General features: G+C 35.3%; 1 protein-coding gene across 1 annotated transcript; it reads right to left on the bottom strand.

The window, feature by feature from the left end:
- Window positions 1-33,444: 33,444 nt before the first annotated feature.
- RpS20 (ribosomal protein S20) lies at window positions 33,445-69,088 on the bottom strand. Its single transcript, XM_090401215.1, has 4 exons — window positions 68,933-69,088; window positions 59,431-59,533; window positions 44,416-44,615; window positions 33,445-33,543 (listed from the first exon to the last, which is right to left on the bottom strand). The coding sequence occupies exons 1-4, from the start codon at window positions 68,933-68,935 to the stop codon at window positions 33,487-33,489; spliced, it is 363 nt and encodes a 120-aa protein (XP_090257341.1). The 5' UTR covers window positions 68,936-69,088; the 3' UTR covers window positions 33,445-33,486.
- Between the last annotated feature and the right edge of the window lie 3,001 nt (window positions 69,089-72,089).

Genomic DNA, 72,089 nt, shown 5'->3' with positions numbered 1-72,089 from the left:
ATCTTGTATACAGGTAGTTTAGTATTTTGACTAATTTCTCTTTTATTCCATACAAATCTATTCAATTGACTTCCTTCCATATAGCTTTGCTAATTCTGCTGTCTATTGTCATATTTAATTTGCCATCTTCACTAAACTTCTTCTTCTACTTCTTCTACTACGCGTTATTCCCGCTTCCCATGCAGGGTCCGCGTGTTACTTTAGATGCGACTTCTTGTTAGTACTACTCCCAACCGACCCGTCGCCTGGTCTGCCGCTGGGGGGGATATATTTTTGACTGTAGTGGCGTATGTTCATGGGGCCGGTTTGCCTGTTTGCGGGATGAAAAACGCCAGATAAACTGGCGGAAAAAACCCTACTGACCGCGCCCAAGACCGGCTAACTTGGCTATGCCTGAGGAAGATCCTCAAATTCCTCACGTCTACAACGGGAATCGAGCCTGGGACACTCCTTCCCTAGGCATATGGTTGCAAAGCGCAAAGCCACTAGGCTAACCGCGCGGTACGCCATCTTCACTAAACATTATACCTAAATAGCTGAAATATTTTACTTGTTCTATAGGTTTTCCCCATTCATAATGCAGCTAATGTCTTCAATGATTCTGCATATTTTCATTGTCTCTTTTTATGGCTGATTTTCATACCATATTTAGCACAGGCATTATTCAATTTATTCAGAGAATCCTGTAGACTTGTATTGGATTTATTTAAAAATATGTCATCTGCATAAAGTAAAGAGATGAGATTAACATCTCCAATTTTGATGAGGGCTAATGCAACTTTTTGTCTCACACCTGATTTAACATCAAACCATCATTGTGCACAAAACAAAATCACTAAAAATAATTACTAAGTTTTTGTAATTAGCTTTTTTTTCTACAAATCGATTTTTGCATAAAATAGGCTTACTTTTTTATTATCGTTCATTGGAGTCCAATGCACCACTTTTTACACATGTGCTATAGGGTGGCCACCCTTGCTGTAGGCCCTTATTACACATTTATTATCTGCAAATATATCTTTGATAAGTTTACTATTACATTTAAAAAGCTTGTAATTTTATTCTATTAAATGTTTCATGCAAATTCTGTGAAACAAAAACTGGAATGCTAGATTCTGGTAATTACCAGTAGTTTTAATGCATATATTCATTACATGTGTTGATTATTCTGGCTGTTCCACTGTAATGTTATTTCTGTCATCTTTCAAGTAAATTCAGGCAATATTAATAATACCAGCAACTATAATATGAAGCCATTTCAATATCTACTCCATATTATATAAATTTTGTCATTAATAGAACATAGCATGCTGAATATTATTCTAGTGATTCCTACACTAAATAAAATCCTCTACTGCCTTTTTTTTTTATATCCAAAAGCATGTAGGCAGCTGGCCTCCATCTCTCACCACTAAGGTTGATTACATTCACATAGTAGGATGTTTCATAATCATGGCTGATGTTTTCCTGTTTCTACTGATGCATGCTCTGCAATTAAGTGAAGCTGTAGGATTAAAAACAAAAGTTTCTCCTGGAACAAAAAAAAAATCATGCACAGCTGCCCAACTCAAAAATAAAATTAGAAAAGCCCAGAAAAATTCAAGTCAACTACTATAATCAAGCCTACAAATGATCATTCTTCTATAAACCTAGTATCATGGAAGTTATCAAGAGGGCTACAAAATATAACATAAATAAAACAAATGTTACACTTTTTGAAGAATTAGCAGGTGTGTCAGTTGCAATGGATAAAGGATGTTATTTATATTTAGCATATATGTAGGATTGCTTAAAAAAACTAGCTAAAAACAACTTATCCCTGAATTCTTTTTCATCCTAGAAAACAGCCTAAACAAGCAATTATAGATGTGTAATGCATTAACCTCATAGCCTTAGTTGCTTCAACCATAATTCTAAACAACAATGCTGAATTTTTCTCATTCTATTGCATATTATTATTATAATATAATATGGGAATCTCCATGGAAGGAGATTCCCATATTTCCTGACATCCTCTCATGATGTCAGGAAACCATCATGAGAGGCCTACACTAACTTTTATACACACAAACACAAAACCCTTAAACTCATTCACTGTCGGGGCACTCAACTAATTCTGGCAATCCATTCCACTCATTCACTACTTTCCATGAAAAAAAAATACAGTCCACATGCCCTCACAAACCACACTGTTACTCAACTTCTACTGATGATCCCCTAGTTCTCTTTGTCACATATTGAAAAAAAAAAATCCTTTATCAAGCTTATAAAAATCACTAACATCTTATAAGTTTCTATCATGTCCCCTCTTTTCTGCCTACCCTCATACAGAGCATTCCACAAACCTGTCATCGGCTTGTTTACTTGTCAGGGCATCCTCTCTACCATCTGATCTCAAGTGACCAAATCTGTGCACAATAGTTAAGATGTGACTAAATCACAGCCCTATAAAGAGGGATAATACCTCCCTATCTTTGCTTGTTAGCATGTTTTTCAACATCCACAACTTTTGCAACATGCCCTCCGAAGTTCAACTCTTTGTTGACCATTATCTCCAAGTCCCTAACCTCATCAATTTCCTGAAAAAACAAGAACCATCAATGTGATACACAGCATTTAACCTTTTCAACCCAAATTGCATAACCTTACATTTTGCAACAGTAATCGACAATCATTATCCTTCACCCACAAAATAATTTATTTAATAAATTAAAGACTTAATTTTGTATGTTAGTCAACTAAATAATAGTTTAATATCCGACATGTTTCACTGACTAATATCTGTCATTTTCGGATATTAAACTATTATTTACTTGACTAACATACAGAATTAAGTCTTTAATTTATTAATACTAGTGGTCAAGAAAAAGGTCATAATTTATTTAAATCATAGGATATCCACATTACCTTTATAAACTATTGCCTCCCCAGTTTTGCATTATTAGTAAAGAACTGAATATCCTCCCTTAAATATTTCCCTATATCATTGATATACAAATTAAAGAACCCTGAAGTACTACCACTAGTCATCCCTCCTTCTCCTAGATTTCACTCCACCATATACTACTTTCTGGTGTTTGTTGTCTGTCAGCCACCCCCCTATCCATGCCACAGCTTCATATCCAGTCCCACTTGCTCCAACTTTTGTAATAGTTTTCCATCATGCTGTAGTCATTTACCTTATCAAATTCTGCTGTCACTATTATAAAACATTAGTAGACATGTGTTTAGAGAGCTCTGAAAGCTAAATTGTTCAGTTTAGAAAAAATAGTGATATTAGTTAAAATTTTTATTTAAATACAGTTAATAACATAAGTCATTCTGTACGGTAAGTTACATAGGGTGGCACCAAGGTGAAGCAAAACAATGGTATCCAAAGCATCACTGTTTGAGGAATTCTACCAGAGGGACTCTGCTCGGTGCCTGTGAGATATACTCATCATTGAAGGTGAATGGACTTTGGTTTAAAAGCAAGAGCTGTGGGAGGCTGCGCCAAAAATGTGGGTCAGGTCGAGAGATCAAACACTAGACGTAAGAGAGAATAGACACGAAAAAAATGGGCAACAGCGTAATAAAAAACAGAATTGAAAGTGTCACAATTGAAAGAATAGTGATAGATGTAAAGAATGAAGTTGGCCTTGAAGAAACAGAGAGAGAAAGATAATGGTTAAGCACAGTGATACACGGGATGAAGCGTGAGCTGGAGCAAATGCAGGAACACTAGCAAGTAGTTCAGCTGAGAACAGAAAGAAGAGCAAGAGCAAGGAATGCTTGACTAAAAAGGAAAAACAAAGAAAAAAACCTGAATAAACCAATATTATACTGACATCGGAGTTCACAGTATCTCTCAGATACAATTTACTATCAAATATCACTTTTAAGGAGTTTTGTACAGCAGTTCTATCATAAGAGTGTACTTGGAGAGCGACAAAATCATGCTTCCAAAGTGCAAAAATTAATGAATGTTAGCAAGGTTAGAATGTGAAAGAGTAAAGTGAAAGAGGGAATTGTTTTTTTTTTTTTTTTTGGAACGAATGATTTGAAAGGAGAAAAGTGAGAGAGTTAAGATAGTCTCTTCTGCAGTACGACAGGGTTGAGCTGAGAAGAACCAAAATAGTGAATGAGTTAATACACAGGATATGCAGCAGGAATAATAATGGAGTTTGTGGATGTGCAGAGTGAGTTTGATGGATGAAAGGACATATAAAAAAATAGGATGGTTTGAATCTGAATGGATTTGGTGTTCAGTCTGGAAAAATTATAGTTAAATGAAGTAGATGTGCAAATTCAGGGAAACTAGAGCTTTAACAGGAAGAAGCTGTTGAGTGAATCCATAGATACCAACAAGGCAGTTGAGCATAAGAATGTAAAAAAAAAAAAAAACTGCAAATATAATACGATTGTTTATTTTCAGTTACAATCTAGAAATTATTGAACAAAGAAAAAAAAACCCCCGACTAAAACAATACTATACTGACATAGGAGGTCGCGGTATCTCTCGGATACAATTTACTATCAAACATCACAAACCTTTACGTAACGTGTTAAACTAAACTGATGGCATAAACGGTGTGAAACATCACTCATAATATATGTATGCACAGCTAGTCATGACCTCCAAGCTATAACTGGATATGTGTAAGAATATTTATATTAAACAGTTTTGTATCTGTCAGATCAGCTGTGACCTCTACAGGGCTAAGTTAGTACCACTGGTAATAACAAACCAGAATGGGATTGTTAGCAGAAAGTGCAAGAACAGCAATGGGACTCAGGGGTTATTGCATTCTATGCACACTAATGTCAGGAGCATTCAATAGAAGGGAGAGGAATTTTTGGCATGGGTTATTTCATTTTGGTGAAAGTTATTAGCATTAGTGAGATATGACTGACAGAAGATGATAGTTAGTAGGATAGAATGTAAAGGATAGAAGAGAGTGTAGGGAGGAGTATTATTGATGATAGCTGATGAACTGCAACCAAAGGGAGTAACAGTTCAATTGAAAGCCAGTGAAACTATCAAATTTGAGACCATCTGGTGTGAGATAGTGTCCAGCAGAACAAAATGTAAAGGATGATTGAGATAGTGCACATCAACAAATACGCTCAATGAGTGGAAGGTGGGCAACATTATGGGAGACTTCAACTATAGGAACATAGATTTGGAAGGAAATGGAATTTATGTGCTTTGCATCAGAGAATTTGTCTGTGACCACATTGCCAACAACTAGTGAGAGTGATCATATGGTCTTGACTTGTAGGTGGCAAAATGTGTGGAATTACAGGGCTGGTAAGTATGGCAAACTTAGGAGATTGCCTGGATCAGTGTCATGGCATATAAAACTGCAAGGAATGAGTATTGATAGTGCATGGGAAGTGGTCAAGGAGTATGTGAGAGAAATAATAGCAGACTAGCATACCTAGACTCAAGAGAATAAATAAAGTGGCAGGAGCTACAAAAAAAAAAAAAAAAAAAAAAAGGAAAAAAAAAAGCTTGTGGAGAGAATTCAAGGAGAAGGGTGACCAGCAGGCACATGAGCTGTATAAAGCACATTCCAGAAGGGTAACTAACCAGTGTATGTTGCAAGTAAAAGGAAGAATGATTATGAAAGAATTATTATTATAAGAGCACCTCCATGGAGTCCAGAGCCTCATCGCAGGAGACCCAATCCATCCACACAATATATCATACCTCTCCTTGAACCCATTAACATGCAAAGCACTCACAGCTGACTCTGGCAACCCATTCCACTCATTCACAACTCACCAAGAAAAAATCTAGTCCTCGCACCTTTATTCAACTTCCAGGGATGATCCCTTGTTCTGGTCCCTTTACCAAGTGCTGAAATATTTCCCCTACATATATAAAACCCTTTAAGCAACTTAAATGTGTCTATCATATCCCCTTTTTTTCTCTTATCAACCAACTTCTGTAATCCACACAACTTCAATCTATCCTCATAAGGAACATTCCACAGGTCATTCACCTCTGAATCCTCTCCCCTGCTTCCTCATCCCCAAGAAACCCAGGGGACCAGACTTGAGCATAGTAATCCAGATGTGAGCATATCAAGGCTTATAAAGAGGAATGACAACTTCCTTATCTCTACTTGTTAATGTGTTCTTCAATAGCCAAGCAATCTTATGGGCTATCTTAGCAACATATCCTCTAAACTTTAACTCTCTGTCTACAATCACCTCTAAATCTCTAGCTTCATCTATTTCCTGGAGTACTGTGCCATCAATGTGATACATGGCTTGTAATCTATTTATCGCAAAATGCATAACTTTACATTTCTCGACATTAAACTGACACCCATTAACATTTGCCCATACTGACAGCCTATTTAAATCAAGTTCTCCACATCGACTTGATTAACTATTACTTTACCTAATTTTGCATCATCAAGCAAACAACTGAATACTTCCTATATCATTTATGTACAAATTAAATAGCAATGGTCCAAGCACTGAACTTTGCAGCATGTCACCTGTTTTTGCCTCAATTCTGCCCCTCCATATACCACTTTTTGATATCTGTCCAGCAGCCACCCTCCTATCCACTTAACCAGTCATATCCATTTCCATTTTTCTAATTTGCATAACAGAGATCCATGTGGTATTCTGTCAAATGCCTTTGCAAGATCCAGCAAAATCATCATGTACCCATTTCCTTTAACTCCGCTGTTACTGTGTTATAAAAAGTTAGTAAATTACTAACGCATGACTAACCCTTCACAAAGCCATGTTGATCCTCATACAGTATCATATTTTTATTTACCCATTCTTGAATTCTCTCTTTTTTTTTTTTTAACCAATTTTTCTATTACTTTTACCACCAAGCCTGAAATACTGATTGGTCTATAATTTGTTACTGTAGTCTTAGAACCTCCCTTATGCAAAAGAATTATTTTGCTCTCTTTCCACTCCCTTGGAACTCTACAAGAGATGAGACAAATTAAACTGCCTAGTCAAAGGCATTGCCAGTTCCCTTGCACATTCTTGCAAAACCCTAGCAGATATCCCATCTAATCTCACAGCTGTATTTACATTAAGATTCTGCAATATACTAAGAACCTCCAATTCATCAACCTTCGTTCCCAAATAGGTTAAAACAGTAACCTCACCAGGATGATATATCCTTGCAAAGTGGTCACTCAGTAACGCAACTATTTTATTCACTTCTGCCTCCTCGTGACCATCATCTCTTATTAAGTTAATCTTCCATAGTAATTCTTCCTCTTACTTGCCAAATAACAAAATAACTCTTTGGGATTTCCTTTAGCCTGCTCAGCTAGATTCTTCTCATAACCTGATTTTGCCTTCCTTACTATGCTGGTCACCTTTCTTGCCTAAGACTTGTACTTCCAAGAGTTTGCTGGTTACCTTTCTATTTATATACCCTCCACAGCATTTTCTTCTTCTGCAGCTTGTGCCTAATGGTATTACTCATTAATATTACTAACCTCTATCCAATTAACCCTCCTTACCCTAGGTATACAATTTAATACTACTACTTCCTCTAGATGACCCTTAACTATATCCCATGAACTACTAACATCCTTACCCTGCAGTGTTTTATGCCATAGTACAGATTTAAGCTTCTTCCTAAGCATGTCATAATCACCTGCCTTGTAGTTCCACAAATACCCCTTCTTGACAGAATATTCCTCATGTTTTACAATCTCCCAAGTCAAGACTACATGGTCACTTTCACAATTAGAGGCAATGTTGTCACCCTAGTTATGGATAGCTCTTCTGATCCTATGACCAGGTCCAATACTCTTCTACCCCTAGTCCCCACCATCACATGCTGCCTTAAGTAATTATTTCTCAGCAGGTGTATAAATTCTATTTCCTTCCCTTCCTGCCATGTGATCTTTCTTCTTTCCAGTCTATATCTCCATAGTTGAAGTCCCCAATAATAATCACGACCTGTACTCATTGTACTAATTTGGTGATGCATGTCTTACAGATCATCTGTGGAACTCCCTGGCCTATAGCAACAACCAACTGTAGATTTTGTCTTACTAGCCTTAATCTAACACCAGATTGCTTCAAATGAACAGCCACCCTCCCACTTGTATCCTATTCTTTTTGGTTACAATTCATCTGCAGTACTCTTCCCATCCTTCTTTATCTTCCCTGAAAATATTAAACCCTTCACATTCAATCCCTGTAACTACATCATATGCTGTTAGCCAAGTCTCACTAATGCCTATAACTTTTGGCAAGATTGCACTAATGCCAAAAACTCCTCCCTCTTGTTCTTGATACACACACACACACCTTTACTTTCTGAATTGACTATCCTATTCAAGATTTCTGCTTGAGAACTAGATTCCTTGCTTGGACATTCTCACACACACTCACTTCATGAGTGCCTTCACACAAACTTACTTGCTTCCACCCTATTACTGAATAATAATGAATGCCAATAGTAAGGAGATAACTGAATCAGACAAAATAGCAGAATTACTAAGTGTACACTTTGCCAAAGTTTATGATACAGGTAGAGATACTGAAGTAACAAGAAAGAAAAAGGCTTATATGGAAAATGAACTTCCTGAGGTGAATAGCATATTACAGAAACCTTGATGTGAATATAGATATGGATTAGATGGCATATGCTAGGAAAATGGCAACACCTTTGACCATGTCATTTAATCAAAGTCTCACTCTGGGTTAGTCCCAAGGGGGCAGAAAGAGGGGGGGGATAGTTCCACACACGAATGGAGAGAGAGAAATGGGATACTATATGGTAGGAGGAGGAACAACATGATTTTATGAAAGGTAGGTCTTGCCTCAGTAACTTGCTCACATTTTATAGTATTGTGACAATACTTTTGACAGGATAATGCAAGGAATTCTAATTAATAAACTGCAGCACATGGGTATGGATAAAAACTTGAAGTGAATAAGAGGATGGTTGATGATGAAAAGATACCAGACCATACTTTATTCAGGAGTAGAGTCTAGTAGAAGACCTGTGACTAGTAGCATGCCACAGGGCACTGTTCTTGGACTGCTATTATTAATTTGTACATTAGTAAAATAGTAAAGAATTTCAGGAGCTATTCAGTCGTTTGCTGAGGATGCAAAATTGGGTAGAACAATAGTTAATAAGGGTGTTAAAATTCTGCAGGATGATTTGGATAGACTGGCAGTTATGGGCAAAGAAGAATGGATGTCAGTTTAATGTGACAAAGTGTAAGGTTATCAGTTTTGAGGTGAAAGGATTACCAACTGTGTACAACATTGATGGAACTGTACTCCAGTAAATTGATGAAGCCAGGAATTTGGGAGTGTTAGTGGATATGGTGTTAAAGTTTAGAGAGCATGTTGCAAAAGTGGCTGAAGCAACTCATCGGATTACTTGATTAGCTGAGACAAGCAGGTTATTATACCTCTTTATAGAGCCTTGGTAAGACACCATCCTGACAATAGTCAGGATGATGTCTTACCAAGAAATTGGTTGACAGGTGGAAAAGGGGTGATATGATTGAGACATATGAATTAGTGAAGGGTTTTACAAGATTAATACACAGGAAATTTTTGAGGTCTGGTGGTGGGAGGACTAGGGGACATCCCTGAAAATCAAGCAAGAGTGTAGTTATCAGGACTAGATTTTTTTTTGCTTAGACAGTGGAACAGGTTGCCAGAGTGTTGTGGGTGCCATGACTGTGAATGAGTTCAAAGCAAAGTATGATAGATATTGCATGAATATTGAATAGTGCTCATTGTGATGTTTCAGGCCTCTCTCAATGAGCCTAACACTCCATGATGATAATAATTAGTAAGGTAGGACTATGCTGCCCATTATAGAGGAGCATTGTATTCCCATCCACACCGTGCAGTTAGCCTAGTGGCTTTGCGCTTCGCAACCATATGCTTGGGGAAGGAGTGTCCCAGGTTTGATTCCCATTGTAGACGTGAGGAATTTGAGGATCTTCCTCAGGCATAGCCAAGTTAGCAGGTCTTGGGCACGGTCAGTAGGGTTTTTTCCGCCAGTTTATCTGGTGTTTTTCATTTCGCAAACAGGCAAAGCGGCCCGTGAACATACGCCTCTACAGTCAAAAATATGTCCCCCCCCCCAGCGGCAGACCAGGCGACAGGTCGGTTGGGAGTAGTACTAACAAGAAGTCGCATCTAAAGTAACACGCAGACCCTGCATGGGAAGCGGGAATGACGCGTAGAAGAAGAAAGAGATTGTATTCCCATCCACCCACTACTCAATTTTACCTTTAACCAACTTTTCCAACACTAAACCACTCCTGAGATATCAAGTGATCTGAAATTTGCTACTTCTGTCTTGGAGTTACCTTCCTAGTTCTCTTCTATATGACTCATAACCATCCTGTCAGTTAGACACCAGGAGGACAGTCATTCTGGTATATAAATGACATCAGATGTTAATCTGGGACATATCCAAATTTCACATCGAACACTGAAGTCTCTTTTTGATATTCTTTATCCTAAGATTCTTGGTTCTCCCACTTTAAACATAGCACCCATAAGTAACAACATTCATGGATCCAACAAACTTTCCAGTGCAATCTTCAAATACATGAATTACAACAATAATCCATGTATTTGAAGGGACAAAAATATCAATAAGTTCCTTCTTTCCCCTTAATCACTTGTACATGTGGAATTAATATAAAAAATCTTAGAATAATAAGTGCAAAGCTGATTAAATTGTACTAAACACTGACAGAAGCAAACTGCGAGCCAAGATAAAATAAAAATACGTACATACACATACCAGCCACTGAATTAGAAACTTTATTTAATACCATGTTGGACCTCCTTTAGCAACTGCCAATACCAATCCTCTTCAATTTCCTGCATATATAGTTCAGTGAGATATGGTCAACCACTGCACACAGGAAGTTGTCTGTTTGTCTATACAAGCTTTCTCAGATGACCTCATTCCTGACACTATCTTAGAACCACAGGTATGTCTCTTAGACAGGCAATGTAGGTTATTTTTCCACTGATTAAACACCTGGGATATCTCACTTTTTGAGAAACCAGTCAGCTGTGTTGTTTTCAAAATCATGGCTCAAGCCAGATGGGCACCCACAGTAAGCCTTTTATTGAACTCCAAAAGAGCTTTTGTTTTGCCAATTGTGATCATACTGTTGATAATTACTGACTGGCAGCATTCGTAAATAGTTGTCTAGAATACGTGACCAAGTATTTTGCATATATGCTGCATAAAGGTTTCAATTCAGGGGCTTGTGTGTGTGTGTGTATGCAAAGAGAAAACAATTGTTAAATGTTGCTACTGACAATAGGTCAGTTGTATCAAATATACATACTTATGTTGAAATAGTCATCGGAGTAAAAATCTAGTCAGAGAAGCAAATCACATACACCTCAATAGCATACTGATCCTCTTTTAGTCTAATCACAACTAATTCCATCAGCTAGAAATAATTCCATCAGTTTGTGATAATCATCTAGACGTGAAAAATATATAAACCTTTGGATTCACTAGTCCAGAATGCATTCTACATTCTTCATCCTAAAATGTATTTTACTGGGTTTGAGAACAGGACTCCATGTAGGTCAGTTAAATTTTTCCAGTGTTTATCTACAAACAAACCATAATGCAGCAGCAACTATAATATGATGCATGGTCATGTTGAAGGAGATATGAATCTGTTCTGTAAAAGTCATAATGAAGGAAGTACTGCATATCTTGTGTTCATAGTTCTAGGCATGACAGCATCCAGATCCATACTAGGAAAAACTGCTCAGTGAATTAACTACTTTGGTATAAAGCATTCCTTGGGCATGTTATTTGCATTCACCCATCTCAGAAAAGAGTTGCACAATTCATCTCTCTACCACCAATATGTTACAGATAGGATCTTTTAATAAAAACCTTTACATCAGTGCAGATGATTGACATGGCTTATGTGTAGCTCCAGAACTCTGAGTAGCATCTTACTACTAATTGAACTTCTTGTTAATCATTTCCACATTAAGCTGCTGAGCCCAAAGTTTCCCTTGTATTAGCTTCCTGATCCTCATTTCCATCCCCTAGCTGAGAATGGATGAAAAACATGTCTGCAGTCAAGCATATGCAATCTTTTCCAATGTCTCGAATGGAGAGGTCTATACATTTCAAAGATTATAATTTCAAAAAGTGGGTGTAAGACAGATCAACACCAATGATACCTCTTTGTATCATTACCTTATATAATACAGGACACATGTCATAAACAGCCACATACATGCAGGTAGGTTTTATTCTAAAACAAGGGATTCCTAATAATTAGTTCAACACTGTGTAACAGAAGGCACTATCTTTACAGACCAAGGATTAATCAGCAAAAAAAAAAAAAAAAAAGGGATGCTTTGTGTATATGCTTGCTGTTGGTCTCTTGACCAACAGCAAGCAGATACGAAAAGCATCCCATTCAAATTTTTTGCTACATATTAAAAGAAAGTTGCAATTAAAGTCCATGTCAAACAGAGACACTAATTTTCCATAGTGCCACTTACATTTATAGCATAACCTATTATTCACATGACTTAATACAGCAAGGCTAATGAAAGAAATCAGAGCACACTGGTGTACTTCAGATTCATATAGAATATGTCAGTGAAATACACAAGGTGCTGTACACATCAGACCTTTCCATTCAATGGGTGTTATTTTTCTGAAGTTGTTTCTGATGACTTGAATACCCATGGCTAACATCTTTATATTCATAAAATAGCACTCTTCATCTTTTTTGTGGTGCATTTAGCAGACTTAGTGGCAATGAACAGATTTCTGATATATGAACATTATACTATTACCTCATGCTTTTTGTGTTAATTCACATTTTAGTTGGCATGCAGATTTTCAAAATGAACTTGTTGATGAAAGCAATAATGTTATGTTTCCACATACAGACTTAGTCTCCTTTATTGTTGCAAGTTTCTATTAGATGTGATATGTTTATCGGTCCCACTGATATATGTACTGGTGATTTCTGCCTGCCATAAAAAAAAATAAGTTCCACATCACCTGCAATTGCAAAAAGTTTCCATCCATATCTGGCAAATTTAAGAAACATGCTTTCGAATCCACAGCCTTTTGGCTGGAGAGCAAATACACTAACCACTCGGCCAACCAGGCTGGCTGTATATTCTGAAATAATTTTTCTTAATCAGAATATGATTAAAAATTTGTCTGCACCTTCATAAACTCATTCTTTCAAAGTGGGTGATCTTATTTCTATACATTTCTAGATTAAAATGTTACCAGTTTATATTTCAGAACAGGAATTTTTATAAGTCCCTACAATGTGTAAAAAATATCCAAACAAACTTTTGTATATATGTGCATGTTCACATACTAACTTGAGAATTTCATTAAAATTCAACCAATCACTGTCTGAAGTTATAAGAATACCGGCAGCCCTTCAATCTTTGATGATAGATGAATACTAACCAAAAACATTGCAAAGACTCTGGTGATATGCAGGGAACAAGCTGAGGTCATTATCCACCAATATCTGGACGTGCAGAAGCTCTCAGCAAAGTGGGCCCAAATGTTTAAATGCCGACCAAAAGAGAGAATATGTGCTGTCATCTCAATGGATTCTGAAATAGGTGAATTTTTGGTTTGTATTTTGTGACTTGATGAAAAATGTCTTCATCACTATAACCCAGAGACCTAACAACAATTAATGGAGTGGAGACACAAAAGGTTCTCCATGGCCAAACTCAAAAGTCAGCAGAGAAGATTCTTGCCATTGTCTTTTGATATATGGATGGTGTAATCCTTATCAAGTAATCAAAAAAAAAAAAAAAAAAATTAACTGTTACAGCTGTTTAATAAACTTCAGAGCAGTTTATTAAACAGCTCTGAAGGAATTGAAGGAGAATAATGATGTTAAAATGCCATGGGAAACCGAGCAAAGGTGTGTTGCTTTTGCAAAGCAATGCACCCAATCACGAAACCCAACAGACATTGAAAGCCAACTTGGGGTTTCGATGTCTGCCTTGCCCACCCTATTTGCCAGACCTGGCCCCCTATTTCCTATTCCCAAATGTAAAACACTTGAAAGGAACAAAATTTACTACAGATGATGAAGTCATATCTGCAGCTGAGAACTGGTTTGTGTAATTAGGGAAAGACTTTTGTCTCAGAGGATTGCAAATGAAGCAGCAGCATTGTAACAAGAGTATAACACTTCATGGGGAATATGTAGAATAATGTAAGTTACATGGTTACATCTCAATTCCTTCATGGTGATTATCAACTTTTCACCACACCCTCATAAATTCACTGTCCTTAACAGTGAATTTATGTGGGTGTGGTGAAAAGTTGACATTAAACAGTATATAGTAGATATTATATTATATAGATCTCATATTAAACAGTATACAGTAGATTCTGGTTAATTGGGCCCAATTAACAGTGGACCAATTCAATGAGACATGCCTAGAAAAACAAAAAGTGAGAATATAACAAGATTTTCTTTGCTTATTTGGAACACTGCAATTTAATTGTGCCAGTAGCCTCTACCAAATGGAGTGGTCGAAAAATTATGTAATCTTGCTTTAAAAAAAGGTTTAGCACTAACATCTACTATGTTGATGAAATGAGACTATTTCATCATGCCACACTGGATAGTGTTATAAACACACTACACTCTAGATCAGGGTCTCCAAACTATGACCCATGGGTCAGATATGGCCCACAATATGATTTTATCCGGCCTGCCAATTGGATTAATTTTTCAATAAGAATCCTCAAAAAAAAAAAAAAAAAAAAAAAAACATGAGGTGTTGATAGATTTCAAATGCATTAATTAAAATTGTGTTCAAAATATATTCCCGAATAGCAAAAATTAACCATAATCCAGGTTAGTCTTTCTATCTGTAAAACCGTACCGGCTCTCAGATCCATTAGTTAAAACTGGTTTGAACACTGAATTGTATACAGCTAATTTAGTGTTCCGACTAATTTCTCTCTTATTCCATACGAATTTATTCAATTGACTTCCACCATACCAGCTTTTCTGATTCTGTTGTCTATTTCTATACTGAATTTAAAATCTACTGAATTTAAAATCTTCACTAAAAATCATGCCTAAATAGCTGAAATGTTTTACTTGTTCCACAGGTTCTCCATTCACAACACAGTTGACATTTTCAATGATTCTACCTATTTTCATTGTCTTTGTCTTTTTATTGCTGACCTTCATACCATATCTATTACAACAGCTATTCAATTTAGTCAGAGAATCTTGCAGACTTGTAGCGGATTTATTTAGAAGTATAACATCATCCGCATAAAGCAAAGAGCTGACATTAACATCTCCAATTTTGATATCAGGTTTAATACCACATTCCTTCATAATGTGATCCATATAGATAATGAATAACAGAGGGGATAATGTACATCCTTGTCTCACAACAGATTTAACATTAAACCATCTTCCTGTACTTCCTTCAATTCTAACTGCTGACTTACAACTCAAATAAAGACTAAGTATTGCTTGATATAATGCCCCATTGACACCATATAACTGCAGCGTATTGAATAGCTTCTCTCTTGGCACCTTGTCATATGCCTTTTCCAAATCGACAAAACTTAAATACAGATCTTTGTTATATTCCCATGCTTTCTCGACTATTTGTCGTAAAGTGAAGATCTGATCCTGACAACCTCTATTTGGCCTGAATCCAGCTTGTTCTTCACCAAGCTTTTCTTCCACAATTCTTCTCAACCGTTTCTCAAGTATACTTGCATAGATTTTGCCAGGAACACTCAGTAGGGAAATACCTCTGTAATTCTCACATTCAGTTTTATTTCCCTTTTTATATATGGGTACTATGAGAGCTCTACTCCAATCATCGGGAATTCATCCCTCTGTCCAGGCTTTCTGAACTATGCAGTGCAGCCACTATAAGACTTTTATACCACCATACTTCAGCATTTCTGGTCGAATATCATCTACTCCAGCTGCCTTTCGACATTTCAAGCCTTAGATGGCTTTTTCTACTTCAAGTATGGATATGTATTCCTGCCTGCATGCCTGGTCAGTGTTTTTTTACCACTGTGCTGTCATCACTGCTTGTTTCATTTAGCAGTTTTTCAAAGTAATTACTCCATACTTCAAGGATATCTTTTTCTCCAGTTTTCATGTCACCAATATATTCATCTCTAATTCCTTTTACAGCACTCTTTCCTCCATTCCTAAGCTTCTTCAACAACCTCCAGAATATTTTGCCACCTTCTTGATATTTATTTTCTATATTCTTGCCAAAATCTTCCCATGACTTTTGTTTAGCTAGTTTTACACAGTGTTTAGCATTCTTGCATTTGTCTCTATATTCTCTAAGATCACAAGCTGACTTATTTGACAGGAACTTTTGATATGCTTTCTTCTTTTCCTTCACTGCCTCTTTAACTTCCTGTGTCCACCAGGGAGTTCCGATTTTTTTATCCTTGCAGACAACCTCACCACATGCCTCTCTGGCAGAATCAATCAATGTTTTCTTCAGAGTTTGCCACTGAATCTCCAAGGTTTGATTCCTGTTCTCAAACTCATTTTTTCTTCAATAATCTTTGTGTATTTTAGTCTACAGTTCACATCTGAGAGCTGCTCAACTTTTATTCGCTTTAAAACTTTCTTACATGTTATTCTTTTCAATATGAAATTCAATTTTATCCTGCTCAAGACTAAATAGTGATCACTTCCAATTTCAAATCTCTGTACACTCTGATGTCCTGCACCAGGGAGAAATCATCACTATCAACAATAACATAGTCAATGAGACTTTTCTTATTCATAGCCACTTCTCTCCATGTGAATTTGTGCCCATTTTTATGTTGGAACATGGTGTTAGTAATAACCAGTCCATGTCCTGAGCAGAAATCCAACAGATATTTGCCATTATTATTAGCTTTGCTCTTTTCTCCAAATTTTCTCAAAATATTTTTGTATGTCTCACAATCATTTCCTACTCTGCTATTTAGATCCCCAACAAGGACCAACTTTTCATTTTTCATTGTGTCAGTTGCTTTTTCTAATGCCTCAAAAAATTCCTCCACTTCTACCTTTGTAGAACCTTCTGTGGGACCATAGGCACAAATAAGTCTCATTGTCCAGTTCCCCATTCCCATATTTGCCCACATTACTCTACTTGAGACTGACTGCCATTAGAAGATTAGCCTCGTATTTTGTGTTGAATACTATGGCTACTCCTTCTTTTCCTTGATTGTCATTGCCTGAATATAACATTTTGTATTTATTGCTCAGAAAGATCTCACCAGTTTTGGTGTTTTTTGTTTCAGTCACCCCTATTATGTCGATCTAGTACTTATCTAATTCCTCAGCTAGCTCCATTTCTTTGCCATTCAGGCTTCTTACGTTGATAGTATCGATCTTTAACTCTGGTGATGTTGAGTTGGGGTTTGTTTTCAGATTTGTTCCAGTAGCTGACTTTTTTGCTGTTCACCCTGGTTCCCTGGCAAAAACAATGGGGTCCTTGTTTAACCGGGCGACGCCCCAGCCGGCATGAAATTTTGTCATGTTGTACCATCATTTTTTATTTTGGTTTAACCAATAAGAATACAATTTGGTCGGCTAAATCCCAAATTGCCAGCCCATCCTCGTTCGTTCAGTATCCAAGTAGATACCCAACAGGGTGCACCACGAGAAGGTGAAGATTCCAGATTAGGTCAGAAGCCCTGGTCGGTTCTCCGCATTCCTTTAAAGGCTATGTGGAGGTCTCCTCTCAGTTATACAGCTTTGATCCTTAAGCACCCCTTTAGTACCTTAGGTACTAGTATTAGCCACTTTGAAAATAAACATAGACGCTGCTGTGGTCAACAAACCCCACAGAGCCTTCTAAATCGGTTCCAACTTCAGTGTTCACTTCCATCTCTAGTCTACAAAATTCCACCTAAAAAAAAAAATCAATCTCATCAAGCAATACTCATCTCAGCTTTCCCAATTATTATGACTTACTTTGTCCCAACAGTGGTGTCTATGCATATGTTCACTGTAAAGTGCCATGAAGAGCATCCAAACTAGAATCATTGAAATTACCTTTGCTGAAAACCTCTCTGCTTAACTCAGCCAAATTCACATGCTGTCTATTATTGCTTATTAAATAACTTAAGGAACTGACAGCGTACAATAGAATATAAATTAAATTAAACTTTAATAAATATTTCCAATATTTCGGCAACGTCACGTTGCCATCTTCACAGGAACTTAAAATAAAGACACATGCATGCAGGCACTAAACATGGTAAATGAGGAAAAAGCGAGGAAGCTATTGTTTTTCCTAAAATCCTGATGGTGTCCCCTAGCAGGCTATGTAGGTATTCTTGGCCATTGGGCTGAAGGTCTTCTGATGTATGTCTCCCAAATTTTGGGCAGTCTCATGCAACCAAATTTGTTGAGGTTTGGCAAGTTTCTTAGGGCTGAGGTTGATTCCATGAAAAGTCTTTCAAATTTGAATTTGCTACGGTGTATTACTGTAGCTTTTTTCACCGTATTCTGTGGCATGTATCCAGAGCATGGTCTGCAAGACCAGAGTGGCTGTAGTGAAAACGGATGTAGTCCTTGTGTTCTGAAATTCTGATATTTGCTGTCCTGCCCGTTTGGCCAAAGTAGGACAGCTTACAGCTGCAAGGGACCTGGTAAACACTAAGTAGGTCTAGGGAAGTGGTGGCGAACCTATGGCATGCCCGAGAATTTTGGTGGCACATCAACGATTTACATGTGATATCCTTTTATATGCTTATAAATTATTCAGCCTTTTTTTTTTTAATTGTTACAATACATACAAGTTAAATTTTGTTTTACAGGAGAGAGCAGCTATGAAGACATGAATTTGATTGGTGCAGTATTAACAAAAGATCACATGACCCAAAGACAAATGGAACTGACAATTTTTGAGCTGAAATGCTAATTCTCTTCAACCGAATTCCATAGCATCTGTCATAATAACATTCACTATATATTTCTTAGTTTTAAGACATTCACGATGGGGTGTCGTTTATCATTCCGACAGAGACAGAACTTCTCATTACTGGTGGGCTCAACTCACGTGAAGTTTCAACCCACGATTGGTTTTATTGCCTTGTTTGTGTTTGAGCTGGAAAGGGAACTCACACAAACATTATATGGCATGTTTCGATTCGTGGTAGAATTTCATTTGAAGTAAGCCTTTGTGGTCTGTCATAATGACATCGAGAATTTCAAATGCAATCAAACAAACACTTATTTCATGTAATTGAAAAATTGGACAATAGTTTTAGTTAGATACTGTGTTTCCGGTGCAACACATGGTTTTGCTTGCCTATACAGCATAGTTTCTGTGAGAGGGCACATGTGATTTATTAGTTAGCGCTGTTTTTATTCCAGCTGTCTCTAATTGCACTATTTGTTGAGAAATATATTACACAGACTGCAAAAGCCTCTGTACCTTATTCAGGGATACAATAAAACTATTTTTTTTTTCTTGCATCTACAGTATAATGGCTGTTGGGAAGGGCATGTTGTTTTTTGTGTGGGAGGTATATATGCAAAACTATTTAATGTCTTTTTTCATAAAGTGAAATCAGGGGTGACAGTTATACGCAAGGGAAAGTTATATTCGACTGTAAGCATTCGCCGACAAGTCGACATCCTTCTGCTGCTTCCCCTGCTCCGCTGACTTCTATGGTGAGTTACAATGCATAAATATTTTTCTTACTACCTTTTTTTTTTTTTTCAAACCAACATCATTAAAATCAATTTAATAATGCAATAATCAATTTTAATACTGAATAATATTATAAATTTTTGGTGATCACAATGGGATATGTCAATGAAACTACAATATTGTAGCATTAGTCCTGTGATTGATAACTAATTTAAATCCGTACTTTTATATTTGATGACATGCCACACCGTATACATTAAGCATATTAATACTCCTTATGATTATGCCATAATTAATTATTAATACTTATTTACTAAAATAAATAGCCAACAGGCTTCACATTGGCAATACAATTATATAAATTAAGTGGATATTAAATCCAACATTATTTCAAAGCCAACAACAGAAACTATAGACGTTTCTTGTGAAATTTGACCAGAGATCTTACGGGAATTCACTTGCCAAATTTCCCACGAAAATTCTATAGTTACTGTAGTCGGTTTTGAAATAATGTTGGATTTAATATCCACTTAATTTATATAATATTAATACTTATGTTAGTTTAATGTATGAACTTTAAAAATATGGGAACGGTATTTACGAGTAAGTTTGTTGGGACTGAGCCCTCTAATACAGTAAGAATAACTAAAAATAATTTATAGAAAAAGAATTGAGAACGACTGATTCTTAGGATTCCCTTACTTTTCCCTTTTTTCTAATCGCACGTGTGTTCATTATGCATTTCGCACCACACGTGTGCCAGTAGGCAGAAATAAGCAGCGACGGGTGCATTATTGTTGCGTACGTGCACTGTTTTGTTTTTGCTACTGTAAATGGGAATTATAAAAATAATTTAATTTAGGCATATAATAAAATGTTGATTTTTTTTGAAACTATAAAAAATGCATTTGATTTAAGTTGTGAATTATTTTGTTACAGTTCTACCGAACATGGCTGGCAAAAATAAAAAACGAAAATTATCACAATCAAGCAGCAGAGAGTTCCAAAGCTGGTGGACTGAAGAGTATGGCATAATTAATAGACAATAAAGCAACATGCGTTTTATGTTCCGGGACAGTTGTGTGCAGAACGTCGTCAGTAAAATGGCATTATGAGACAAACCATAAATTGCTCCTTGAGAAAAGCAAGGACAAACAGAAAGAATTTATTGCTCGGGCAATTAAAAATAGGAATATCCAGTCAACAACCCTAATGAAATTTATCGGCAGTCGTTCAAATATAACTGCTGCTAGTTTTTTTGCCTCAAATGTAATTGCTAAAAACGGGAAACCTTTTAGTGATGGGGAGTATATAAAAGAAGCATGGTTAAAATGTGCACCAGTTCTCTTTGAAGATTTTGAAAACAAGGAAAAATTATTCAAAGAATAAAAGATATGGCTTTGGTTAGAAACACGGTGAAAGATAGAATCATAGAAATGGCTAAAAATATAACTCATCAGCAAAAAACAGATATAAAATCTTCTGGTTTAATTTCTCTTTGTCTTGATGAGAGTACTGACATAACTGGATCAGCTCGTTTAGCAATTTTTATTCGTTATTGTGTTGGGAATAACATCAAAGAAGAATTGATAAGTTTAACATTAGCAACAACAACAAAAGGAATAGATATTTGCAACGCAGTTGTAAATGCACTTGCTGAAAGAGATATAGATCCCTCCAAAATTGTATCATTAACTACTGATGGTGCTCGCAGTATGACTGGAGAGGAAAATGGGTTCGTCAATTTATTTACCAAATATATTGGACATTCAGTTCTGGGTTTTCATTGTATTATACATCAGCAGGTTTTATGCGCAAAGGTTAGTTTCAAGCCGCTGGAAGATATTATGAGCATTGTAACAAAATTGGTCAATTTTATATATAGGCACGCGCTTTAAATAAACAAAAATTTATAGAATTATTAAGTGAAGTAGGCTCGGTGTACAATGGTTTACTTATGTACAACAACATCCGATGGTTAAGTCATGGGAAAGTTCTTCAAAGATTTGTTGAGATGAAGTCAGACTTTTTTTACATAATGAGAAAATCATTGAAAAATACAATAAATTAATGAACGTCGAATGGCTTTCAAAATTAATGTTTTTTACTAATTTGTGTTTACATTTAAATGAACTAAATGTTAAACTACAAGGTGTTAACAAGACAATTATTGTCATGTTTGATTTAATCAAAGCATTTGAAGCTAAATTACCAATTTTTAATCGTGACGTCATTTCCAATACCTTCCGATATTTTCCAAATACAATAAATGTCTTTGTAGATCTTGAATCCCATGAAAAAACAGATCAAGTTAAATTGACAAAAGTTTTCTAGTTATTCAGTCGATAATCAACAAATTTTCTTCAAGATTTACACAGTTCAGGCAATTTGCAGAGACATCAAAATTTATTTTGCATCCAGACACAACATCAACAGATAAACTCAATTTGGAAGATATAAAAATGCAACCAATCGATTTTCAATCTAGTTGTATATGGAAACAAAAGTTTGTCGATTTGAGAAATGACTTGGAAATAATGGAAAAATGATCGATTATTGGGCACAATTAAAAAGAATGCAGAAGAGGAAATATCGAGAACTTGGAATGCCATTCCTGAAACCTTTTATTGTTTAAAAAAACTAGCGAATGGCTATATTATCAATTTTCTCCTCTACATATGCATGTGAGTCATTCTTTTACGAAATGAATTTTATAAAAGACAGTTTAAGAAATAGAATGACTGATGAATCTATTTCTGCGTGGGTATTACTAAAAGTGACAAAATATGAACCTGATATAAAGAATTTGGCATCTAATGTACAACAGCAAAAATCTCATTAATAAATTGATATTGATAAATTAATAAATTTTTAAATTTCGTGTGATGATACTGCGTTTCCCCTAATTAATAAATTGATAATAGGTTAATTTTGATTTGTATACGACAATGTGTATGTCAAATAACATGTTCATTATTATGAAATTCTATATTGATTTTTAAACTTGTCTCAATAAAATTCTGCAATTAATTTTATATTAATTAATGTCATCATCATCAAATTCCTGCCATGTACCCTCAAGGGGTGTACAAGATATGACAGTACTACATGAAAAAATTACATCATTACTAACTTCCTATCTACAATTTTCCTCCAAATCAGTCTGTTACTTGTCAAGACTCCAACATTATCGGATCTTATATTTCTATCGTCTAAGGCACTTTGTACCATATCAATCCACCTATATCTTGGTCTTCCTCTGGGTCGTTTTCCTGCCAACCTGGCAGAGAACAATTGTTTTGCTAATCTTTCCTCTCCCATTCTATTTAAGTGACCATACCATCTGAGATTAGCTCCGCTAACGTATTCCTGGATGCTGACAATGTCAAGTTCTTTCCTAATATCCTCATTTTTAATATGATATTGCCATTGATGCCATCTGTTCCACCTCTAATCTTTCTCAGGACTCTCATATCTGCATTCTTTAGTCTTTGGTCAAGTGTTTTACTTCTGACCCAGCTCTCAGATTAATAAGTTAAAATTGGTTTGAACACAGTCTTGTATACAGCTAATTTAGTGTTCCGACTAATTTCTTTCTTATTCCATATGAATTTATTCAATTGACTTCCCACGATACCAGCTTTGCTGATTCTGTTGTCTATTTCTATATTTAGTTTACCATCTTCAGTAAAAATTGTGCCTAAGTAGCTGAAATGTTTTACTTGTTCCACAGGTTCTCCATTCACAACACAGTTGACATTTTCAATGATTCTACCTATTTTCATTGTCTTTGTCTTTTTATTGCTGACCTTCATACCATATCTATTACAACAGCTATTCAATTTAGTCAGAGAATCTTGCAGACTTGTAGCAGATTTATTTAGAAGTATAACATCATCCGCATAAAGCAAAGAGCTGACATTAACATCTCCAATTTTGATATCAGGTTTAATACAACATTCCTTCATAATGTGATCCATATATATAATGAATAACAGAGGGGATAATGTACATCCTTCTCTCACACCAGATTTAACATTAAACCATCTTCCTGTACTTCCTTCAATTCTAACTGCTGACTCACAACTCAAATAAAGACTAAGTATTGCTTGATATAATGCCCCATTGACACCATATAACTGCAGCGTATTGAATAGCTTCTCTCTTGGCACCTTGTCATATGCCTTTTCCAAATCGACAAAACTTAAATACAGATCTTTGTTATATTCCCATGCTTTCTCGACTATTTGTCGTAAAGTGAAGATCTGATCCTGACAGCCTCTATTTGGCCTGAATCCAGCTTGTTCTTTACCAAGCTTTTCTTCCACAATTCTTCTCAAACGTTTCTCAAGTATACTTGCATAGATCTTGCCAGGAACACTCAGTAGGGAAATACCTCTGTAATTCTCACATTCAGTTTTATTTCCCTTTTTATATATGGGTACTATGAGAGCTCTACTCCAATCATCGGGAATTCGTCCCTCTGTCCAGGCTTTCTGAACTATGCAGTGCAGCCACTGTAAGACTCTTATACCACCATACTTCAGCATTTCTGGTCGAATATCATCTACTCCAGCTGCCTTTCCACATTTCAAGCCTTTGATGGTTTTTTCTACTTCAAGTATGGATATGTATTCCTGACTGCATGCCTGGTCAGTGTTTTTTATCACTGTGCTGTCATCACTGCTTGTTTCATTTAGCAGTTTTTCAAAGTAATTACTCCATACTTCAAGGATATCTTTTTCTCCAGTTTTCATGTCACCAATATATTCATCTCTAATTCCTTTTACAGCACTCTTTCCTCCATTCCTAAGCTTCTTCAACAACCTCCAGAATATTTTGCCACCTTCTTGATATTTATTTTCTATATTCTTGCCAAAGTCCTCCCATGACTTTTGTTTAGCTAGTTTTACACACTGTTTAGCTTTCTTATATTTGTCTCTGTATTCTGTAAGAGTAAAAGCTGACTTATTTGCCAGGAACTTTTGATATGCTTTCTTCTTTTCCTTCACTGCCTCTTTAACTTCCTGTGTCCACCAGGGAGTTCTGATTTTTTTATCCTTGCACACAACCTCACCACATGCCTCTCTGGCAGAATCAATCAATGTTTCCTTCAGAGTTTGCCACTGAATCTCCAATGTTTGATTCCTGTTCTCAAACTCTTTCATTTTCTTTTCAATAATATTTCTGTATTTTAGTCTACAGTTCACATCTGAGAGCTGCTCAACTTTTATTTGCTTTAAAACTTTCTTACATGTTATTCTTTTCAATATGAAATTCAATTTTATCCTGCTCAAGACTAAATAGCGATCACTTCCAATTTCAAATCCTCTGTACACTCTGGTGTCCTGCACCAGGGAGAAATCATCACTATCAACAATAACATAGTCAATGAGACTTTTCTTATTCCTAGCCACTTCTCTCCATGTGAATTTGTGCACATTTTTATGTTGGAACATGGTGTTAGTAATAACCAGTCCATGTCCTGAGCAGAAATCCAACAGATATTTGCCATTATTATTAGCTTTGCTCTTTTCTCCAAATTTTCTCAAAATATTTTTGTATGTCTCACAATCATTTCCTACTCTACTATTTAGATCCCCAACAAGGACCAACTTTTCCTTTTTCATTGTGTCAGTTGCTTTTTCTAATGCCTCAAAAAATTCCTCCACTTCTACCTTAGTAGAACCTTCTGTGGGACCATAGGCACAAATAAGTCTCATTGTCCAGTTCCCCATTCTCATATTTGCCCACATTACTCTACTTGAGACTGACTGCCATTCAAGAAGATTAGCCTCGTATTTTGTGTTGAATACTATGGCTACTCCTTCTTTTCCTTGATTGTCATTGCCTGAATATAACATTTTGTATTTATTGCTCAGAAAGATCTCACCAGTTTTGGTCTTTTTTGTTTCAGTCACCCCTATTATGTCGATCTGGTACTTATCTAATTCCTCAGCTAGCTGCATTTCTTTGCCATTCAGGCTTCTTACGTTGATAGTACCGATCTTTAACTCTGGTGATGTTGAGTTGGGGGTCTGGTTTCAGATTTGTTCCAGTAGCTGACTTTTCGCTGTTAGCCCTGGTTCCCTGGCGAAAACAACGGGGGCCTTGTTTAACCGGGCGACGCCCCAGCCGGCATGAAATTTTGTCATGTTGTACCATCATTTTTTATTTTGGTTTAACCAATAAGAATACAATTTGGTCGGCTAAATCCCAAATTGCCAGCCCATCCTTGTTCATTCAATATCAAAGTAGATACCCAACAGGGTGCACCACGAGAAGGTGAAGATTGGACATTAGGTCAGAAGCCCTGGTCGGTTCTCCGCATTCCTTTAAAGGCTATGTGGTGGTCTCCTCTCAGTTATACAGCTTTGACCCTTAAGCACCCCACATTAATTAACATTAATTAATTAATTACTGTTGTACTTGATTTGTAAATTTTTGGCACGCATCGGCACATCAGCAACTCGATTTGTAAACTTTTGGCACACGGACAAAAAAAGGTTCACCACCACTGGTCTATGGGAATTGGTTGGTCTTTTGTGGAGCAGATAAGGGATGCCAATTTTCTATATGGTCTGTAACAAGAGGTCAAGTCGGGTTGCTTTAAGATTTTGGTAATTTTTTTCCGAGGGGCCTCAGATGTAGGGAATGGTGATGGATTTAGAGTAATCCTTGTTGTGAAGGGGAGGTTGTGGTTTACTGGTTTCAATTTTTTTTTTTGGGGGGGGGGGGGTAACCATTGGCTGAGAAAGTGTTGAGGATGTGGTTTAGTTCAGTGGTTAGGGCATTGTCATTTGGACAGATTAGTTTAGCCCTGTTGTATAGTGTCTTAAAAACTCCATATTGTTGTTGGGGGGGGGGGGGGGGGGGGGGATTGTTGGTGGATGTATCTGCCTGTATGGATGGGCTTTCTATAAACTGAGAAAACCAAGGTTCCATCAGGTTGGTGGGTGACTAGTGTGTCTAGGAATGGGAGGCTATTGTTTTCTTCTTTTTCCAGGGTGAACTTGATTCTGGGGTGTTGGTTGTTTAAGCATGTTAAGAAGGAGAGGAGTGTGTCAGAGCCATTTGGCCAAATAGCGAACACATCATCAACGTAGCTAAGTCATATGGTTGGTTTTTGTGAGGCTGAGTTTAAGGCTTTCTCTTCAAAAGTCTCCATAAAGAAGTTGGCCAAGGGAGGGGAGAGTAGTGAACCCATGGCTGTCCCCTCTATTTGTTTATAGAATTTTCCTTGCTAAACGAAATAGACTGAGTTCATTGTGAACTGAAATAGGGCTGAGATATCGGGAGGAAATTTAGCTCGGATTAACTCTAAGGTTTCCTTGAGTGGGCCATTTGTGAATAAGGAGACGCCAAAACTGACCATTATGTCAGTATGTCAGAGTGTAAGGTTTTTCTATGCTGTTTTTGAAGTGGGCCGAGTTTTTTTTTATGTGTGATGGTGTGTTGCCAGTATAGTGTGCGAGCGCTTTGGCCAAATGTTCAGCTAATTTGTATGTGGGGAAATCAATACCATCCACTATGGGACATAATGGCACATTTTCTTTGTGTATTTTCGGGAGTCCATATATCCAGGGGTGGGGGATTGGAGATGAACGGTTTTAGTTTGTTAGTAATTTCTACAGTCCAAGAAGTGACCTTCTTAAGGAGCCTGTGAAGTTTTCTAATTTGTGAGTTGGTGGGATTATATTCAATAGGGAGGTAAGTAGCCCGATCTAATAATAGAGCATTAAGCTTACCTGTAGTCCGTTTGGTTGAGTACTACTGTGGCATTTCCCTTATCGGCTTTGGTGATTACTATTTGTTTTTCTTCATTTCCTGCAGGGCTTTATATTCCTTATTGGATATGTTGGTTTGTGGTGTTCTTGCTTTGGTGAGAACACAAGCTACATTTAGTCTAATATTGTTGGTGATGTGGTTTGAAAGGTGGTGGATTCCGCGTTCAATTTGGATCATTATATCCTCTGCCGGTATTTTTCTGGGAGCAATGGCGAAGTTGTGGCCAAGTGAAAGAGCGTTGAGTGCTTCTTAACACATTTAAACAACCAACACCCCAGAATCAAGTTCACCCTGGAAAAAGAAGAAAATAATAGCCTCCCGTTCCTAGACACACTAGTCACCCACCAACCTGATGGAACCTTGGTTTTCTCAGTTTATAGAAAGCCCATCCATACAGGCAGATACATCCACCAACAATCCCCCCCCCCCCAACAACAATATGGAGTTATTAAGACACTATACAACAGGGCTAAACTAATCTGTCCAAATGACAATGCCCTAACCACTGAACTAAACCACATCCTCAACACTTTCTCAGCCAATGGCTAACCCCCCAAAAGAATATTTGAAACCAATAAACCACAACCCCCCCCCCCCCTTCACAACAAGGATTACTCTATCATCACCATTCCCTACATCCGAGGCAACCTTGGAAAAAATTACCAAAATCTTAAAAAAAGCCTGACTTGACCTCTTGTTACAGACCATATAGAAAATTGGCATCCTTTATCTGCTCCACTAAAGACCAACCACTTCCCCTAGACCTACCTGGTGTTTACCAGGTCCCTTGCAGCTGTAAGCTGTTCTACTTTGGAGAAACAGGCAGAACAGCAAATATCAGAAACAAGGACTACATCCGTTTTCACCAGTACAGCCACTGTGGTTTTGCAGACCATGCTCTGGATACATGCCACAGAATATGGTGGAAGAAATCTACAGTAATACACCGTAGCAAATTCAAATTTAAAAGACTTTTCATGGAATCAGCCTCAGCCCTAAGAAATATGCCAAACCTCAACAAATTTGGCTGCATGAGACTGCCCAAAATTTGGGAGACATACATCAGAAGACCTTCAGCCCAATGGCCAAGAATACCTACGTAGCCTGCTAAGGGACACCATCAGGATTTTAGGAAAAACAATAGCTTCCTCGCTTTTTCCTCATTTACCATGTTTAGTGCCTGCATGCATGTGTCTTTATTTTAAGTTCTTGTGAAGATGACGTGACGTTGCCGAAATATTGGAAATATTTATTAAAGTTTAATTTAATTTATATTCTATTGTACGTTGTCAATTCCTTAAGTTATTTAATAAGTATAACCAATGTATAAGCCTTCCTATGAGAATTGGTGTCTATTATTATTTCAATGCCACAAACCACTCTAACTCTGACTTCATCTTTATTATGAAGATTAGGATTTTTACCACTTTTCATAAACTTCACAATATTGAAGAGATTTTAAGGTTTCACAACTGACTTTTCTCTTCCACAACTGCAGAGATCAAGCAAGTAGAAATACTGAGACTCTAGATAAGTGTCCATCATCAATAACCTTACACAATTTGTTTGCATGCTTACTAGATAACCTCAATTAATCCCAACCACCTGAGATTTGTTCCTCACTAGTGCCATTGCAAATGTTATATGCCTCTAAGTAATTCACATCATAATCCAATAATGCTTATTCTCTCCAGTGGAACAATGCTCACAGAGCCACTCTCAATCACGTTTTCTGGTATTATAAAGTTAACTGGGATGACTTATGTAACTTCTATGCTTTATTCTGTTAGTTGGCCTATTTTGTTTATATTAATTTTGTTTGAAATTCCTTTTGGCCTTCAATCACAAACATATAACAATATATCACCAAAGTAATCCTTACTGTTATAGAAATATTCCCCATTCCACTCTAAACAGTCATCCACCCATTTAAAATTGCTCCACTGCAAAAATAGCACAGCTCTTTTTTATCTAGCGTGAACTAATGAAAATTTCGGTAAATCTCAAGTGGTTACACTTGATATCTTCAAGGCCTTTTTGACCAGACAAATAAGGAGAGAGCTTACTTAAAGGCCTATAAAGTTAAGTTCCCATCATTTGATCGGACTTCTGCAAATGACTTGCCAGCTTTCTGACTAGACACTATATGTTATAGCAGATGTTTTTTTTTTTAATCATCTAACTATGCAACTAATGCTGGGCCACATGGTTCTGATCTCACCTTACTTCTACAAATCAATGACCTACTCCAGTTGACCACTAACTAACCCAATATAATTTTACTGATGACAGCACAATGCACCCCCTCCTTTTCATTTGACAAACCTTGCACTATACAAATTGCAACTCACAAAGCATCAACCTCTGCTACTACAATTCTGATCTCCAAGCCATTCTTCAATGGGGTTCAGATAACCTTGTCAATTACCTTTGACAACACTTATATCTCTTGAAAGATGAGATTTCTTGTCTTAGAATTATCCTGACATCAAATATCTCATGGCATAAGCACATTACAACCAGTGCTTCCTCAGTATCCAAAACAATTAGGATCTCTTTTACTCAAGGTATTATTTTGCCTTCGGGCAGCTATTAACTTTATACAAATCTCAATTCTGGTCAACTAAGGACATCACATTCAGAATGATGTCTCTAAAAATGGTCGATTCAATACAGAAGAGAACAATTAGGTTGATTAATGATGCATCTACTACCAATTTACACTCCACCCACTTTCACACAGGCATTTGGGTTTCCGCAGCATGCAGAAATATACTTTCATGGAAACTGTTCATATGAACTAGCGAATTCTTACACAGTACTAAATCCACTGAAATGCATGCACACAACCCCCTTTCACCGTTTGACTTCACTCACAGAAAATGTTTCCCTTTATCCTCTTTCATTCCTTCTACTGTTGTATTCTATAACAGTCTTATGAATTTCCCAAGGAATACAATACATACAGGTTTTTAAATTAAATGTAAATAAGACTCCTTTCCTATCTCTACACATCCATGAACACTAACAAAGATTGACCCTCTCATGTATAAAATCAACAGAAAAAATGTAATACGGCAAAGTGTGAAAAGATGAGGATCAAAAAAGTTCTAATTCAACTGTTTAACAAGAAATTATAATAGATTATATTTTTATAAAATATAAATATGAAAATGCAAAAATGTCAGCAGCAACAATAAATACTGGCTTGTTTTCACTGTAGGAGAATCAAATTTCATCATGAAATTCCTGATATGTATTCACAAGGGATGTACAGGATATAATGACAGTACTTATAGTCAACTCACTATAACCAGAGCTCAAAAAATGCACTCATTTGTTCATCCATAATAAGTGAGAATTTTTAGTTGCAGAATATTAAAAATAACCAGGAGTTTCAGTTTAACTGTCAGTTGTATTTACATAATGGTGATCCTGTTTCATGTCAAATATTTTTTTTTGTATGTTTACCTTACTGCATCTATTAATGAATGCTGGTTAGTATAAATACCTGTTGTGCTGATTATCACCAATGTTTTAATCATTTTATCTTTAGAGAGCACTCAGTTGTACCACAAGCCAGCCAGTTAATCACAATATTCAACCTAAAATAGACAAAGTGCACAAGGTAATTAATTCATTGATCATTCAATGAATAGAAAATCTTAAAATCTGGAAAGTTGAGAAAGAAGTATTTATTTATTTTTCCAAAATATATCATTATATTGATTCTAACCAATCTGGAATTTCAGAACAAGTCAGAATTCAGAAATGCACTGTGTAGACAGAAAGATTTTATTTTACTGGAGTTTTTATAATACTAAATGTTTCAGTGTTTGCTTATATTAGGCAGAGAAATGGTGTTTTTTCAATGAAAACAATTCAAGACATAAGTATTAGAAGTGAAAACTTGATGAAAATAGTAATATTTTAAAAAAAAACAATAATATAATATGAACAATTTTAATGGCTACAAACTGTTCATGTTTTTAATATGTATGGTATGGTGGGAAAATAAAATAAAAAAACAGAATTGAACTGCGACACCCTCCCCTTCAAGTACATGGGCTAAGAAGATATGCCATTCAAATGGTTTTGTATCACTTAAGAAAGGAAGAATTTTTTTCTTTACAGATGGATACATAATAGTTAACACATTTGCTTCAGCACTGCTAGGATTCAAGTTAGATATCATTAACAAAAAGCTTATAAACTGACCAGATCCAAGAATAAATACCTAACTATGGTATATTATTAGGTGATCATCATAGAGTACACCAAGGCTAACATCTGGTGAGCCAGCACTAATTTTTTCAAGCCCTGACTGAACAGTCCTGACCAAAACTCCATATGCACAATACTATGCTAAAAGAAATTCACTACAACAAACCATTCCTGTGGTCTTTTACTTTGCTATAGCTGCTGAACAGAATTAAGTTTACGTTAGCACTAAATCTCCAACTTTTCAAAATTACTATGTCAAGACTTCAAATAAAGACAGATCTTACATTTCAGTCTTCTATAACTTAACTGAATCAATTCACCTAATCTTTTTTCTTGCAATCAAAACCAGTTTCACAAACATTCCTCTATTCTGTTTAAATGACAACTGAATGTTAATGCCAAGTTTCTTCCTAATGATTTCATTTGTTCGTGATTGTGACAATGATGCCATCTGTTCACTCCCCTTATTTTTTCCTAAATTGACATATTTCTACCTAATCAGATTCACAAGTTAAAATTGGTTTTAACTAAATAACTGCCATTTTTTTTTTTTAGAATCTAAGTAATATGAGTAATTTTTATGACTATGAACTGATCATGTTTTTAATATGTATGTATGGTATGGTGAAAAAAAAAAGGAACAGAACTGAACTTCGAAACCCCCCCCCCTTCAAGTACATAGGCCACGAGATATGCCATTTGAATGCATGCACATTAATAGAAGAGCATGCCATTACATTTAGCTGTAGAAATGATGTTGACATAGGAAAAAAAAAAAAAATGCTTACTGTTGAGCATCATTTTCATTCATACGAAGTTGGCAGAGTAAATGGTCCAGGGAATGTTGAAGTAATAGGCATTCAACCATAACCCAACTGCAAATCTTGAACGAAGTGAGAAAATTATATGATACATCCAGCAGCAGATGTCCCAACCCTTGTTCTCCAAGATGACAGAGAACTTTCACATGTGCTACGAAACCTGTCTTGAAAGACAAGTTGCCCATTTCAAGCATGTAATCTACTGCTGTTAATGCTTTATTCAACCAAGATTACACCGATAGTTGAGGATGTACATATTATTATGTGTAAACACATTTCTTTGTTAATAAACCCATTTATATCATATACTGTTGTAGTGATGCAGTATGGTTTTTTGTGTCATACTGTACCTTCAATGAGTTTATAGGATATACTATGACGATGCATAATGAATGAACATTTAAAAAAAAAGCTAATTACACTCGGAGCCAAATTTTCACTAATTTCAATAGAAGTTTTGGAAATTTGTTTCCTTCATTTGTTATAAAGAATAATAAGCTATGAAAAAAGAACTGAAAAGCATAATCTCAAAGTGGAAAAGGTTGAATTAAGGTAAGCTGATCCTGTACTAGTCATTATCATTAAATTCCTGATATATACCCTCGGGGGGATGTACAGGATCTTATGATAGTATACTACATGAAAAGAGAGTGCTTAAGGGTCAAGGCTAGATAACTGGAAGGAGACCTCCACATCCTTTTGGGGAATGCAGCGAACTGACCAGTGCTTCTGACCTGATGTCTGATCCTCACCTTCTCGTGTGCGCTCAGAGTATCTACCTGGATAGTGAACGAATGAGGATGGGCTGATAATTTGGAATGTAGCCAACCAAATTGTATTCTTATTGGGGATGTACATAAATCCACAGCTAAGAAATACCCAATTACTTTAAACCCTTTTAAAATAATTTTTATGTATAATGAAACAAAACAAAATGAACTATTCACAGCAACTTTTTATTTAAACAACTGTTACATTACTAAACATCAGCGATGGTTACTTCTACTTCAACTCCAGGTTCAATGCTTATAGAGGTCTGGAAATATAAATTAAGGAATAAGTACAATATACATTTTAAACTGCTTTTTTTTAATAAACTACTTGCAAATAAAGTCAATGCACTGCAAGGTAATCGATTATACTGCAAAGCTATATGCCTTACCATATGGCTTCATGAATTATATTATATACACACATAAACATGACTCATGCAATACTTAACATGGATATATATACCACCAAGTCTCAGGATTTTTCTATAAACCACATTTTCAAATGACAAGGTCTGCAAAATTAACTTAAATCAAGGCACTATGATTTCCATCCTTTTAATATTCTTAAAAAATTCCAGAAGATATTAACATAAAATTTTAAAAAATACACTATACCATATAACTGAAAAGTGCACGCTTTTGTTTGAAAACTTGTCACTCCCAAGTTACAAAATGGGTGTTTAGCAATCGCATCACACAATCAACAGACAACTTATTTTATTTGAAGTGGTTTGTCATATTAAATTTAAAAAATGTGACTAAAAAATCCAAATTGGTTTACTATTTAAGTCTTGTTGACAATTCTGGCTTTTTCCAATTTTGATACAATATATGAGTAAATGAAAAATAAAATACAAGTTATGTCCCAATTAGTGGAATCAGCCAAAGCACAAAAGGCAGTTTGCTGTTTCAATGAGCCTTTTTTTTTCTTTTTCTAAACAATCCATTCATGAAAACTTTATTAACAAACTAATATGAAAATTATATGAAATCATTAGACTGACATTTTTCAATCCTGATAATGCTGGTTGCATGCTATCTTTCCACTTTCTTGCAAGTACATGACATAATTAGAGCAGGCTAATTATTTTTGATTTTTATGGTGCAAATATATCAAAGATTATACTGCAGACACAGGTTACAGCAGTACATATGTAAGTGGTTAGTAGGACAATCACAAATGTCCATGCCCATGGCAGGATTTGAACAGGCAGCCTCTTATAATGATTAGTGTACCCGCTCTCCGAGAGGAGAGTGGATACACTAACCACTCAGTCAACCATTAGAGCAAGGGAAAGCTTATTATCATATAAAAAATGTAACATGTTACACAATTTCACTTTATTCACATGCCTGTATTTCTCTCTGATTTGATCATGGAACATTATTAGGGCTACAAACATTACAGTAAAACAGAACGCTACACATACAATAAATTCGCTTCTACATCTATCAGGAATGTAGTATTTTTCTAGTATATGAAGTAAATACAGGTAGCTCTCACTTTACAAATTTTTTGAATCTGAATTTTTATTTTAAATTGTGCACAACGAAGGTGATTAGGGCTTGTACGGGGAATTACACAGTATGTAATGATGTAATGATCATTTAGAAAAGCCTTGGCGACGCAAGTGTGTTATTCGTAGTTTTCTTCAATTACACCTGATTTTTTATTTTATTTTTAAAGGCATTAATAAAGATACTCTCCCAGTAATATGGAAGGCAAATAAGAAAGCTTGGCTCACAGGTTCCCTATTCAAAGATTGGCTTATGCATCACTTTGTTCCTGAAGTGAAACTTTATTCTGAGAAAAAACAAATTCCATTTAAAGTGCTTCTGATAACTGACAATGCACCTAGCCATCCCTCATCAGTAGCTCACATTTGCCCTAATGTAAAAATAATCTTTACCTCCAAATACAACCAATGGATCAGGGAGTGATTGTGATGTTTAAAGCACATTATCTCAAAGAGACTTTTGAAATGTTAATAGAAGCAACTGATAAAGATGGAAACTTTTCTATTAAAGAGTTTTGGAAGAGATTCAATTTAAGAGATGCAATTCGAGTAACATAGCACCTGGCATAAAGCTTCTGAAAAAACTATGAAAGGAGTATGGCATAAACTTTGCCCTCAGTTTAATGATAATTTCAAAGGCATTGAAAACCCAACAAAGAGTGTGAATTCTGAAACTCAAGTGATCTTAGGTATTGCTAATCAGTTGCAAATGGAAGTTTCGGAAGGTGATGTTAATGAGCTGCTTCAATCTCACACTATGGAACTCTCACCCAATGATCTTGAATTAGAGAAACAAGAAAGAAATGAAGAAGAAAAAGACAAAGAAGATAACGAATATGAAGCTCCAACTCAGTTTTTCACTTTAAAAAGGTCTAGAAGAAGCATTTAAAATTCTCAAAAAAGCTCAAGCAATCTTTGAATCATAAGATTCAGACTTTGAACAATTTAGTAAATTTTCCTGCGAAATGAATAATGCTTCTGCTTGCTATTGAGTTATTTTAAATGAAAAGAAGCGACAGATGACACTCGAGGCTTTTGATATAATAAAAAAATAAATTTAAAAAAATGCATTGAAGCTTCCTAATATCTCCTACTACCTTGACGGCTGCCGATTCACCCGGTGATATAGAAATGAGATAATTTTTTTTTCAAAGCATCTTTTTTTAATTTAAAATTTTTCTTGTTATTTTTTAAATATGTAAATCTTTGGCCAGTAAAGCCTTTTCTTAACATTTAATATATTCCTTCTCACAAACGGAACTCTCGCTTATAGCATTATTTCCAAGACAAATAAACTCCCACTTTATGAATGGTCACTAGGAACCAATTAATTCATAAAGGCAAGAACTACCTATATAGCATTATTTGGTCACTCAATGCTTACAGAGTGGCATTTGCATTGTCTTTGGAAAGTATACTTTGCAAACCATCGACACAGGTAAGTTGCAAAAAAGTGAAGTACTCGGCAAAAAAAAAAAAAAAAGAAGCAGTCAGGACATAAATATTTTTGTTTATTTCCACATAGTTTATCTTTTCTCTTGTAGTCTTTCAAAGTGAAGTGGAATAGATGAATAATCCCATAGATATGCCATTAACAAACCAGAAGATAAATTACAAGTAGCAACTTTCCTGATGAAATCTAAACTGGTTAGTCTTTCTTCACCCTCCTTCATGTGCGAACAATAAGTATATTTATTTTTTCAAATGTTATTCTTAGAATAAGAGTTACCACTCCAGGAATATAACTACTCTAGATGTAGTCTTTGTATGAGAAACCAAAATCTGAAGTTTTTTGTAATCAGCACATTAATCTCCTTTGTTTTTAACTTAATAATACAATCTCACCGATTACAAAAAACTCTTCTGACAGTATTCCATCTGATATGAAAGTTCCGTGATCGCTACTGCCTGAATATAACAGCATCAATTGTATTATTTAGTAGGCTCTCCTTTGTCTCAGTAAAACCAGTTATGCCCATGTGGTGCTTCTAGTTTTGCCAGAAATGCTTTTTATCCAATGATACCTCTTACAATGACGCCTGTTTTCAGTTCTTCTGACAGTATTCCATCTGATATGAAAGTTCATTGTGTTGCACCATCACATTTATTTCAGGTTTAAACCAATAAAGAAGGCAATTTGGTTGGCTAAGTCACAAATTGGCAGCTCATCCTCATGTGTTCAGTACTGAGTATCCACACTATAACAAACTACCAAATAATTCTGTAGCGATAGTTATATTTTTAAGAAAATATGCTATAGTTTATTATTCTGAACTATTTCTTTTGGCTCCTTTTTAGTTATAGCTTATAGTTATATTACAGTATATGTTCTTTTGTTGGAAAGACCTGGGTTCAGATTCTGGCTAGGATGTAGGAAACCTTTTATGTGGCTTTTTAGATAAGAGTTGACCAGTTTCATACAGGAGTAAGTTTTTCTTACCTGGAAAAGAAGCAATCAACAGACATAATATGCCGCCTATGTGGCTTTAGTAGCTTCAATTATATGTGATGGTGCAACACAATGAACTTTCATATCAGATGGAATACTGTCAGAAGAACTGAAAACAGGCATCATTGTAAGAGGTATCATTGGATAAAAAGCATTTTTGGCAAAACTAGAAGCACCACATGGGCATAACTGGTTTTACTGAGACAAAGGAGAGCCTACTAAATAATACAATTGATGCTGTTATATTCAGGCAGTAGCGATCACGGAAAGGAAGGAGTAACAACAGCATCAAACTTGACTGACAAGCAATTTCAAAATGGAGAACTAGACAATGAAATTTATTTGTGTCTGTAGTTCAATAGAAGGTTCTATTAAGAAAGAAGTGGAGGAATTTTGAGTCATTACAAAAAGGCATTTGACATTTAAAAGAAAGGAAAATCCTGTGTTATATATCTAAACAGCAGGATAGGAAATGAATCTCAGGCATGCAGCAATGTTTTGAGAAAATAATAATGATGCCTGCTGGATTTTTGTTCAGGATTTGACAAGTCATCGCTAACACCAAGTTTCAACATAAAATTGTGACCAAATTCACACACAAAAAACTCATTATGTTACTGTTGCTAGTGATATCTTGCTTGTTCAGGATAAAAGAATATACTGGGAGATTAGAACCTGGAAGTGATCATTTAGTTTTACCTATGATAAATACAAATATCACACTAAAAAGAAAAATGTATAAGCTTTAAAAGCAAAGCAGCTTTTAGAGGTGAACAGCAGATTGAACTACACAAATATTAGTCAAGTCAAGAAAACACAGTTTGTAAACAAGAATCAAACCCCTCAAGACTCAGTGGCAGACACTGAAAAAACATTGACTGATTACTAGCAGCAACAGCATATGAAGTTGTTTCTTAGGATAGAAAAATCAGAACCACATGGTGAACCAAGAAATTAAAGATGCAGTGCAGTCATAGTAAAGAAGAAAGTATATTGAAAGTTCCTAGTAAGTAAGTAAACAAAAGGCTGTGAATGAATACAGAGAAAAAATGAAAATGAAATAAGCTATATGTAAAAGTAGCTATAAGTCATGGAAGGGTAGCAAGAATATAGAAGACAAATATCACAAAGATGGCAAATATTTTAGCAGCTACTGAAGAAGCAGTACTATAAAAACAGATCAAAGACAATAACTGATATAAAAACGTCACAAGATATTTTTGATGGCTGGAGTAATTATGCAGAAAGATTGCTAGATGGAACAAGAATTCCATCTCAATAAGGTATTTAATACGTTAATTAAATACCATTAATACCAGCTGGAGAGCAGATTATATTCATCATAATCACCGGATATGTTCATATAGATAGGTATAAAAGTTTTACAGTGCATACATGGCAAAATTCAAAAGGCCAAATTTTGGGAGCAGAGTTCTCTCCCATTTATAAAAAGTAAAAAATGAGAATTAGAGAAGTTTCTCTGCAATTTGTTCCAAGTAAACGTTATGCATGCCTACTTCAGAAGAGGCTAAGAAAAATTGTTAAAGAGAAACTTAAACATGCTGGTTTCAGACCAAATAGGAATTGTCAGGATCAGATTTTTCCTTTAAGGCCGACAGCTGAGAAACCATGAGAATGTAACAAAGACGTGTCTTTTAAGTTTTGTAGATCTAGAAAAGGCATATGAGGTGCCAAGAGGAAAGCTGCTCTAGATGCCACAATTGTATCATGTAAATAAGAACCATTATATAGAGCAATACAGTCTGTATATTGAAGTTGTAAGTCAGCAGTTAGAAACTAAGTAAAGGAATGTGGTGCGATGTAAAATCGGGTATAACACAAAAAGTGCACACTACCTCCATTCTTGATGCATCATCTACATGGATCACATTATGAAAGAGGGTGGCAGTAAACCTGATATCAGAATTGGAGATGTGAAACAGTTTTTTTCTTTATGCAATTTACTCCTAAGCAAATCCAGTTTAAATCTCCAGCTGCAACAAATTTGGAATGAAAATCAGCAATAAAGATGAAAATAGACAAACACAGAAAACTTCAACTGTTCTCAATGGAGAACCTATCGATAGAGTAAAACATTTCAGCTATTGAGGCACAATTTTTAGTGAAAATGGCAAATTAAATATGGAAATAGATAACAGAATACGCAAAACTAGTACAATGGGGAGCTTTAATAAATTTATGTGTAATAAGAGAGAATTTAGCCAAAATACTAAACTAGCAGTATCCAAAAGATATACTCCAACAGAACACTGGAGTAACAGTGTTCAAACTAATTTTAACTTATGGATCTGAGGGATGGTTTAGAAATAACACTGAATTAAATACTAGAGACACAGATATGATATTTCTGGAAAAAATAAATGCAACATTAGACATAACAACAGAAGATAGAAACAATCAATGTAAGGAGTATTAGTGGAAAGGAAATCAAACTTGCAAAAGAACTCAAAACAGACCACATGGACATAATTGGCACTACTAAGACAAAGAAGACAAAAACAGGTGAGATCTTATTAAATAAGAAGTATAGGATATTACATTTGGGCAATAACAATCAAGGAAAGGAAGGGGGTAGCAAAGATAAACTGCTTTGTTCGAAGGCTGTTTAGAGTAGTTATGTGGGCAAACTTCAAAAGGAGGAAATGAACAATGAAACTTCATTCCTCATGGAGAGAAGATGGAAGAAATAAGAAAAAACTCATTGACCATGTCACTTAGTGATATCTGTATGCTAGTTCTGGGTGCAAGTGCATAAAAGATTTGAAATTAAAAGTGACAATCATTTAGTACTAAGAAGGATAAAAATGCATATCACATTGAAAAGAAAAATATATAAGTTGCAAAAAAGTCGAACAGATTTTACAGATAAACTGCAGACTCAACTATATAAACATTACTGAAGAAACAATGAAACCAAGAGTTTGAAAACATGAGCCAAACCTTGGAGTCTCAATGGCAAACTCCAAAGAAAACATTTATTAATTCAACTAGAAAGGTATATCATGAAGTTGTCTGCAAGAATAGAAAAATAAGAACACCATAGCAGATACAAACATTAAACAAGCAGTCCTGACAAGAACAAAGCATACCAAAAGTTCCTTGCCAACAAGTCAGCAGATGCCCTAAAAGAATACAGAGAAAAGTGTACGAGCTAAGCCATACATAAAAGTAGTTAAAAACAAAAGTCATGAGAAATTTAGTAAGAATGTAGACAATAATAAATATCAGGAATGGATATCACTCAAAGATCAAGGCCAAATAACTGGAGACCTCCACACCACCTTTCAGAAATATGGAGAATTGACTGGAGCTTCTGATATAATGTCCAATGAGAGTACTGAACAAACAAGGATGGGATGCCAATTTGAGACTTGGTCAACCAAATTTTACTTTTTTTGGCTTAAACCACAAATGCACATGACAGTAGAAGATGATGGGATTTCATGCTGGCTGAGGCATTACTCTGTTAAACAATGGTTCCCACTGTTTTTTGCTGGGAACCAGGGCAAACAGTGAAAAGTCAGCTAATAGAATAAGTTCCAACTCAACATCTAAAGGAAGATGAACCCATTGTCAGAAGAAATGAAGATAGGAACCATTAATATAAGCAGTGCTAATGGAAAGGAAATCAAACTTGCAGGAGAATTAGAAAGCCCCAAGTGGACACAACTGGCATTATTACTGACACAAAAATAAATGAGATCTTACTAAATAATAAATATAAGATGTTATATTCGGGCAATAATGAACAAAGAAAGGAAGGAGTAGCAAAAGCATTCAACATGAAGATCTTCCTGATATCTTCTCGAAGTGTGCCCACATGAGTGATGTGGGCGCACTTCAAAATGGGGAAATGGACAATGTAACTTATTTGTGCCTATGGTCCCACATAAGGTTCTTCTAAGGAAGTGGAAGAATTTTTGAGTCGTTAGAAAAGCTGCTGACAAAGAAAATGGAAAAAGTGGTCCTTGTTGGAGATCTAAACAGAATCTCACCAGTCATACAGGAATGTTTGGCAAAATTTGGAGAAAAGGGCAAAGCTAATAATAATAATATTTCCTGGATTTCTGCTCAGGACATGAATTAGTCATTACTAACCCCATGTTCCAACATAAAGATGTGCACAAGTTCAGGTAGAGAGAGAAGACAAAAAATAAGAAAGCCTCACTGACTACATCATTGAGTGATATCTTCATGCTGGTTCAGGATACAAGTCTAGAGAGGATTTGATATTAGAAGTGACTATTACTTAGTGCTAAGCAGGATAAAAATTGATATTATATTGAAAAGAACAGTATATAAGAAAGTTTGTAAAATAATTAAAGTTGAGCAGCTTTTACAGGCAAACTGTAGACTCAACTATACAAACATTACTGAAGAAAATTTGAAGCCATTTGAAAACAAGAACAAAACTTATAATCTTGGTGGCAAACTCTGAAGGCCAATTGATTTAGCTAGGAAAGTAAGTTGTCTGCAAGGATAGAAAAATAAGAACACCATGGCAGATACAAGAAATAAAAGAAACAGTTGTGGAAAAGAAGAAAGCATACCAAAAATTCCTAGCAAACAAGTTGGCAAATGCCCTAAAAGAATATAGAGAAAAATGTAAGAGCTAAGCTATGTGTAAAAGTACAAAATAAAAGTCATGAGAAGACTTGGTCAGAATACAGAAAATAAATATCAGAAGAGTGGCAAAATGTTTTGGGGGCAATCGAAAAAAGCTTAGAAATGGATGAAAGAGTACTGCAAAAGAAATCAAAGATGATAAAGTGACATGAAAACTGAAGGCAAGAATATCCTGGATGTCTTGAAAAGACTGTTAAAACAAGCAGTGACAGAATCATAGTAGAAAATTTTCAAGAGGAATGCAAAGGAGCATATATCAATACTTAAGGTGAAAAAGCCATCAAAAACTTGAAATGCAGCCAAAGTAGATGATATTCATAAAGAAATGCTTAAGTATGGAGGTATAAAAGTTTTGCAGTGGCTACATTACATAATTCAGAGGGCCTGGTCAGAAAGTCAAATTCCAGATGACTGAAATAGTTCTAATAGTTCCCTTCTATAAAAAAAGGAATAAAGCTGAATTGTAAGAATTACAGAGCAGTTTCTCTATTATGTGATATTCCAGGTAAGATTTATGCAAGCATACTTGAAGAACAAGCTGGGTTCAGGCCAAATAGAGGTCGTCAAGATCAGATTTTCACTTCATGACAAATAGTTGAGAAATCATGGGAATATGACAAGGACGTGTACTTCTGGAAAAGGCATAAGACAAGGTGCCCAGAGAAAAGCTTTTCAAAACCTACAAATGCATAGAGTAAACATACAGAGCAATACATTATAGTCTATATTTAAAGTTGTAAGTCAGAAGTTAGAATTTGAAAGAAATACAGGAAGTTGGTTTGATGTAAAATCAGGGATAAGACAAGGATGCACATTATCTCCACTTCATCATCTATTGCTCCACTGTAAGTTCATTTTCAGAATGAGGCCAAACAGCAAAAACATCACCGAAGTCACAAAATTAAAGAGGGAGCCTTCACCCACGCATTCAATTCACCATGGAAAAAGAAAATGCTGGTAGTTTTTACCATTCTTGAAGGCAATACTTCAAAATTCTACCAATAGGTTCCGATATACCAGAAATATAAGAGATTGAAATCCTGTAGTCCATTGAAGAATCCTTAAGTGTTATAACATAGGAATCAATTATCTTCTGGATTTGATGATGGTGTTTAACCATTTAATTCCATTAAAGTTTTGACAGTGATAAGTTCTTGCTGTATGCTTGAGGGAAAGGATCACACATTAAGTGCTCTTTAATTTAAGACTTGATAACACCAAATTTTTGGGAGGTGTGATGTTATGTGTGATGATAAGTTCTTGCTGTATACTTGAGGGAGAGGATCACACATTATGTGTTCTTTAATTTAAGACTTGATAACCCAAATTTTTTGGGAGGTGTGATGTGCAGACTTTTGATGAATGTATCTGCCAGTAAAGGTAGGTTTTTGATAAGCACTGGTTGACAAAGTACCAGAAGCTGTGCGAATAAGGATGTCCAAGAGAGATACCTAAATTCCTAAGCGGAGAAAAAAAAAAAAATTCAGGATTACAAACACTATCTACAATATAATAATGGCAGTGCAAGAGGTACTTAGAACAATTTTCAATATAAAATCAAAACTATTAGTAGTAACAGAAAGCACAGGAAAATTTTCAATGTAAGAACGAAGTGCAAAAAGAAGAAAATATGCTTCATCTCAAATGGATCATCTGAAAGAACAAGAAACAGACAGCAAGCCAAAAGAAAGAAGGGAAGATTTAAGCTCTATAATACATTATAGACAACTATTACTAGTTTACAGACATCACCTTGCAATCGAGGATTACAATAAAATACCAGTTATTGAATGTGTAATTTGAGAAACTACATTTCAGCAGCCAGCAAGAAAGAAACCCGACAACTTCAATGCTCAGTAAGAAGCGCAACAAGGAGATGGGAGAATTGCTTGTTATCGAGCATTGAAGTTGTCCCACACATGAGAGGCAGCAGGGCCTATAGCAATTAAAATGCCATGTGAGAGAGAGAGAGGGAGGGGGAGCAAAAAAAAAGAAAAAAAAAATCTATAGCTGTGAACAATTCATATAGAGCTATGATAACATCTCATACTCAGATGCTCAATCTAAAACACCTATACAAACAGAACATTAAAACAAACTCTGAAATTTGGATCAACTTAGTCAGCGCAGATAATATGCAATGCATAAAACAAAACCACAATAATCAAGGACGACACTATCCACAAAAACTAAACATAACTATGTTAATCCTGCTCTCTTCATAAAAGCTTATTCTATGTTCAAAGAACATGGGATTACATAGCTTCAACATCTCTTTCCTATTATCAAAAATAAATGAATTGTTTCAACTTATGTTAATACAGTAATTTCTACTTGTTTGAACACTTGTTTCTATTTTAATAATTTTATTAAAATTCTAATTTTAATAATAAAAAAGAAAACCAAGCTACTCGTGGCAATATATTAATATCAATTTTTTTTTCAGCCCAAATTAATTAGCAAAGTTAAGTGTTGGTATAACTAAAGAGTGCTTAAAAACTAGACAAACAAAGAAAGGATACAATCTGCTTCACAATTTCTGATGGACTGTGCAAATCAATGATACGCTTGTGGATGCGCATTTGATAACGATCCCAGGTTTTTGATCCTTCTCCACAAGGAGTTTTGCGAGTAGTAATACGAAGCACTTTGGTAGGCATGCGTACAGGGCCTTTAACCCTCAATTCTTTGTCTTTTGCACCTTTTATCAAGTCAGCACATACTACAAAAGGGAAAAGAACACTCATGCAAAGACCCTGCATATTATTTTAATCACTCTTTATGACTTATACTATAAAAGAGAAAGGGAAAAATGTGCAAATCAATTTTTTTTTTTTAACAATGTGAAACTGCAATATACTGAATAAAGAATGTTCCCAGTGGTACCACTGATATTAAACAAAAACCATTAACCTTTAAACAGCTAATTTACATAAAAAACATTTGAAACCTATTAAACATTGGTGCAAAGTTTACATAAAAATTCATCAGTAACCTTCATGATAACCATGTAGCAAACATCTCCAAGTCTCTAGCACAGGGAAGGCCAACCTTTATATTCCATACTCCAATTTTTTTCACATACAAGTTTAGATGTGCCATACAACTCCTGTACCCTTAAAAACTCCTTGTAAAAATTTTAATATAGACATGATATACTGATTTAATATAAAAAAAAGATAAACATTACTTACCTTAATGAGACTTTTGAGTCTGTTTTGATTTCACCAAGCTTTTAATGTTCGGAGCTAAATTAGTTACTGAGAGCAGTAGAGAATTCTTCAAATTTGAATCAGTCAATCACGACCTTGTTTTATTTTTAATCAATTTCATGGCTGAAAATGCTGATTCACATCTGTACATCATTCTGAAACGACAGATAACTCTGGGCAAATTTTCTCAATTCTGGAAAAGGCTCACAGGTAATGATCGCCAGAAATTAATCATGTCATTTGGGACTGAGAGAAGCTCAAATTTCATGTTCAGTAATGAATTTGTTTTCAAGTCAATAAGCTCCATTTGTATGTTACTAGGCATTTTCATATTTTTTTGTTCACTAAGTGAAAATGAGTATATAAATGCAAGTATGCAGTCCTCTTCTTTAGCAAAATCACAAAAACGACTTTCAACTGACTATTGCACAATAACCTGATTTTTTTTTTTTAAATATATTTTGTAAAATTGCCATTATCTTAAGCACATTCACTCTGCTCTTTTAAGTGCAGAAACTGGCTCAAATCTTCATTTTCTAACTCAGAGATAAACAGTTTTAACTTCATCTTGAACACATTGATATCATTTAAAAGTTAGGAAATAATTTATTCTTGCACAGCAGTTTCAAATGTGGATCACTGAGATGGCTGCTAGCATCAACTAAAAGTGCTAAATCAAACCACCAACTGTTATCACATAAAAGGGCTCTTTCCTCAGGCAGCTCATTTTTCTCATCTAGAAAATTATTAACAGTATTTTTCAGTATCCAAACTCAGAACCTGTCCTCTAGAAAGCCAGCACACCTCACAATGAAGAAGGAAATCACCATATTCCAAATCTAACATTTCACAATACTCTCTAAATTCTCTTGTTTAATCCTCTTGCTCTAATTTTATTCACACATTTCACAACTGGTAACATAACATGCTGCAAATTTAATGTTTTTCCACACAGTGACTCTTGGTGTATAATGCAGTGATATTTTAGTAAAGGACGACAAAAAGTTTTCAAGCAAAATTGTAATCCCAGTGGCCTTATCTATTATTGACTGCGCACCATCAGTACAAACACTGAGTTTACTAGAATCCATTTTTAGATTTTTTAGGCATGATTTCAGTTTCTCAAATATGTCCGATTGTCATGTTTTTCCATGAAGTGATTCAAGACCAATAAGTTCTTCAAAAATGTTAAGATTATCATTAATTCCTCTTATAAAAATGCTTCACTGGACTACATCACATAAATCAGCAATGTCCGAAGCTAAAGAAAAGAAAGTACAAGCACAGACATGGTCTTTCAGTTGCTCAGACATCATGAGAGAGAGTTCTCACTGTGTCTTGTAACCGTTTGCTTTAACAGAGCAGTTTATCTGCTTTCCTTTTGATATTTTTATCACCAAGACATCCTGCAAATATTTGGAGACAAGGCTTAATTTCTTCTTCATCAGAGAAAGACTTTGTTTTTTGGCCAATGCTAAAGCAATTTCGTAGGATGCTTCTGTCATCGGCAAACTTTCATAACTTCTTTTAACAAACATATTTTGTCTTCTTTTGATTTCTTCCTTTTTTCTTAATCACATATTCTCTCCATAACTCAGAACCAACCACTAGCTTCAGTTTTCCTTCTATTTTAGTCTAATGTGTTTTATAGTGTCTATTAAGATCATGTCTTTTATTATATGAGAAAGTGTTTTCACAATGGTTTTCTAAACGGATTCACTATAAATAAAGCATTTTCCTACTGTTCATTGAATTCATGCTTACTATCACCTTCTGTTTTTCTTTTGCACTGTAATGGGTAACTGAATGTAAAAACAAGGCTTAATTTTCAAAAAAGTACAAAGTTCACAAATGACAAACAAACAACAACTCTGTAGCGCATGAGTATCAGTTGTAAATTGACTGACATAAACCTGACTGCACCACTGTTGCTAATACTTGGCACCTCAGGATAAAACAAATGAATGTGCAAAACATGTGCACAAAAGAATAAAATCGCTAAAAAAAATTACTAAGTTTTAGCTTTTTTTCCCCCTATAAATCTGTTTTTGGTTAAGACTTTTTGCATAAATAGGCTTACTTTTTATCAATATCACTGGGATCCAATGTGCTACTGCTGATCATTTGATGCACCATGGTGATTGGGCCATAGGTCAGTCACCCCTGCTGAACCATTTCTAACCCTTTGTTAGAGTACAAGTAATACTGCTATATTGTTTACCAGTGATTGAAACTTTTAGTATTTAGTATTAGTATTTATTTAGTTTTCATGATGCAGCAGCCTACTGTCCATAGTTTTTAATGACAATTCCAAGTAATTGTGACATTTTGACTAACTGCACTTTGTTCAGCATTATGGTCCTAGTATGACACTGTTCAGATTTCTTCACAAATCTATTTTAGTCTAATTAACAAGGCCATTTCCATAGCATCATCATACTTGGAGCAAGTTACCTTCTGGAAATATGAAAATGCTTATCTTTACAGTCCCAGAATTTAACCCTTCACATATGTTGCAAGACTAATATACATTAATAAACTTGTATACTACCATCCAGGTTATCTGAGTGAATAGGATATCCACTCTCAAAGCAACAGGCTATAAATCTGAATCACCTTGCTCAGCATGAGACCACTGTCCTGCTAACAGGAAGCATAAAGTGATTTAAAAGTACTATGTATATTTGGTCTCTGGAGCAGGACTTCCCAAGTATCTAGCATCAGCTTTAGCCCACCCATGTTACTAATGTATCATAGGTTTACACCCTTCATGGATGGATAGGATTTGCATTAAAGAAAAATTAGACTTCATAAACAACCATAAAACAAAATTTAGTACTAGAACTTCGTTTTTTTTTTGTTTTTTTTTTACACATTAGAAACAATGATTCAAAGGTTTAGGTTTACTTTCAAAGACAAACCAGCAGTGACAGAACAGTGTTAGAAAATATTCAAGGGCTCAGGAATTCATACAGTACTTCAAATAGAACCATCAGAAACCTTAAAGCAGAGAGGCAGCTAGATGAAATTTCAACCAGAAATGGTAAAAACCTGCATAATTCAGAAGGTATGGTCAGAAAGTCTAATTCCAGATGACTAGAATAGAGTAGAGCTCAGTTTCCAATCTATAAAAACAGGAATAATAAAGCTGAATGTGACGATTACAGAGGAATTTCTCTGAGTGTTCCAGGTAAGATTTATGCATGCATGCATACTTGAAAAGAGGTTGAGAAAAACTGAGAAAGAGAAACTTGAAGAACAAGCTGGATTTAGACTAATAGGTTGTCAAGATCAGATTTTCACTTTACGAGAAATAGTTGAGAAATCATGGAAATATGTAGAGCAACGGTCTACATGTAAGTTGTAAGCCTACAGTTAGAATTGATGGAAACACAGGAAGATGGTTTGATGTAATATAAGACATTGGTGCACTATCTCCGATTTCATCCACCTATATGGATCACATTATGAAAGAAATGTGGTATTAAACTTGATATCAGAACTGGAGATATCAAACTCAGTTCTTTGCTTTATGCAGATGATAATGTACTCCTAAAAGCATCCAGTACAAGTCTCCACAGTTCTCTAAGCTTAATAACAAAGACAGCAAAAAAAAAAAAAAAAAGATTTAGAGGAAGAGACCAAGGTCTAGGGAGATTGATTTGGTCAGAAGTGCCTCAGAAGACTGAAATGTTAGAACGACAATATCAGAGTGCTGACAAGTAAGACTAATTTGAAAGGAAACTGTTAATAGTAATTAGTAATAATATAAAATTAATTACGGAGTAATGTCATAGTGATATGTACACCCCTCTTAGCATACATATCAGGATATTGATGATGATAGTGACTAGGTAAAACATACTCTATACCAACGCCTCCCAAACTGTGGGCTGCGGCCCCCTTCGGGGCCATGGGTTTTGTTGAGGGGGGCCGGAAATAATGAAAACAAATTTAAAATGTTTTAAGACTGAGTAGATTTTTTTTCATTTTAAAAGAAACGTATTTAACTTTTATTATTTATTATTTCTTTTTGGTTATTTTTTATATTTTAATGGAAAAATTCACACATCGGTGTTGGTTCACAAACTTTGCTTCCTGCATATTTCGGCGCTTAATGAATATTAGTAAATATTGCTTATTCGTATGTTTCATTTCAAAGCAGTGGTTAATTGTATTTGCTTCGAATGCTCTCCAAGGAGGCTCCAAATCTTCCTGTTCCCTTTCATCACGCGTTCGTAATCAGGGACTGTTGATATTGACTTTATATACATATCAAAACTCGTTTTATATTATCACTGTCATCCGAGCTAGTTTTCTGTTACCAATAAAAGTTTTGCATATACTTCACACATGAAAAAAAAGCTTAAACAAGTTCATGTGGGGAGATAGTAACGCGCAGTGGTAAACAACACTTTGCAGTGGTAAACAACACACCCTCCTTAACAGCCACTATACTGCAGAGGCAATAAAAACAAGTATTTTTATTATGCCAGTGAATAAGGTATGAGGAGTCTGTGTAATATATTTCTCAACAAATAGTGCAATTAGAGACAACTGGGATAAAAACGCAGTAATTAATGAATCACATGTCCCCTCATACAGAAACTATGCTGTATAGACTGAAACAAAACCATATGCTGCATGGGCAAACACAGTATCTAACTAAAAACTATTGTTATTAATTACATGTGTGCGAGTTCGATTTCCCAAGGCAGCACTAAAATTCAACCGAACGTGTTAAAATTCGTAAAAGTGTTAAAATTAAGTAATATATATATATAATGAATGTTATGGCAGTTTCACATATGGAATTCGGTTAAAGAGAGTTAGCATTTCAACTCAATTGTCAGCTATGCTTTTATCTTTCGGTTGCACAATCTTTTGTTAATACTGCACCAATCATATGCACGTTTTAATAACCTGCCTTTGCTGTCTGTTTTGCGTTAGGCTTAATTACCTTAAAGGGAGAAAAGTCACAAAAGAGAAAAATGTTCCTGGTCCGGGGATTCCCTTATTCAGATAATATTCGCTAATTTCATGTTATCAGTTTGTGGTGTGCCAGTATTGGTAAGTGGTGTTATTATTTGATCTATTCTACGTTAATAAATTTAACCCTGAGATGGATAAGTAGCTGATAAAAAATTTAAAAAAATTCCCACGAACAATCAGAAGAAGCAGACTCAAAAAAAAAAAAAAAAGGACAGTATTTCATATTTTACCAGAACAGCCCGCATCGTCTTCAGAACCAAACGAGAGGCAAAAAAATGTAATATATGCATTTGAATTTTGCAATATTCGCTGTGTATGTTTTGTATTGAATATAAATACAATAAATATTATAATAATATATCTCTCTATTATGATTTTTTTTCGAGGGGGGGCATGAAATATTTCAATTTTTGCAAAGGGGACCCTGACATCCAGAAGTTTGGGAAGCACTGCTCTATATTAACTCCGATCTATCCCAATACATTGAAATAAGCTTATTTCAATCCCTTTCTGTTGTTGAGGTCTGCTGTCAGATCAACCCATTACCTCACCTGTCTTCTCCCAAAAAATAGAAATACCATTAACATTCAAATTTTTCACTACCTAGAGAAGACACACCAGTTATTCAAAAATCACCAGTACAGATTCCACTACTAAATCAACAGATTCTCCAGTCCAGATCACTCACCTCAGGATACATTCCACAGAAACATCTAGAAAAACCTTTGTACTATTGCTCTTGATATTTTCAGAGCATCTGATTAGTTCAGGTGCCAAGTCCCGCTCTGCAAATTGCCTCCCTTTGGTCTACCTTCATTCTCTGTAATTGGATAGCCAGTTTTCTTTGATCTATCACTGAACCTAATGGCAGACTGCTTTCTCATTCCTGAGTTTCCTAGGTTTCTACCAGCTACCCTCATTCTCTCATAAGCAATTTCTCACAAACTAATAATCCTATCCATACTTTTGATGATGACAGCAACTCCATTTCTCTTATGCATTTGGGCACTGCAAAGTTTATTTCATTTTTTTATTTCATTTATTTCAGTGCCCAAACATTTCAATCTTTAAGCTCTTCTACAACTAGTGCCAATGGGATGAGGATAACCAAATCACCTGCAAAAAAAATTCCTATCTTTCTTCACAAAGCAGACAAACTATGACTAACATGATTGATCAGCTCTCTTCTCAGGCTAACATTTGCCTCTAGTCTTTCATGGCACAAATATATCAGGTTAAATGTTTTCTTAACCTCTATTTTAAAAACTTGATATCTTTTTCTGCTCAAGATGCTATTTCACTCACTCAGCTATTAATCTCTATACAAATCTCAAATCTACACTTACCACATAATACCATTCTCATGTTTGAGAAAGCAAAAGGACATCTCTAATAATTCTTGATGTGGTGCATAGGGGTGATCTGGCTGATCAATAATTCCCTCTCGCATATTCACTTCAACCACTATCTCACAATCAGTATCAGAATCATGTCTCTTTTGTAGCTCCTTCCATGGGTACTGTTGCATTGAACTGATCCATTATTCTCTTTCCACTAAGCCTGTTAATACATGAGCAACTGCCCAACATTCTTTTCATAATCTAACTCCAAATCCACTGAGCTTTTCTCTCCCCTCCCCACAATTGCCTCTATTCTCTGACACAGCCTTCCTCACAAAATGTTCCCAACTTGCGAACACATGGCTCCAGTGCATCAGAGGTTCTGCAACCTCTCACATAAAGGATTTGTATATTTTTGGGTTTAACACCAAATAAGCCTCATGCATCATAAAAATCAAAAGATAAAAAACTACATGAAGGTTTTATGCAGGAATAACATCAACAGCAAACTGGAATGTCAGAGTACTAGCTCACCACGTAGGTTGCACCTATCCTATTTATTCAACAATTTAGTACTGTTTTGTTTCAGTTTAGTACTGATCAGGTGTAGGGGATACATGACCACCTGCAAAGCACCAAACAATGATACTATGAGACTCACCACAAGAATGTTAAACAGCACAGTAACTATTTGGCTCTCAATCCTGTCAAACATACTCCCAAGTCATAACTTATTTTAACGATATTACAACAGCAAACCAATTAAATTATAAAAAAATATTTTTTTTTTATAATTTAGTTGGTTTGCTGTTGTAATACTGTTAAAATAAGTTATAAATAACATCCAATGCCTAAGCTTGTCTATTAGATTGATACTTCCAAGTCCTGCTGAAAAACATCAGTAACAAGTGTGGTGGGCATTTTATTAAAGTGAGGAAAAGGTAATGTGCATGTGTTAAACATAAGCTCTGGTCAACATGTCTGCTCTGTAAAAGAAACCCCATGTTTTCAAAGAAATCTTGCCTTATAACACAAATTAATTCACCTTCCTTTGGTCACTGAAAAGTTATAATAAAACATTCTTTATGACCTAGATGAGATTCAAATGTAAGATGCTATAAGAGACACTTAATGTAATTCAGGCAATCCTACAACATAATCAGCAATTCGTCCATTCACCACTTTGCATCTTTCCACCAACATCTTAAGGAAATCATTTGCAAAAGCAACAAGCATTCTTGGAAATGAAATGCCTAGCAGAAAGAGCACAAAGCATATGGTAACATACAAAGTGAACAAATATTACTTTGGATTCCTGCGTACAGATAAGCAACTTGCCTGCAGACCAGTTTACAATAAATTATTTCAGCACATCCTACAGCAGATATGCCTATCTGTTCGATAGATGGAATATGCCTCAAGATTCATGTTGCTTATATGGCAAATTGCAAAAACAAAAGTTATTATGGGCAGCCATAATATTCTGACTGAGAAAAGCATTTTCCCCATTCAGCAACTGAAAACAATGAATTTCTTCCAAGTGCCCACCAAAGATTAATGCACAAATATCTTTGACATTGCTTTGATTAGAAAGATCTGAGGTTGAATTCTATCCATAATGGTGAAAAAAAAAGCAGCCTTAATTCTTTAATGTAGAGGGATTTTCACCTGAAGGCAAGTTATATGATCTTATATGGAGGTGATAGGGATTTTCCTCATTGCAGATCAGAATTTTTCTTTAAAAAAAAAAATCCATAATGATATGGCCACCTTGATGCCTATAAAAGCCTGCAAAGTAGGGAACTCAAATCTTCCTAGGATAGAAAGCTTGCATCTTTTCTATACTAGAAAAATGCCTAACAAATGCTGCACTAATTAGAAAAAATATTACAATTAACAGTCTGGCAAGATTTAGATGCTTATCACTCATGCATGTTACTTTTAATGGCATTAACTTATAATATAAGAAAATCCATAATCTGGTAAAAACAGATGCAGACAGAGAATTATAATACTTCGCATGCATACACACTATGCTCAGGTTCTGAAACATGCACCTCTTTCAGCTAGCTTAACCTGAAGTAACTGTAATTCATAAAATTCAGTTTAAAATGCAGAATTTATATTGTTCTGTAAATATATATTAACAGAGATCTCCAGAGAGATAAGGGAAGCCCTTTATCACTCACACCAGCAGCTGTCATACCTATTCTTGAATTCATTCACACTACCTGCACTCACAATCTTCAAGGAGATCCATTCCAATCAGGCACATCACTTTATGAGAGAAAAATTTAGCTAATCAGCCCTTTCTTCTTGACTACATTCATTTTCAACTTCCATGAATGCCCTCCATAAAATTAAAAATTCCATCTTTGTAAGAATATCATATAACCTCTCTTTCTCCTGTTTGCTAGACTGCAAACTGCAGTCTAGTGTTTCTCAATCTCTCCTCACAATCTGCATTCTAATGCCTCAATATCGTCTTGCACTCTATTTCTCCATTGTATCTGCACCTCAGAAACAAGGATACCAGATCTATGCAACACTCCAAATGAGGTCATATCGAAGCACCGTAAGGAGGCAATATGACTTCTTTATCCTTAGTCAATATTCATGTGAGCATTGCAATTATACTCAGTTTTATTTGCAATCTTTGCTACATGATGCTTGAACTTCAACTTCCCATCTACTAAAACTCCAAGTTCCCTAGCCTTCAGTTTCTTCTGGCATAATCTCACCAATATAATATACCAGATATGGCCAACTACACATCCTTTTGGAGCCAAAATAATTCTGGTAAGACTTAGAAGAGTCGCAACCTCTGACCGATGAGATGGGAATAAGTCAGAGGATGAGTCTCAATAGATCGCAGTATGGTGGCTGTTCTTCTAAGCACAACATCCAGACCAGTACTTAGGCCATCTGCAGATGATTTGGTGCCTGCATGTCACATCTGAATGGCGCAACGTAGGAAGCAGCTGCCGCATAGTCTCAACGGCTGCCTTGATGCTTCCATTCTAGTGGCCTCGTTGCCAGAGCGATCGCACCGTAACAGTACGAAAGCAACTCCAGCTAGCGCTGTCTTTTAACGTGCAAGACACGAACGCTATCGTTGCAGGGGCTAAACGGCATTCTGACTTAGAGGCGTTCAGTCATAATCCCACGGATGGTAGCTTCGCACCAATGGTCACTCGACCAAGCACACATACAAAGTGTCTGAAACTGCAGTTCCTCTCGTACTGAGCAGAATTACTATCGCAACGACTAGTCATCAGTAGGGTAAAACCAACCTGTAACTCTCTTAGCCATCTTTATTTTCAGGTTAGACTCTCTTGACAATGTGCCCCGTCTCGCATTAAGGACCAAAAGCCGCTCAGTCCTTAATGACCTGTGGTACATGAACCTAAAGTCATTCAAGTTCATGCAGTTGCCACAGTATGACTATTAGCCATATTCGCCATTGCAATATCAATACATATATTATTTAGACTTTTGCCAGATTTTCGTGCTGTCGCTAACGCCAGGACACGTGCCGGCCATGGATTTGGCCTAAAATTTGCACCGTTCCTGTATTTTATATATATGACCAAGCACATGACTTGCTATTTTCCCATCTTAACCTAACTTACATACTACCTTAAGATTAACTTAAATCTAAAAGCTATATTCACGACTACCTCTAATAGGGAAATGCAAGTACATTTATAATTCTTCTCACAGAGTAGTTTCTTACTGGTCCTGTCGATTCTTCGAGTCCACACAATCAGCAAACCACTGAGAAACCCAATGCCTGTGAGTAAGAAAAAAACCTCCATACGGTGTATGTGCATAGGGGCACAGTGAGAGTTTAAGGGCACTCTCACCTCTTCCCAACTCAAGCAAAGGAAGTCAGATAGCCAATTGCCTACAATAAGCTCGTGTGCATAGGTGCACGGGTGGGATGGCTATTCCCCACGTTTCTAAGCATAGCACCCGGCATTCTCTCTACATTATACTCAAACGAGTCGTGCCAAACCTGGTCTTCCATCAGGAGTTTTGCTAGATGCAGTAAACCGCATCTTATATAACCAGGCTCTCTCTGGTAAGTTCTCTCTATCGAGAATCAATTGAAATTTGGCTAGTTTAAATTTTATTTATATATTATATAATATTATCCTGTAGTATCTTTTTAAGATTGCTCAAAAATAATAAATTGTGCAATCGTGCACTCATCAGGTTTCCCTGATGATTATTTTCAATAGATAGTAGGAAACCTCTACAGGAGTAAGTCAGTGTGTGCATGGCGAGGTTGTAGCAAGTTTGTAAGAACTGCTTACAGACCTAATTTTAAGGAGCTTACTAAGAAAATGGATATAAGGAAGGCCTCTAGTAGTAAATAAGTAACTAAAATTGTGTTTCGACAATTATTCAAATTGTTCAAAGTAAACTTCAAAGTTCAAAGCAAATTTAATGTGTTTTGAATTAAACTTTTTATTGCAGTAATTTTAATCCTGTCTCTCTCTCTCCTTCTTTTCTCTCTTTTTTTTTTTTATTTTGTTCCTCTTTTTTGTTGTCTCCTCTTCTCTTTTTGTTCATTTTTTTCCTAGTAGATTGCGAAGAGCCACATGACACGTGGATGCAAGACGCATGCAGCTCGAGAGCCACATTGTTGAGAGTAATCACCAGGTAATCACCTCATTGTCACTCCACCAATTGGTGAGAGTGACAATGAGGTGATTACCTGGGTGGTTGCCAACAGTTTGAGGATCTCTGTGAGAAAAGGGTATATGTGGACTACAAGGGGAGGGGGGGTGATTATGAAGAGCTCAGGAGACAGCTTGCAGGTGTAGCATGGAATGAGGAGTTAGCTGGAAAATAGATCAATGCAGCTTGGGGGATTTTCAAAAACTTTCTAGTAGATGCAATGTCTAAATGCATTCCAAGGTGAGAAGGTTAAATAAGGTAGCTGTGAGATGGATGAATAAAGAGATTAAGCTTGCAATACAGAAAAAAAGGGCATTATATGGAGGCAGCATAAGAGAAGTGGAAATAACCAATTCCATGAGGTTTACAAAGACCAGGCAAGGTGGGTGACTTGGTTGGTGAGGATAGCTAAAGTGAGGTATGAACAGCAGTTAGCTAATGAAGCCTAAGGAGTTCTTTCAATATGTAGCCAGCAAAAGAAAGAATGATTATGGAAGGATGGCATTGACTGGAGAAAATGGTATAAAGACAGCTGTTGTGGAATGTGTGGTGGAGATACTTAATGAGCAGTTCATAAAGGTCTTTCAATCTTGTGAATGTGACTTCATGGAGAGATTGAGAGCAGTTGATGATGGGGAGGAGAGTGACTGTAAGTGAGCAAGAGGTGTATAGGGAGTTGAGCAAACTAGATGTTAATAAGGCTGTGGGACTTGATAATATATCACCATGTATTCTGAAGGAATGTGCCAGGAAGTTGACACCTGCCTTGACATATTTTTTTAATACGAGTCTTGCACTCGGTAAAGTTCCTAAGGAGTGGAAGGAAGGCAAGATTGTGCCACTTCATAAAGGAGGTGATCGAACTCAAGCATCAAACTATAGGCCTATCTGTGTCAGGTGTTGTGGTTAAGTTGTTGGAAAAGCTTGCAAGAACTAGGATCCAGAATTGGGTTGACAACAATGATATTATTTTTGATGGACAGCATGGATTTGATAAAGGGAGGTCATGTTTTAGTAATCTACTTACGTATTACAATAAAGTGACTGCTTCCTTAGACAGAGAAGGATACACAGTAATATACTTGGATTTTGCAAAGGCTTTTGATAGATTACCTCATGATAAGTTGACAGTCAAACTAGAGCAGATGGGGTTGGATATTAGATTACTGCATTGGATTGGAGACTGACTATCTGATAGGTATCAACAAGTTGTGTATGGGGGAGCGATATCCAGGAAAAGGAAAGTCACCAGTGGAGTGCCTCAGGGGTCTGTTTTAGGACCATTGCTGTTTAATTTGTATATTAATGATATTGGTGAAGATTTGGATGGAGATATTCAGTTGTTTGCGGGTGATGCAAAGTTGGGACGAACCATGAAGAGTAGAGAAGATGTTGTGGCCTTACAAGAAGACTTGAATAAATTGAGTGATTGGGCACGGAAATGGGGATGCGAGTTCAATCTTGCAAAATGTAAGGTTTTAAAATTTGGAAAACAAAGATGGGATGCAGAATTTATGCTTGGTGAGGATATATTGTTGGAGGTAGAGGAAATAAGAGATCTGGGGGTGATGGTGAATAAGGATCTGAAATTTAGGGGACACATAGCCAAAATTGTGAAGACAACACAAAGGCTTCTGGGAATGATGCAGAGGACACTGACTTGTAGACGTAGGGAGATTCTGGTTCCATTGTATAAGGCTTTGATTAGGCCACACATGGACTATTGTGCCCAGATTTGGTCACCTGGTTTTCAGAAGGATGAAGAGATGTTGGAAAGGGTCCAAAGGCAACTGACTAACGTAGTTTCTAACCTCTGGAATGTCGAGTATGAGGAAAGATTGAGAAGATGTAATTTGCAGAGTCTGGTGGATAGGAGGAAGAGGGGAGATATGATAGAGATCTACAAGTTAGTAAGGGGTTGTTATAGAATCAATGCTGGAGAAGTTCTAGTGGGAGAACAGCAGTCATCCCTGGAAACTGTATAAAGAGGGTGTGAGTAGGGGAGTGAGAAGCAAGTTTTTTTCGTGCAGAGTTGTAAGTGATTGGAATGCCTTGCCTGAGAGTGTGGTGTTTGCAAGGAATTTGAGTGTGTTTAAGATACAGTATGATGAGCTGTGTGTGTGATAAAAGGACCTCCCAGATGAGTCTGACTCCATGAGGTCTTTGGGTAATAATATATGTATATATATAAAAAGACTAATAATAGTGGTCTTTTTCCCGGAAACTCGGGTTTTTCGTCCTGTAAACTCAAGAAAATCGACCGTAGAACCCACATTATTTCAGACATTAAATATATTGTGTTAGGGACCACGAGATGGCGGCACATTTGAGCCGTCTCTCTTCACTGAGTACCGCTTAATTAGTGATAGCCTTGGGCCATCTATCTCTGATTGGTACCAGTGGAGATTGAACTGCCCACTCAGTCTCCAAAAGTTAGATAGGGCTAAATGGCCTCGCCTACTCCCCGTATACGGGAATAAAAAGACGTTAGCTGATAGCTAATAATAGTGGTTAACAAATACAACAATTATGTAAACAAAAAATTAATGCAGATGATTCTAATGCATAAAGGACTGAATTCTGTGATCCAAAAAGTTATTGTATAAGGTTTTTTTTTAATTAGGTCTGCAAAATTTGAGAAATTAATAGGGAACAGTTTTGTTATATATATAAGCTTCCAATTAAACAATTTTAAGTCTATCACAGATCATTCAAAATTTAAGTCCCAAAAATACATAAAAATAAAGATAATCTATGAAAAGTTGAGCTTATTTCACATGAAGTAATTATTAAGAGTAACTTTTAACAAATATACATCTAAAGCAGTGGTTCCCAATCTTTTTCCACTTGTGTACCCCTTTTAAACCATCATCATCAAATTCCTGCCATGTACCCTCAAGGGGTGTACAGATATGATAGTACTACATGAAAAAAAATTACACCATTACTAACTTCCTATTTACAATTTTCCTCCAAATCAGTCTGTTACTTGTCAAAACTCCAACATTATCAGATCTTATATTTCTATCATCTAAGGCACTTTGTACTGCATCAATCCACCTATATCTTGGTCTTCCTCTGGGTCGTTTTGCTGCCAACCTGGCAGAGAACACTTCAGTTATTGACTGAACACTTGTTCAGTCAATAACTGAACTAATAACACGTCAATAACGCATACCCCTGGGTGTACACATAACACCAGTTGGGAACTGATGATCTAATGAAAAACCACCACTTCTTACATTCTTAGAGTTCACAAACATACACTTTTCATTTATGATAATATTGTTGCAAATCTTTAACTCACCTTTTTCAAGACTGCGAACATTACGACTGGTAAGAGTTATTCGGATGCGATGAATGGGCACATTTTGCACATCATCTAGAGGTTTTGTATCTTTAAAGCTTGTCTAAATAAAACAGTGATATCATTAACAAGAATCAAATGTCAAATCATCAAAAATGGTGCATTATACTAAAATAAATTGGCATTTATTGATACATATATACTGTGATTTAATATTTTAATATATAGAAAACTTCGCACATTTTTATTTTAAAAATAAAATGGCTATTTTCACAATATATATACTATGTTACATTTAAAGTTAATTTAAGAAATTTTGATATTATGACATGTTATAAGCACACACAAGTACCACAGCATTCTACTTCTGGACACATACCATGGTAGTGTGTGAAGAAACTTGTACTTGAGAAAGGTGCTTTCTGAGGTACTTGAGGTTTCTGGGGTATAAGATAGATTGGACTGTCTTAAAATTAAAGATGCCAAGAAATATTCTTGGTTTAATCCTTAATTCAAGTGTAAGCAAACTTTGCATATGAAGTATCTTTACAAGCCTCCATAACTCAGTCAGCATAGACTCTTTAGTTGGAAAGACCTAGGTTGGATTCCCATCAGTGACATGAGAAACCTTTATCTGGTCTCTTTCGACGAAAGCGAGTTAGCCAGTCTCATACAGAGGTATGTGGTTTTTTCACTCCCCCAGAACAGGCAAACCGGCCCTGTGAACACACACATCTACAGACATAGGACACACCAGGAGGCATAGGGTTAACCACCTTATCCCCGAAGTGGTCACGGTTTCAAATCGTAATAGTTTATGCCTAATACGAACATAACAGGCCACCAGGCCTAATATACGTGAAAGCAGGAGGGATATCTTCACATCAATTGCCTTAGTATCCCATAATACAAAGCACACATCCTTTAAGGTATGTATAATGTTATGCATTATTGGGGAAGGGCCACTACTCAGACTGGTTTTGAATTTTATTGAGGTCTTGTCGATGGGAGCCAGACCCAAAAGGGATATCAGGGTAGAAGTAATGCAGAAGTCACATTTCCCATAAGTAGAGAAAAGATACATCACATTATTATTAAATTACTCTGGATCAGACGCACCTCCCCAATGAGGTGTGTCTGGAATAAAATATTTTTATTAATTGTTAATAAAATTATTTTATTAACAATTAAGTCAAGGAACAGGTGAATTTTCAGCCTTGTTCTAAATGCATCGCTTAATTTTCTTTGAATAATTTGCAATCCTCCCCAGTGCTGCCACCCATTTTTAAACATCAGCTCATTTGCTATCAAGTTATCCAATCATAACCAGCCTCCAACGAATGTAATAAAGGAAGTTTTATTTTCAACTAAGAGAGACGGTATCTTATATAATTTAATAAGTTAGTTAATTCAAAAAGATTTCCAAAACAAGTTTTAAATTACAAACCATTAGGAAAAAGAAAGCCAGGAATGTCCTCTAAAGAGATTCAGCAATGACATCTAAGACCAGAACAGGTCATTCTAGGATTAAATCCTTGAAAAGCATGATGATGATAATTAATTCCTTCATAGACTGTTTGTTCTTGCTAAATGTTAGTTTGTATGGAGATACTCTCAAAGATACCTTGTACTGCTGTTTCCAAAATGTGAAGTGAATTCCTATCTGACAACTGATAGCACTATTGAATCATCACCCTCTGTTATAACCTAAAACTTATAAAAATTGGAGATATCATTAAGCAAGTCCATGTGGTTAGCATAGTGACTATGAACTTCGCAACCATATGAGTAGGGGGAAAAGTGTCCTAGGTTCGATTCCCATTGCCGACGTGAAGAGCTGAAGGATCTTTCTCAGACAAAGCCGGTCATGGTTGGCCAAGTGATGCTATCCAATCAACAGGCTGTGGGTTCAAATCCCATAGTGGCCATGGATGTTTGATTATCTTTAGGGAGGTGAGAAGAATTTTATTGCCTAGTGTGAAGCACCGCACCACTTATTAATCCCCCGATTGGCTATTTCATCCCCAAGGTGGATGAAATAGCCAGACCACCCGAGCTTTTCTCATGGATCAAAACTCCATCGGCATTCTACCTTTTATCATGCCATTACCTCCCTCTGCCGTTAATCCCTTTACAGCTATTTTAGAGCCATTAGTGGATTAACTGTTGGTTAGTGACCTTAGTGTCACCTGTCTTTAAGAGTACTGTGTTATTTGGAATTTCCTTCTTTACTGTCCTAAGATATTTGACCTTTTTTGCCTCACAATTGATTTATTGTCTTTTCCCAAAAATTGAAACGAATTTCACATGTGCAATGAATCTATTTAGTAATAGTAAATTTGCTGTATTTTATTCTTCAAACCAGTGCAACGGAACAAGACAACTTTATGTTTCTTCACTTCACTTTACTGACATTACAGAAGCATTTTTTTCACAGATTTTCAAATGTTTGTTTGCATTGAAAATATGTCAAATATTTATATTTTTAAATAACATTTATTGAAATAAATATGATGCCCTTTTGCCTTCTTTTGTAGCCAAATAACATTATATGGATTATCACATTTCAGTTTTAGAAACTGAATTTTTTTTTTGTTTTGTTTTTATGAATAACAAATGATGTTAAATTGCATGATTCAGTTTCTGATTATGAGTCTTTTTAGTATTAAAAATTTATATCCAATGATATTTTAGTAGGGACTCTCGCCTTTGACTTTTTTTTTTTTTTTTTTTTTTTTTTGTAGGATGCACATCACGATAATATCCAGTACGTAACCACCGTAGATATGTTGAAAACATGGTATGAAAGATATATTACAGAATGATTCAAAATTTATGTTCATTTTGAAGATTTTCTAATGCTTCCCCCCCATCCTCTCATGGAACACAATTACATAACTACTCTAAATTTCTACAGGTTTGAAAGCGTTTCCAAACAGTATTCAAAATCTATTACTTCATTTTACTGTTGTGACAAAAGAAATAAGGCAATAATATTGTTGTACCGTGAAGCTTCTCATTCTGTACTGTTTCTTTGCAATCTAAAATCAGCTGTTCCACTGTCTGCTGAAATTATTTGAAATTTTAGAAACACTATTCTATATATTCACCATGTAAAACTGTTTATATGCATACCACACAAAAGAAAGTTCAGTAGTATTATTTTTGTTTCTTTTTCTTAAAAAATCTAAATATTACTAGTACTGGCTGGTCTATTTCTGAAATAATCTGTCTTAGAAATACTTGATAATAATCCTCTAAGCTAGAGGAAAATCTTAAAGCTTAGATTACTCTCAATGCTACTGAGAAAGAAAAGATGTAACACTTCTCCATTAGTCACACTAAAGTGCCTAAAGTTGCAGTGCAGAATACATCAAGAATGTCTTGTTGATTAGCAGACATAGTGACATTTCTTTTACATGCTGATACATTATTTGTGCCAAAGTAATTTCTTAATTTATAATGATCAGTTTCACTTTTATTATCAAAAATTATAAATTATTTAATACAATTATCTTGAAAAAGAGGATTTGAGTTATTTTAAAAGAAAATAAGCATATTTGTTGCATAATCTTCCTTTTTTTTTTTTGGAGGGGAGTGTTATAGACCTATTCATTCAGCAGATATTTCAGAGAATTTATTTTATAAATTGTTTGCAAGACTACTGTTACAAAACGTAAATCACTTGGGAAACGTGACCATTCATTTTAGTGTAAAATAGTAGCAAAGGTTTAACTACTTGAACAATGCCACGTATCTAAACTAGAAGAAAATGTCGTTACATCTGCTGATGTTAGAACTCTTACATAAATAATTTTTTCTGACATGATTTCTCTATTAGTTATAATGTAATCAATTTACAGATTTTTGCCCTCTTGCATTCTCCCATGTTATATGCAGTGATTTCTTCTCTTTACTACAAGGAAAAAAAATCAGATAACAGAAGAAAAATATGTAGTATTTTCTTTTTCATTGGGTGAATTTACAATGTCCTTTCTTTGTGTTTTGAAAAGAAAGTACAAATGATTTTTTTCTTACTATTTTTGCCATTATAATATCTTATATAATCTTAAGAGTGACATTTTACTGCTTTTCTCCTACACAAAAGATATGACAATAATATTGTTGATTCTGTCAAACTTCCTTTAGCGGAAATTTTTATTACAAAATATATATATTATATTATATTATTATATATTATTATAAAATTATATATATAAAAATCTCCCACAAAAAATTTGAACATTTTCACCTTGCCAACACACAGCACATCAATGCTCTGTGTCGGCAAGGTGAAAACGTTCACGTTATTATTTACATATTTTATTTTATTTTATTTTTTGGTGAAATAATTTACGTTTCAATTGTAGCATGTTTTCCCGATTGATAAAAATTGATATATCATGGCAAACAGAATTTGAATATTATGAGATAACATGAGCATATTCTGTTGACAATTACTCTATAGTTATTCGGAAAATTGCATGTTCTAATAGTAACTGTTTTTCTTTCTTTCTTTCCTATTAGAAATAAAAATTTGGTAATAACAGTAATTAATCTCATTTTATTCGTTCTTCCTGAGTGAATGAGAATAATATATTATATTATATTATTGTTGCATAATTATTCTTATTATCATTCTTATAGAATTGAGTTTACATTTTGATAACACAATACGTTTTCTAATATAAATTGATACATACATTCAAATCCCTTTAACCTACATTTTGTAAAATATTACTACTACTATAAGTTCGCCCACCGATTAGAGATCCTTCGACACTTCTGCGCATCTCAGAAAAAGGAGAATCCATTCCGATAATAGGGTAATCAGTCCGTATAGTGGGATGAGTTCGGAAAATTAACTTCTCTTTTATGATTATTGTAGTTAACTATGTCGCTTGTATAACAGTTGGAAAATTTTACCTATAAAGCACGTGATTTCGCGTGTTGGCGACCAATTCAGACGTCCTTCATTTCTTTCTCCCCTTCAGCATGAATCGACTATTCTTGGAAAGACACGAAGCAGGGACCTACAAACGGTGGGCGAACTATACTACTATTAATAATAATGCTATTTTCTTTGTTCTATATTCCGAAAGTTATTTCTTGTTTTTGAGACTTTCCAGAAAAACTTTGCTCTGTGAAAACTGTCATTGTTAGATTTCTGAAACATAGAAAAATTATCCAAATTCCATTCTGTTTTATAAATTAAGGTTCTTTCCCATTCAAAAACAAACAAATCAGCCAGCAAACACGTGTTTCCCAGGTATTAGATATGTTGTCCATAGTATATGCCTCAAAAGCAGATGTCTGGAGATTGCAACAAATTTCTTTGGTTAGAAACCTGGATTTGAAATTGATGTAATACTATGAGAACCTTCATCAGATTTTTTCAGTTGAAAGTTATACAGTCGCATACTGAGATGATGTTTTTTCCCTGCAAGGAAGTCACGTTTTTTGACAAACAGGCAAAGCACTGGAAAATAAGCACACAATATCCTTGCCTCATAGTTGCTTCTGTCATAATTCCAATCAAAAAACAAAACACGGCCTTAGTCTACTCAATCATTTTCCTGATTGAGACAACTAAGCTTCAGTAGCCAACTACAAAGGGTCGCTGCTTTTTTTTTACTAAGTAGTGGTGGATTAGAATGGTCAATATTGCCCTGATTTATATAATCAGGAAATAATATATATTTCTTCTGATTTATAATTTGCTAATTTAGTAATCACCACCTAGTTTCTGTATTGAAAAATTAAAGTTATGTGGAACAATTGCTAGAGAAAAATAATGAATTAAATAAAAACACCTTTTATAACAGTTTTCGGGTGGTGATAGTGATGCAGCAGGAGGTGGGGGGGTTAAACTATCAAAGGCGAAATAAAGTTCAATTCTATTGTAAAAATATGGAAATTAAATTTCACATGTGATGTATGTGCATATTTTGAATGACAGAATATAAGCAAAAGTATCGCTTACTTTAAAATTAGAGCATATTATCTAAACTAGCAGAAAATATACACATATCAATTTAAACCATAACTGTACATTTCATTTTGTAATCACCGATTATACAGGGAAACCAAGAAGTTGAAAGTGTAAAGAACAGTAGATTATGATGTAAAGAAAAAAAAATTTAGTGATACGATTAAAGAATTTCATGTTATTCTCTATAAAGCAAAGTCGCCAAGCGCGTTCTTCAGGAAATCTGTTAAGTATTCTTCGAAATATGATTTTGAACAAAAATAAAAATAACATAATCTGGAAAGTCAGCAACTGGGTTTTTTTTAAATAATATTTCAAATAATTATCCTGAATTAATTTCTTCAAGAACAAAGTAAATGTTTTGTCAAGTAAAATTAGTGCAAAAAAGATAAAAATGAAATTGGTCCTCCAAGGTAAGGCAATATTTAAGTGAAAAAACTATGCAAGGATCTTTATTTTCTCAAGACATTAAAATTATGTTGTACAATAAAAAGAGAAAACAAAAATAAAAATCATTTCTATATTTTAGTCTATCCAATATAACTACGATCCAGTTACCCAGTATAGAACAAGGCAACTGAAACTGAGACACAGCTATGAACATGAGATAATCTGATTAAGTGTTCTCTTCATCATGAAGGATTATCACACCTTCTAAACGACATAACACCAAATTGATTGCACTTCTTATCCATGTTATTTCAACAGGTGGTCTGAAACGTATCCAGATTTAGCTGGACGTCTATAGACGTCCTACAGCCGTTTGGGAGGTTAAAGGATGGAAGTGGTTTTTCAAAACTCACTGTCTCTAGAGCAGGGTGGATAATGTAAAAATTAAAAAAAAAAAAAAAAAAAAAATCCTTAGCCCACCAAACAAAATTAGGTTTGCAAATAACCTTTCATGAGTGGAAGCAACATAAAAAAATTCACAACATGAGTTAGCTTTGTGTAATTATATACTTGAATATACACAATAAAGATTTTTAATAGTGAGATTTAAAAAACAATTATCTTGCAAAGCAGAGCAAGAGACCAGATCACGTTATTGACATGAAAGATCATGAAAAGTTAGTCTTGCTCAAATGTAAGTATTGACCATTTTCTGTTGTGTTCATTAACTTCTTTGTTTTTCCTATTGAATTATTTTTATAGCCAATTTATATAAACTCTGCTTTCATTATGGACTCTAAATAAAAGAAATGCAAATTAACTATTTAATTTTATGAAGTGAAAAATGTAAGAGACCTGAAAATATTAAAAACATACGAGAAATATCGCATTATGGCAATTTCCTTCATCCAACTCTTATGAGTTCTATAATATACACAGAATAAATTGCTAAGGCCAGTCCCACGCCACTTCACAGAGATACTGTCCCCTGTAGTATATCATATTCCTGAATTGTAGCCTTTACTAACTTTTTCAAAACTTTAAATGCCTACTGAGACACTAACAAGTCTATAACTATAACCTGCTAAATGTTTTGGATTTATCCTTAACTCTTGCGACATACAGTCAAAGTGGTAGTTAATTCCATCTAATCACAAACTTAATGGGAAGGTCAACATTCAAAATATCCCAAATATCTTCAGTTTGTCTACTGCATTTCCCACACTGATCTCTATGACATCAATCACTGGATTAGCTGTCTTGATGACATTCTCCTGCAGTCGCTCAGTAATTGAACTACATTTTCTGGTTGTCACCACCATTGCATCTGCATTTATTAAATATATATACTTCCATAACCATTCTTTTTTTTTTTTTTTACTCACCACATAGCAAAGGAACTCTCTGGGATTTCCTCTAGTGTGCTCAGTCAACTTCTCATAATTTGATTTCATTTCACTTCCCTACCTATTCTTCATACTGTTCATGGGCTTGCTGATGCATTTCCGCTTATATTCTCACTATGCAGCTCATACTTAATTCTACTCCATTAATTCCTACTCAACTGATTCTCCTAAAACTTCCCTTAAACATGCCTTGACCATTTCCCTTATGCTGATAACATCCTTACCTTGCAGTTTCTTATGCCAAGATATTCCCCCCCCCATGTGTGTCATAATCACTGGCGTTGCAGTTTTATATATGCCTCCTTTGTAACCAAAAATTCCATGTTAATACATGCACCATGCACCTGACACATGGGAAACCAGAATTTGGATTTATTTTTAGTCAACACAGTTGGTCAAGTGGTAACATTCAAATCCCACAAGGGCAATATACCATCCCTCATATCTATAAGTTCACTGGACATCATCGGATGCCCTATGGTCACATGGCTCTTCAGTAATATGCCATAACAGTCTTCCATAGGTGGTCCTGTTGTATGCTTTTCTGAAGTTTTCAATTTTCTGAAGACCAGTCACTCTAGACATACCGTGACAATATATATTGTGTAGATGTTTATGCACATTTTTGTGGTACGTGAATTTCATCACCTGATGTGAGACTACCACCCTGCTTATTGGATGCTTGAACTGGACTAAAAAAAATGTACATGCTTCTAAAGCAGCATTTCTGAATATGTAACCTTAGCCCACCCATGGTACTACAGGCTAACAGATTTTCATTGGTAGAATTCAAAATAAACCAATATAGTAAACATGACATTCTTCTTATCTTGAAGCAATAAACTCATTAAAAAAGTCCTCCAATTATCAACAGGATTTACAAATCCAAACCACCTCACATGCATAAACTTTGAATCATCCTGAAGCTTAAGGTTAACTAAGATATCACAGATATGGGCTCTTTTGCATATTATTTATTATTGTAAATCATTATTATTATAAAGCGTGTCTCCATCGAGTCAAAACTCATTTAATTCAGATTATTTAATAAATGAAGGTATTCCTTCAAACTAAGAAATGCTTATGAAATAAACAACACATTCTAGCAAATCCTTTGTGAATGTCACTGGGTGCTTGTAGGTCATACCCGTTTACACATATCGCTATTTTCAATGGATGTTTTTCATGGCCAAACATTTAAAATTTGCATCATTAACACAACCAAATACAGTGGCTTATGTGTATAACATACAAAATACCTTTCTACACGCATATAAGGTATTTTATATAATAATTATGTCTAATGATGGGAAGTTTACCATTAAAATGTCATAAACGCATTTAACTAAACACAAATTGGTATCATTTAGAAATATATTTTATAATAGTGGGTGAATGTGTGAAATGAATTGCCAAGGGTGGTTGTGGATGCTTCATCTGTGAATGAATTTAAGATGTATAATAGGTATTGTGTGAATAATGGTTGGTGTGTCAATGAAGTGTGGTCCCCCGAAATGAGTCTTCTGACTCATGGAGACACTGTAATAATAATAATCTGAGATATAAAATTGTCACATGAAAAGCGATCAACAGAGCTGATCTACTCATTAAGCCTAAGCAAACACGTGGCTTAAAAGTTTTCAGTTAATATTAAAGTATGCTCGATTGCTTATATACCATACTAGTAAAATTTATGAAAAATCTCATAATAACTCACCATTTTACTATATTATACCAAACCACTATAAATACCAAACTAGAATCACCACCTAAACACAAGGCATACACGTTTCACCAAAAAAAGGACACCTCGTATACCCTCTTTCCAAATACTCGATTAAGAATAATCTCGATGCTTTAGTTGAATTTTACAATAGGACAAACATTTTCGTGTAAACGTGTAATAATAACAAAGAATAATAAAATAAAATAAAGAAATAAAAAGATTAAAAAAAGATATTTCAGTTGTTTTTAAATTAATAACAATGCAACATTTTTATGAAAACACACCGACATTATGCGATTGTTATCCGAGATCACAAATTATTGCTGGCGTAATTCCTCTCTCACCATATTATTAATTGATCGGACTTATTGAATGCATGAGCATATCATGCACAAGCTTGTGAAGTTAAGGTCCCGTAAATGAAAATACTTGTTTTAATTTATTATTATAAATTCAAACATTTTCATATTATAAATTTAAATATTTTCATACTTTTCAGCGTCATAAACTATCAGTGTTGCTTAATAAACGTACAGTATAAAATAAGCGTTACTTAATAATCGTGCATTAAGATATATCTAACTTTTTTAAAAAAAAAAAAATATTCACATTGTACGTAAATTATTTTCCAAAAAATTAGGTAAGGCTAAAATGGACTGGCTTCCTTCCTATAGGGAATAAAAGGCAGTAGCGGATTTTGTTTTTTTAGATCTTCCTGGAGCACCGTGACTCATTGTATGAGAATCTCTTCTATATTTTCGTATGACTTGCATATCTTTCCTTAAAGCTCTTGGGCGTTAATGCCCTCACCACCAAGTTAGGTAAAGTGCATTCCATTCCTTACTTCTTTTATAATTATGATTCATGTATTGAGTGACATTTCACTTATTAAAAATGCAATCTCAAAACATAAGATAATGGAGTACTGAGAGTTTAGTCCTCATGATTTCTGCTAGATTTAGGACGATAAATTAAACTTCAAAACAGATTTCAGGCACTCTGAAACCATAATTTAAAAAAAAAAATGAAGAAAAACTCCTCTGCTAATTGCAGAATTCATTGAATTTTATGTAGCACAAGACCAAATATCTAGCCGAAAGGTAGAAACTTTCAAGCCTCAACGATAAACATTCTTTTCCTTTAACAATAATAAGCATAATAGTATTATCATGTTTTTTTTGTGTGTGTGCTAAGGTGAAGTAAATTTTGGCTAGGTGGTGTACTTTGTGGTCATAAAATTTCCGAGAAACAGACAGAAAAAATAATGTAACATAAAAATCACAGACTAGAACTTTTTTTTTTCATTCCATCTTAGCGAATCATACTGAGAGAGCTTAGTGCTTTTCGTTTCATGAAACGAAATTAGCAACAACAACAAACTTCCACTGAAGGTTTCAGAGAGATAATAATAATAATAATAATAATAATAATTATTACCATTATTATTATTATTACGGGCAACTCCAAGGAGTGCTTAGACTCATCGAGGGAGGCCCTAAACATCATATCAAGAACAACTATTCCGCATTCGCACAGTATGTATCAGACTTTGCTTTGAATTCATTCACAGTCATGGCACCCACAACAAACTCTGGCAGCTTATTCCACTCATTCACCACTCTCCAAGTAAAAAAAAAAACTAATTCTAACACCATTGCTAAATACACTTTTGCTCAGTTTCCATGGATGACCCTAGTTCTCCCATCACCAGAACTGTTCCGAAAAATTTCCTCTGAATTAATCTTGTAAAAACCTTCAGTAATTTGAATGTCTCAATCATATCACTTTTTTCCGCATATCAACCAATTTCTGTAACCCACAAAATTACAACCTGTTTTCTTAAGGTTCATTCCATAGATCAGCTGTCATCTTGGTCACTCGCCTCTGGATCCTCTCTACCTCTTCCCTATCAAGAAGAAACATAGGAGGCCAGATCTGGGCAGTGTAGTCAAGATGGAGTCTTATCAAGGTTCAATAAAGAGGAACAATAACTTGCTTAATTCTGCTCGTCAAAGTATTCTTCAGTAGCCAAGTGATCTGATGAGTTGTTTTAGCCACATTTGCTATGTACCCCCCCCGTAAACTTCAACTCCCTATCCACCAACGCATCCAAATCTTTGGCTTCTTGAAACTCCTGAAGTACAGATCCACCAACGTGATACTCTGCTACTAATTTTCACCCCAAAATACATAACCTTACACTTTGCTATATTAAACTGACATACATTCTCTTTAGCCCAGACTGCCAATCTATCCAAATCACCCTGCAAAATTTTTTCATCATGAGCATTCACTATTGCTCTACCCAACTTGGCATCATCAGCAAATAAATGAACAGTTCCTCTCAGATCATTTCCTATATCATTAATGAACAAATTAAATAGCAGTGGTCCAAGAACACAACCCTCTGTCACACCACTAGAAACAGGCCTTCTTTTGGATTCCACTCCTGAGTAAACTACTCTCTGATATCTCTCCATCAACCACCCTCCTATCCATCTCATCAACCCTATATCCATCTTTCCATGTGCTGCAGTACTAATTAGAATTCCATGTGGTATCCTGTCAAAGGCCTTAACAAAGTCCAGCAGTATCATTATACATCCATTACCCTTATCCAGTTCAGCAGTCACTGTATTATAAAAATATGCAAGTAACTGAGGCATGATCTACCATTCACAAAACCATGCTGTCCTCCATACAGTATCCCATTTTCATCTATCCATTCCAGTATTTTGCTCTTCACTAATATCTCCAAAACCTTGACAACAATTCCTGATATGCTGATCGGTGAGTAATATGCAGCAGCAGTCTTGGAAGCTACTTTATGCAATAGAGCTATTTATCCCTCTTTCCACCCCCTGGGGACTAACCCAGAGCTGAGGCTTAAATTAAACAATATGGTCAAGGGAACAACTGACAATTCCTTTACCGCTTCATTTAAGACTCGAGCTAGTATACCATCCATTCCCACAAATGCGTTTACATTAAGGTTCTATAATATACTATTCACCTCCATTTTATTCACTTCAATTCCTGTTTCTCATTACTGCAATATCACAGCCTGGATGATATAGTCTTGCAAAGTGTTCGCTTAGTAATTTTGCTATTTCAGCTGATTCGGTTACCTCTCTGCCATCGGCATTCC

This window comes from Typopeltis vanoorti, chromosome 12 (genome assembly GCF_054136105.1).
Source record: "Typopeltis vanoorti isolate ZY-2024b chromosome 12, IOZ_Tvanoo_1.0, whole genome shotgun sequence".
NCBI classification, from domain to species: domain Eukaryota; kingdom Metazoa; phylum Arthropoda; class Arachnida; order Uropygi; family Thelyphonidae; genus Typopeltis; species Typopeltis vanoorti.
The sequence above is the reverse complement of the archived record's forward strand: the minus strand, read 5'-3'. Positions and strand labels throughout refer to the sequence as shown.

Coding starts and splice junctions, on each gene's coding strand:
- RpS20 (XM_090401215.1), bottom strand. Junction 44,616..59,430: donor TGTTCGCAGTCTTGAAAAAG/GTGAGTTAAAGA, acceptor TCCCTTTTGTAG/TATGTGCTGACTTGATAAAA. Junction 33,544..44,415: donor CAGAAATTGTGAAGCAGATT/GTATCCTTTCTT, acceptor TTATATTTCCAG/ACCTCTATAAGCATTGAACC.